Source organism: Capra hircus, chromosome 7, assembly GCF_001704415.2.
Source record: "Capra hircus breed San Clemente chromosome 7, ASM170441v1, whole genome shotgun sequence".
Classification (NCBI taxonomy): domain Eukaryota; kingdom Metazoa; phylum Chordata; class Mammalia; order Artiodactyla; family Bovidae; genus Capra; species Capra hircus.
This window is the reverse complement of record NC_030814.1, coordinates 101248548-101299599: the sequence shown is the minus strand read 5'-3', so window position 1 is coordinate 101299599 and position 51052 is coordinate 101248548. Positions and strand designations below refer to the sequence as shown.

At 44.1% G+C, this 51052-nt stretch overlaps 1 protein-coding gene across 2 annotated transcripts; it reads right to left on the bottom strand.

Annotated features, from left to right (window-relative positions):
* LOC102182119 (phylloquinone omega-hydroxylase CYP4F2-like) lies at positions 20832-47232 on the bottom strand. 2 transcript variants are annotated; one of them, XM_018051326.1, is made up of 13 exons: positions 46570-46991; positions 44528-44672; positions 41461-41514; positions 41240-41367; positions 39521-39642; positions 28495-28765; positions 27334-27400; positions 27033-27162; positions 24353-24486; positions 24193-24257; positions 23928-24010; positions 23433-23515; positions 20832-20894 (listed from the first exon to the last, which is right to left on the bottom strand). In XM_018051326.1, exons 1-13 carry the CDS (start codon positions 46765-46767, stop codon positions 20872-20874), a joined length of 1503 nt encoding a protein of 500 aa, XP_017906815.1. In that variant the 5' UTR covers positions 46768-46991; the 3' UTR covers positions 20832-20871. The 2 variants fall into 2 exon arrangements, with proteins under 2 accessions (XP_017906815.1, XP_005682210.2); XM_005682153.3 differs by lacking the exon at positions 20832-20894 and adding an exon at positions 47187-47232 and having other exon boundaries at positions 22937-23515; positions 46570-46797.

Sequence of the window (51052 nt, the reverse complement as noted above, 5' to 3'; positions counted from 1 at the left end):
TTGATACCATGTGATTGACCTTTGGCATCTCGTCCCATTACTTCATGGCAAATAGATGGGGAAAAGGTAGAAGCAATGGCAGATTTTATTTTCTTGGCCTCCAAAATCACTGTGGACAGTGACTACAGCCGTGAAATTAAATTTTAAATTATCTCCAAACCTAGATTGCATATTAAAAAGTAGAAATACCACTTTACTGACAAAGGTTTGTATAGTCAAAGCTATGGTTTTTCCAGCAGCCATTTACGGATGTAAGCGTTGGACCATAAAGAAGGCTGAGCACTGAAAAACTGATGCTTTTGAACTATGGTGCTGGATAAGACTCTTGAGATTCCATTGGACAGCTAGGAGATCAAAGCAGTCAATCCTAAAGGATATCAATCCTAAATAGTCATTGGAAGAATTGTTGCTGAAGCTCCAATACTTTGGCCACCTGATGGAATAAGCCAACTTGTTGGAAAAGACCCTGATGCTGGGAAAGATTGAAGGCAAAAGGAGAAGGGGGCTGCACAGGATGAGATGGTTAGATAGCATTACTGACTCAATGGACATGAATTTGAGCAAACTCTGGGAGATAGTGAAGGACAGAGGGGCCTGAAATGCTGCAATCCATGGGGCTGCAAGGAGTCAGACAGGATTTAGCTACAGAACAACAATAAATTGATCCTTATGAAGGGCAACATGCAGAGCAAATTCTAGCCCCATATTGAAGCTCTAAGCAGGTATCTAATTTTCTGTAGCCAGGACCAAATACTTAAGCCACAGCAGGTCTCTGCAGCCGTCACAAGGACAGGGTCTAGTGAACTGGCTCCCCTGACTCTTGGATCAGGTGGTAGAAGGGAAAGGGGAGGCAGCACAGGAGGCAAGCAGACTCAGGAGAAGAAATTCTGTGCAGAACTTGAGGAGGCTGTAGCATCCCCAGTGGATTTTCATCAAACACAAAACATCTCAGCTGCCAAATCACAGAAGCCTGGCTTATGAAATGTTCCCCGGCCTGTGTTGAAAACACTTCACCCACTGTGCCTTCTCCAGGGGTTCTTCCGCCCTCATCCAGAACCGTTCAGTGGGCAAGTCTGTATCAGATCAGCTATTCTGGTCACTTGATGTCACCCCTCTGAACCACTTTCTTCATATGTGTTAAATAGGCTGATAGAATGTCACAGAGAGTCGCAAACATTGTATTAAACATAGACACAGTAGGGGAAAGTATGTTTCAAAAATGGTATGTGAGTGAAGGTTCCATTCATAAATAAAACAGGAATGTGTGTGTATGTGTGCACACTTTGTGCACGCATTGGGAAAAAACCAGAGGAATCCAGAGGAATTGGAGGAAGTAGAATTGTAGTCTCAGTTCCCCGGCCATGAACAAGTACTGGTCCCTGGCCTGTCAGGAACTGGGCCACACAGCAAGATGTGAGTGGTAGGAGAGCAAGCCAGCGATGTTTCGTCTTTACTTAGTCACTCCTCGTGGCATTCCCAGGCTTCCCTGGTGGCTCAGCTGGTGAAGAACCTGCCTGCAATGCCGGAGACCTGGGTTCAGCCCCTGGGTTGGGAAGATCCCCTGGAGAAGGAAAAGGCTACCCACTCCAGTTTTCTGGCCTGGAGAATTCCATGGACCATATAGTCCATGGGGTCACAAAGAGTCGGACACAACTGAGCGACTTTTACGTTCACTTTCATGGTTATCCCATCACCCCTAGATGGTACCATCTACTTTCAGGAAAACAACCTCAGAGCTCTCACTGAATCTGTATTACGGTAAGTTGTGTAATTATTTCATTATATTTCACAATGTAATAATAATAGACATATAAAGTGTACAAAAAATATCATGCTAATGGATCATACTGAAACCATCCCTTGTACCACCCCATCAGTGGAAATTTGCCTTTTATAAAACTGGTCCCTGGTACCAAAAGGGTTGGGGACCCCTGCTCTAATGCATTGATCACCCACACTGAACTGCTATAATTTCTATAACTAAGACACAATTTTTATTTTTTTTTAATTTATTTATTTTAATTGGAGGCTGATTACTTTACAATATTGTAGTGGTTTGCCATACATTGACATGAATCAGCCATGGGTGTACATGTGTTCCCCATCCTGAACCCCCATCCCACCTCCCTCCCCATCCCATACTTCTGGGTCATCCCAGTTCACCAGCCCTGAGCATCCTGTATCATGCATCAAACCTGGACTGGCGATCTATTTCACATACGATAATATATATGTTTCAATGCTATTCTCTCAAATCATCCCACCCTCGCCTTTTCCCACAGAGTCCAAAAGACTGTTCTATACATCTGTGTAGCTTTTGCTCTTTCGCATGTAAGGTCATCGTTAACTGTCTTCCTAAATTCCACATGCGTTAGTATACTGTACTGATGTTTTTCTTTCTGACTTACTTCACTCTGTATAATAGGCTCCAGTTTCGTCCACCTCATTAGAACTGATTGAAGTGTATTCTTTTTAATGGCTGAGTAATATTCCATTGTGTATATATACCACAGCTTTCTTATTCATTCGTCTGCTGATGAATATCTAGATTGCTTCCATGTCCTGGCTATTGTAAACAGTGCTAAGATGAACATTGGGGTACATGTGTCTCTTTCAATTCTGGTTTCCTAGGTGTGTATGCCAGCAGAGGGATTGCTGGGTCATATAGCAGTTCTATTTCCAGTTTTTTAAGGAAACTCCACAATGTTCTCCATAGTAGCTATACTAGTTTGCATTCCCACCAACAGTAAGACACAATTTTTAAAAGAAATAGGAATTTGGAACAGTGAGGAGCACATTGTTGTTGTCCAGTCATTAAGTTATGTCCAACTTTTGGGGACCCTATGGACTGAAGCCTACCAGGGTCCTCTGTCCATGGGATTTTTCCAGGCAAGAGCACTGCAGTGGGGTGACATTTCCTTCTCCAGGGGATCTTCCCAAGCCAGTGATCAAACTCACATCCCCTGCATCGGCAGGCAGGTTCTTTACCACCAAGCCACCTGAGAAGACACAGCTGGCACATAAAATGGATGAGCGGTTCTTATTTCATCTTGCCATGAAGACACATCTCCCAGGAATAGGCCTGACATCTCTCTAGAGCTGAGGCAGGAGATATATGGGCCCTGGGCAAAGCAGCTGGACTTTGTTAAGCAGAGTAAATTGCAACACTGTTTTCCCTAACACTCCAAGGACAAAGTTAATGGCAGGAACTAGCTCTGCTAGAACAAAGAGATAAGATGAGCACATTTATTGCTCCTGAGGTCAAGGAAGTCTCCCCCACTGCACATGCACAGAGTCAATAAGGGAGGGGTTGCCACCCCATAATAGGTATTGTTGAACCTCCCCCAGGCCTCTGCACTGGTATCCATTTGGGCAAAAAGATGTGCACGTGTATAGAGAAGGGTCCTAGGAAAGGTCTTCCCTGTAGGAAGGACTTCCCTGTAGCTCAAATGGTAAAGAATCTGCCTACAATGCAGGAGACCAGGGTTCAATCCCTAGGTCGGGAAGATCCTCTGGAGAAAGGAATGGCAATCCACTACTGGAGAATCCCATGGACAGAGAAGCCTTGTGGGCTACACCCCATGTGGTTGCAAAGAGTCTGACACCGAGTGACAAAACCACAGGGAAGGTCAGGTGTAAACAAAGAAATGAGATAAAAGACCAAAGGTAAATAAAGACCTGGAAGAACTGCCCTACTGGCGTGGGAAGCCATTCCCTCCTCCAGGGGATCTTCCTGACTCAGGGAGCAAACCCAGGTCTCCTGCATTACAGGCAGATTCTTTACCATCTGAGCCACGAGGGAAGCTCATATAAATGATTTAACTGCCTCTTTTCCATGCTCCTCCTCCTTAGGGGAGGCACCCGCACTGTTTCTCTCTGTGTCTGTGCTTCTGCCTTGCTTCTGTTCTAAATAAACAACCTTTCTCTGTGTGGTTTTCCACATGTTATTCTGTGTCTCTGATAATAAACTTTGTACCTGTGTTTTACAGGCTTGCCTTAGAGAAATTCATTTTTCAAATGGGGCAAGAGACAATAGGGCACCTTACTTCTTCATCTTTAAGCCTTGATGGTATAGAAGCTAGAATTCCCCAGAGTTTTCCCCCACACCCAGGCTGCATGCGTGTTAGTTGCTCAGTTGTGTTCAACTGTTTGCGACCCTATGGACTGTAGCCTGCCAGACTCCTCTGTCCATGGGATTCTCCAGGCAAGAATACTGGAGTGGGCTGTCATGCCCCCCTCCAGGGGATCTTCTCTACCCAGGGATTGAACCCAGGTCTCCTGCATTGGGGGCAGATTCTTTACCATCTGAGCCACCAGAGAAGTTGCCCAGGCTATCCAAGTTCGATTCCTGTGCAAGAAACTAAAACTCTGCTTCAGGACCATCAGCTGCCATCTATCCAGGATCAGAACAAGCATGCAGGCTGCCTGCTGCCTGAAATTTCACCATTCCTCATGTTGTTGCTGTTCAGTCACTCACTGTGTCTGACTCTTTGTGACCCCATGGACTGCGACACGCCAGGTTTCCCTGTCCTTCACTATCTCCCAGAGTTTATTCAAATTCAAGCCCATTGAGTCGGTGACACCATCTAACTCTCTCATTCTCTGTTGCCCCCTTCTCCTCCGGCCAGCAGCTTTTCATTTTCTTGTGTCAAAGCCAAACGGGCTTGCCAAGGGCAAATGTGCTGCCTCTGTGGAGATTGAACCCTGCGCTGCCGCAGCTGCTGACCTTCAACACGCCCTGAAGGGAGTTCAGGGTGGAGAATGAAGCACTTTGTGCTCCAGGAAAACTGATGGAACAAGTCTTTAGATAACTAGATATTTTCAGGAACTGACTTCATAATCTCAATCCCTGTATCTCTTCATATCTAGAAAAGCACTAAACCCTCCATGGTGACATCAGCTCCTTGTGACTAGCAGAAAACCTTTCGTAAGATAAGCGCTTTATTGCATGAACTCCCCCTTCACCAAAATCAGGTATATTCTCGTTCCCCACTACCTCTTTGGAGAAATTCCTCAGACCTATCTGAGATACTCTATCCCTGGCTGCAGTTCTCATTTTGCCCCCTCCCCCCCAAAAAACTAACACACAACTCTCACACTGTGCATCTTTATTTTTGTATTTTTTTTAAGTCAACACTCATCTCTTGGGAAAGTACAAGTTCTGCCTTCAACAGAACTCACTGAGTTCAAAGTCTCAGCTCTGCCTCATTGACCGTGTGGCCTTGGGCAGTTTAGTTGCCTTCTCTGAGTCTCATATCCTCCTCTGCAAATCAAAAAGTAGATTTATTTTCCCAGGTAGTTGATTGTTCAACAACAACAACAAAACTGTGCTTGACCACCTATTGTGTACTACACACTCTGCTAGACCTCAGGATATGGAATAAACAAGATAGACAAGGTCTCCGGATTATGGCACTCTTGTCTGATGGAGGAGGCCAACAGGAAATAAGAACAAGTCAGATGGTGGCAATAATGAGTGAAATCAACAGCTTGAGATATGCTAGAAAGTGACCAAGGGGGCTGCTCTAGACTGGACAATCAGGGAAGTCCTCCATGAGCACATAGCCTTTGAAGACATGGAGGAGTGGGCCTTGAATAAAGATCACCACCCATGCCCCCTAAAGCCTTGCTAGGACTGTAAAGACCCAGCACAAGTTGGGGTAATCAAGTAGACTTTTTAAAAAGGTGTCATTATTGCTTACTTCCTCAAACACACTGAAATACACAGAGAAAGGGAGGCAGTTTCACCTCCATATCATTATGTGGGAAAAGCAGGTATTAGCCTTCCCTGGTGGTTCAGATGGTAAGAAATCTGCCTGCAATGCAGGAGACCCGGGTTCAATTCATGGGTCAGGAAGATCCCCTGGAGAAGGGAATGGCTACACTCCAGAACACTTGCCTGGAGAATTCCATGGACAGAAGAGCCTGAAAGGCTACACAGAAAATGGGATCACAAAGATTCAGACATGACTGAACAACTAATACATGCACACAGCTGTACTGGACCCCCACATTGATGATGAAATCTAGCCAGACACTCAAGCAGGAAGCAACTGTTGCATCTCACTTACCAGAATAAAGGTCAGGAAACCTAACCAGCCCCTGAAGGCACACAGAGCCTGAGCTGACCAAATCTGTAAACTGGGGCTGCCAACTTCTTGGCATACATATCAGGAGAACAAATGAGCTGGTTTTGGAAAAGGTAAGGCTCAAGGAAAACTTCAGGAAGGTCCAAAAGACCCATTGTAAATTGCATTCACTTCCCTTCCTTGGTTAGGATTTATTGGGTGATGCTAGTTCTGACCACTCCAACCATTTAGAAGTGGGGGCACTCAGTGGGGGTAGGGAGCAATAGAGAACACCTCTGTGGAGGGGGAAAGAGGGGTTTCTCACCGAAAAACCAATGGAGAGAGCCCCCAAGAACATCACTTAAAAGGAGAGGAAAATGCCTATAGGGAGAGAGGTGTCTGCTTAGTCAGGGGGCAGAGGTACTGGCCAGGTACACAGGAGGTGAGTGAACCCCAGTCTGTAGCAACATGTGGAGTTGAAACTGACCCAGGTTGAGAAAATGGACTACAGTAGCATTACTGAGGAGAAGGCAATGGCACCCCACTCCAGTGCTCTTGCCTGGAAAATCCCATGGACAGAGGAGCCTGGTAGGCTGCAGTCCATGGGGTCGCTAAGAGTCGGACACGACTGAGCAACTTCACTTTCACTTTTCACTTTCATGCATTGGAGAAGGAAATGGCAACCCACTTCAGTGTTCTTGCCTGGAGAATCCCAGGGACGGTGGAGCCTCATGGGCTGCCATCTATGGGGTCGCACAGAGTCGGACACTCCTGAAGTGACTTAGCAGCAGCAGCAGCGTTACTGAGTACAGATTTCTACTGCTCACCACAAGACAGACAAAGAACAAGGTGCTGGGGCACAGAAGAGTAACTTTATCTGGAAAGCTAGCAGACTGGGAAGATGGCCAACTGACCCAAAGAAGCATCGTACTGGAGTTAGAAGTCAGGCTTCTTTTACACTAGAAAGGGAGGTGATGTGGTTGGTTGTTGTAGACTTCTTGGGTCCAACCAGACACTGAGATAATCCCTTGTTCTTGAAGCCTTCCATGCAGCTGTTGTCAAGATATTTATGTAAACCTGCAAGAAGACAAGCATTTTCTGTTTTGCAGCATTTTATCTGTGTATGAATGAAAAGGGTAAAAGAGAAGAGTGAAAAGGCTGCCTTAAAACACAACATTTAAAAGAAAAATGAGATCATGGCATCCAGTCCCACCACTTCACGGCAAATAGAAGAGAGAAAAGTGGAATCAGTGACATATTTTCTTTTCTTAGGTTCTGAAATCACTGCGAAGGATGCTTGTAGCTATGAAAGTAAAAGATACTTGCTCCTTGGAAGGAAATCTATGACAAATGTAGACAGTGTATTAAAAAGCAGAGACACCACTTTGCCAGCAAAGGTCCACATAGTCAAAGCTATGGTTTTCCCAATAGTCATGTGTAGATGTGAGAGATGGACCTTAAAGAAGGCTGAGCTCCAAGGAATTGATGCTTTTGAATTGTGGTGCTGGAGAAGACTCTTGAGAGTCCCTTGGGATGCAAAGAGTTAATCCTAAAAGAAATCAGTTAAAGATTCAACGCTAAATATTCATTGGAAGGACTGTTGCTGAAGCTGAAGCTCCAATACTTTGGCCACCGATGCAAAGAACCCACTCACTGAAAAAGACCCTGATGCTGGGAAAGACTGAAGGCGAAAAAAGAAGGGAGAGGCAGAGGGTGAGATGGTTAAATAGCATCGCCAACTCAATGGACCTGAATTTAAGCAAACTCTGGGAGATAGTGGAGGACAGAGGAGCCTGGTGTGCTGCAGTCCATGGGGTTGCAAAGAGTTGGAAGTGACTTAGGGATTGAACAACAACAACAGTGAATGAAAAGTGTTATGGCTGTAAAGGTCAATCCTGGGAGGCAAAGTCTTGAGAAAGGGCTATCATGTATATTTCAGGCTATAGGCAATGTTCTTTCACAAAGGTGCAGCGTCAGCATGCCTAAGCACTGGCAACACAGCACAAAGGTTAGAGATAAAGGAATAGATCTGATGTAAAGTCACATTGGTTCTTCCCTGTTACAACAGGAGTTTTTAGCCATCTACCTACAGCCTCTCTGGGTAGAGAAAGGAGATGACATTTGGTCAGTGGGAGGCATCTTCAGGCAATCAGATGGGGTTAGAGGATTGACATATATCCTTTCCAATGGCCACCTGCTTGCAGTTTCAGCTCATCTCTCTGTGTTCCAGGACCAGCTACTCCCTGTCCTGGGGGTGGTGTCAGCTCTCAACTGATGCTAGCTCCCAGAGTGCTACACTTGATGGTTCCCCTTGGTCCTGTTGTCAGCTGAAATGAAAAACACACAGTGTAAAAGCAGTGAGTTTCAGTTTAATTCAGAGACCCTACTGAGGACGATAGCCCAGGATACAGCCTCTCACATAGCTCTGAGAAACTACTCCAAAGAGGTAAGAGGGGAGGTCAGTATACATGTGATTTTGGCTAAGGGATACAGACAATCCCATATACACCTTACAGGGAACAGATTTCTCAGTTAATCATTGAAGTACTTTTCTAAGTATGGCAAGATGCAAAATTAAGGCTCATAAAAATTTTTTCCTGATATATATATATGTATAAATATCTAAAGGCATTTTTTGCCTCTTTTCCCAGTGTACAGAGTACCCCATCCTGTCCTCTGAGCTGAATAGTGACTTCAGTGGCTAATGATTTGATCCTTATAGAGCCAGATAGAGAGAAGTATTTCTTGCTTACACAGCTCATATTTTGTAAACGGTCCGTACCTAAACCCAACAAAGTAGCCCACCTGAGGTCCCCGTCAGAACCCAGCTATTACATTCCCCAAAGAGATGGGACACCTCAGCAATCCAGTCATGACTGTGTCCTTGATTGTGTAGGCACAGAAAAATTGAAATATTACACCGAACACCTGGAGTGGGAGAGCAAAGTAGAAGGAACAATGGTTCTGTTAAGTGTCTCAGTTCAGTTCAGTTCAGTTCAGTCGTGTCCAAATGTTTGAGACTCCATGGACTGCAGCATGCCAGGCTTCCCTGTCCATGACCAACTCCCAGAGCCTACACAAATTCATGTCCATTGCATTGGTGATACCATCCAACCATCTGTCATCCCCTTCTCCTCCCACCTTCAATCTTTCCCAGCATCAGGGTCTTTTCAAATGAGTCAGTTCTTTGCATCAGGTGGCCAAAATATTGGAGTTTCAGTTTCAGCATCAGTCCTTCCAATGAATATTCAGGACTGATTTCCTTTAGGATGGACTGGTTTGATCTCCTTGCTGTCCAAGGGACTCTCAAGAGTCCAAAGAGTACAAAAGCATCAATTCTTCAGTGCTCAGCTTTCTTTATAGTCAAACTCTCACACCCATACATGACTACTGGAAAAACTGTAGCTTTGTTTAGATGGACCTTTTTTGGCAAAGTAATGTCTCTGCTTTTTAATATGCTGTCTAGGTTGGTCATAACTTTTCTTCCAAGGAGCAAGCATCTTTTAATTTCATGGCTGCAGTCACCATCTGCCGTGGTTTTGGAGCCCCCCAAAATAAAGTCTCTCACTGTTTCCATTGCTTCCCCATCTATTTGTCATGAAGTGATGGGACCTGATTCCATGATCTTAGTTTTCTGAATGTTGGGTTTTAAGCCAACTTTTTCACTCTCCTCTTTCACTTTCATCAAGAGGCTCTTTAGTTCTTCGCTTTCTGCCATAAGGGTGTTGTTATCTGCATATCTGAGGTTATTGATATTTCTCCTGGCAATCTTTATTCTAGCCTGTGGTTCATCCAGCCCAGTGTTTCTCATGATGTACTCTGCATATAAGCTAAATAAGCAGGGTGACAATATACAGCCTTGACATACTCCTTTCCTGATTCGGAGCCAGTCTGTTGTTTCATGTCCAGTTCTAACTGTTGCTTTCGGACCTGCATACACAGATTTCTCAGGAGGCAGGTAAGGTGGTCTGATATTCCCATCTCTTTAAGAATTTTCCACAGTTTGTTGTAATCCACACAGCCAAACGCTTTGGCCTTTGACTACAAGTAGTCTACATGTAACCAATTGTTTCCTTTCCTTAGATGAATCTTGCAAAATGTTTTCATTGTAATTGCTAATCTATGTGATTACAAATTATAAAATATAATTTGAAAGTTATAAAGTTTTTAATTTTCAAAATTTTAAAAATTTAAAAGAAAAATGCTTAGTTTTATGGTAGTAATATGCTTATCGCATGCTTAGTGCCCTGCCTGCCACGCAGCAAAATACAACATATACAAACTATGAAAAGCCAGATGCATCCTGGTTTAAAAAAAAAAAAAAGGACTTCAGGTTCCAGGATTCAAATCAGGACCAGCAGACTAAATTTGGGCATGCTCTTCTCAAATGAATTTAAATAAGTTAAGTGGTTATAACAACACTCCCAGGCTCAGAGTCAGCACCAAGCATGAATAACTGCCATTGTTTCCTGATTTCATAACAGAATGAGGACTGGGCTTGGGTCAGAAGGCTCATGGTCAAAGCTGATCTTTGCCATTCTCCAGCTGATGTGCCCTCTCTGAACTTCACATTCCTTCTCAGTAAAATAGGTAATAAACACAGGCCCTTGGGGACTGGAGGAGTGAACCTACATGAGTCTTAGTTACCTCTGTTACTAGGACCAAGTGAACAGTGTCTGGAGTCACCAGGTATTACATGCTGTATGAAAAGTGTTTCATGTACGTGCATCTATTACATATAAATGAAATTTCTACACCAAAGGTATGTGATTAAGAGTAACTCAATTTGTAACTTATGATATATCAAGCCATCAAAGTGCCTAAAGAGAATCCCTTACATAGTGAGACTGAAGGACCTTAGCTACTCCATTTTGTTAACAGAAAAACTCCATTTTGTAAGGTTCCAGGAAAAGAGCCTTTGAAAATCCAAGAGCCTTTGGAAATCCCCTGACCTAACCCCACCATCCTCGAGCCAATCGGACCCCAGACCAAAATCTCCTGACTTAATGTTCAGGAACTCGTGGTCTACCTAGGTAATGGGAACCAATCAGAACCCGTGGCCAGCCCAAGAAATGGGAACCAATCAGAACCCATGGCCAGCCGGGGAAAATAAAAACCAATCAGAAACCAACACCTAACCCTTCCACAGAAGGTAACCAATTAGACATCTCCCAACCCAGAAACTCCGGTTTTTCAACTTTCTCATGCGAGAATACCCTATATAAGCAATGTAACCCAGAACTCGGGGTTCCTCCCTATAGCCGCTGCGTCGGTATCTGTGGGAGCCCCAGCTCAAGCTTGGTAACAAAAACTCTCTTGCTTTTGCATTGGACATTGCGGGGGACTGCCCGTGAAGGGTTAAGTCTTGGGAGCTGCTCGGCGTTATGCAGAGACTTAGGCACGTCCCTAAGCTCCCTGTCCCGCCCCCCTGAAGAATTTACTACCCTTAAGGCTCCGGGACGTCTCGGTCTTGCAACATTTCATAGAAGATAGATTAGCTTATTGATAGAAGATAGATTATCTATTTGTGATCTGCACACAATGGTAAGGGTCTTGTGATTGTATCTGGAGATTAATATACAATCTTGTGAATGTCAGAAGTCACGTACTTTATCCTATATATACTGCAGCACAATAAAGGAAGGCATCAGCCATTTTGGTCTGATCCTCTCAACCCCATCCTTTGTCTCTCTCTTATTTTTCTTAGCGGGGACGCTCCGTTCTCTCCCTGTGCAGGTGCGACTCCTCGCTTGTGCTGGCCGCGGCAGGTGGCTCCCAACGTGGGGCTCGATTTCGACAGTTTTCCTCGCCACTACTCTTATTAGCTAAAAAGAGTGAGTATACGTATACAAGTAAATTTAAATTGAGGAGGAGTAGTGAGGTATATAGTTGAGAGTATAAATATGGGACAGACGCATAGTCGTCAATTGTTTGTACATATGTTATCTGTAATGTTGAAACATCGGGGAATTACTGTTTCCAAACCTAAATTAATCAATTTTCTTTCATTTATTGAGGAAGTTTGCCCTTGGTTCCGCAGAGAAGGTACAGTAAATTTAGAAACATGGAAAAAGGTAGGGAAACAAATTCGGGCTCATTATACTCTACATGGCCCTGAAAAGGTGCCTGTTGAAACTTTATCCTTTTGGACACTAATTCGTGATTGTCTGGACTTTGATAACGATTAATTAAAACGTTTAGAAAATTTACTGAAACAGGAAAAAAATCCTCTACATGTTCCTGATCCGGAACCCAGGTATGCTGTTCCCAAGGGAGTTGAAGGCGACCCTCTGTTTTCTAAATTATCGCGTCCTTCAGATAATGATGATTCACTTTCATCCACAGATGAGGCGGAATTAGACAAAAAAGCTGCTAAATACCATCAAGAAGATTGGGGTTTTTTAGCACAAGAAAAGGGGGCATCAACATCTAAAGATGATTTGATTAAATGTTTAAAAAACCTCACTGTTGCTTTACAGAGTTCAGGAATTAAGCTTCCCATTAGCAACTCTAAATCTCCTTCTGCTCCGCCTCTGCCCCCTGCCTATGCTCCTTCCATTATAGCAGGTCTCGATCCCCCTCCGGGGCCTCCTCCTCCTCCTCCTCCTCCATCTGAGATTGTGTCTCCGCTGCAAAAGGCATTGAAACAAGCACAACGACTTGGTGAGGTCGTCTCCGACTTTTCTTTTGCTTTTCCTGTCTTTGAAAATAACAACCAGTGTTTTTATGAAGCGCTGCCTTTTAAACAATTAAAAGAGTTAAAGATTGCTTGCTCACAATACGGTCCTACCGCTCCATTCACTATTGCTATGATAGAAAGTTTGGGTACTCAAAATCTACCCCCAAATGATTGGAAACAAATAGCTAGGGCCTGTCTTTCGGGGGGAGATTATTTACTATAAAAATCTAAATATGCTGAACAGTGTGCTCGTATAGCCGATGTCAATCAGCAACAAGGTATACAAACTTCCTACGAAATGTTGGCTGGTGAAGGTGCTTTCCAGGCTACTAATACTCAACTTAACTTTTTACCTGGTGCATATCCACAAATATCAAATGCGGCTCGACAGGCATGGAAAAAACTTCCTAACTCTAGTATTAAGACAAAAGATCTCTCAAAAGTCCGACAGGGACCTGATGAGCCTTATCAGGACTTCGTGGCACGGCTCTTAGACGCTATAGGTAAGATACTGTCAGATGAAAAGGCTGGGATGGTATTTGCAAAACAATTGGCTTTTGAAAATGCTAATTCTGCCTGTCAAGCTGCTTTACGACCTTATAGAAAAAAGGGAGATCTGTCTGATTTTATTCGCATTTGTGCTGATATTAGACCCTCCTACATGCAAGGTATTGCCATGGCAACGGCATTACAAGGAAAAAGCATTAAAGAGGTACTTTTTCAGCAACAAGCCAAGAACAAGAAAAGATATCAAAAGTCAGGTAATTCGGGTTGCTTTGTTTGTGGTCAGCCTGGCCATCGGGCTGCAGTATGCCCTCAAAAACGACAAATCCCTGCTAATACTCCTAATTTATGCCCACGATGTAAAAAGGGGAAGCATTGGGCCCGGGATTGTCGTTCCAAAACGGATGTTCAAGGTAATCCTTTACCCCCGGTTTCGGGAAACTGGGTGAGGGGCCAGCCCCTGGCCCCAAAACAATGTTATGGGGCAACACTGCAGGTTCCAAAAGAACCATTGCAGACCTCTGTCGAGCCACAAGAGACAGCGCAGGATTGGACCTCTGTGCCACCTCCTACACAGTATTAACACCCGAGATGGGGGTTCAAACCCTTGCCACAGGAGTGTTTGGGCCTTTACCTCCAGGAACTGCTGGACTGCTTTTAGGGTGCAGCAGTGCGTCTTTAAAAGGAATACTTATTCATCCTGGTGTGATTGACTCTGATTATACAGGAGAGATAAAAATATTAGCCTCCGCTCCTAACAAAATTATTGTGATTAATGCAAGACAACGTATAGCTCAACTTCTTTTAGTTCCATTAGTTATACAAGGAAAAACAATTAACCGAGATCGTCAAAAAAGAGGCTTCGGGTCCTCTGACGCCTATTGGGTGCAAAATGTTACCGAGGCACGACCAGAACTTGAGCTACGCATTGATGGTAAGCTTTTCCGCGGAGTGCTTGATACAGGGGCCGATATTAACGTTATTTCTGAAAAATACTGGCCTACTACATGGCCTAAACAAATAGCTATTTCCACTCTTCAGGGTATTGGCCAAACTACCAATCCAGAACAAAGTTCGTCCCTTCTTACTTGGAGGGATAAAGATGGCCATACAGGCCAATTTAAGCCTTATATTCTGCCCCATCTTCCAGTTAATCTATGGGGGCATGATATATTAAGCAAAATGGGTGTTTATTTATATAGTCCTTCACCCACCGTAACAAAATTAATGTTGGATCAGGGCTTACTCCCAAACCAAGGTTTGGGTAAACAACATCAAGGCATCATTTTACCCCTTGATTTAAAATCTAATCAAAGTCGAAAGGGCTTGGGGTGTTTTCCCTAGGGACCTCTGATTCTCCTGTGACACATGCCTATCCTATTGATTGGAAATCTGAGAAACCGGTATGGGTCGATCAGTGGCCCCTAACACAAGAAAAACTTTCTGCCGCACAACAGCTGGTGCAGAAACAGCTGAGACTTGGGCATATTGAACCCTCTACCTCTGCGTGGAATTCCCCAATTTTTGTTATTAAAAAAAAGTCGAGAAAATGGAGATTGCTACAAGACCTTCGTAAGGTAAATGAAACAATGATGCATATGAGAGCCCTACAACCTGGGTTGCCCACTCCTTCCGCTATACCGGACAAATCCTATATCATTATTATAGATTTAAAAGATTGTTTTTACACTATTCCTCTTGCACCTCAAGATTGTAAAAGATTTGCCTTTAGTTTGCCCTCTGTTAATTTTAAAGAACCTATGCAACGCTATCAATGGAGAGTCCTCCCACAAGAAATGACTAATAGCCCTACGTTATGTCAAAAATTTGTTGCTACAGCATTAGCTCCCGTTCGTCAACGTTTTCCTCAGTTATATTTAGTTCATTATATGGATGATATATTACTAGCTCATGCTGACGAACATCTATTATATCAAGCTTTTTCTATTCTAAAGAAACACTTGAGTCTTAATGGTCTTGTCATAGCTGATGAAAAAATTCAAACTCATTTTCCCTATAATTATTTGGGTTTCTCCTTATATCCTCACGTTTATAATACCCAATTAGTAAAATTACAGACTGACCATTTAAAAACTCTAAATGATTTTCAAAAACTTCTAGGAGACATTAATTGGATACGCCCTTATTTAAAACTACCCACTTATACCTTGCAGCCTTTATTTGATATCCTTAAAGGTGACTCTGACCCTGCGTCACCCCAAACACTTTCTTCAAAAGGACGATCAGCCTTACAATCAATAGAAAAAGCTATTAAACAACAACAGATTACTTATTGTGATTACCAACGGCCATGGGGTTTGTATATACTTCCTACCCCTCGAGCACCCACAGGGGTTCTTTATCAAGATAAACCTTTGCGATGGATATATCTATCTGCTACTCCAACTAAACATCTGCTCCCTTACTATGAGCTTGTTGCAAAAATTGTAGCAAAAAGACGTCATGAGGCCATCCAATATTTTGGTATAAAACCCCCTTTCATTTGTATTCCTTATGCTTTAGAACAACAAGATTGGCTTTTTCAATTTTCAGATAATTGGTCTATAGCTTTTGCAAACTATCCAGGACAGATTACTCATCATTATCCTTCTGATAAATTGTTACAATTTGCTAGCTTTCATGCCTTTATTTTTCCAAAAATAGTTCGCTGACAACCCATTCCTGAAGCGACACTTATATTTACAGATGGATCTTCTAATGGTACTGCAGCTTTAATTATTAACCATCAAACTTATTATGCACATACTAGTTTCTCTTCTGCCCAGGTTGTAAAATTATTTGCAGTCCATCAAGCATTGCTAACTGTATCCACTTCCTTCAATTTATTTACAGACAGCTCCTATGTGGTCGGTGCCCTACAGATGATTGAAACTGTTCCAATTATCGGCACAACCTCTCCTGAAGTTCTTAACTTATTTAAATTAATTCAACAGGCCCTCCACCGTCGTCAATACCCATGTTTCTTTGGGCATATTTGTACGCATTCCACCCTTCCTGGTGCCTTAGTACAAGGCAATCACACTGCGGACGTTCTTACTAAACAAGTGTTTTTTCAATCGGCTATCCATGCAGCCCAAAAATCTCATACTTACATCATCAAAATAGTCATTCTTTACGGTTACAATGTAAGATTTCCCGTGAAGCTGCACGACAAATCGTAAAATCTTGCTCTACCTGTCCTCAATTCTTTGTTCTCCCTCAATATGGTATTAACCCTCGAGGTTTATGCCCTAATCATCTCTGGCAAACAGATGTCACTCACATTCCTCAATTTGGATGTCTTAAATATGTTCATGTCTCCATCGACACCTTTTCTCATTTTCTCATGGCCTCCCTTCATACTGGAGAATCAACTCGTCATTGTATTCAACATTTGCTCTTTTGCTTCTCTATTTCAGGAATTCCACACACCCTTAAAACAGATAATGGACCCGGTTATACTAGCCGCTCTTTTCAACGTTTTTGTCTTTCCTTCCAAATCCATCATAAAACAGGAATTCCCTATAACCCACAGGGACAAGGTATTGTGGAACGAGCCCATCAGCGTCTCAAACATCAACTATTAAAACAAAAAAAGGAAAATGACTTGTATAGCCCCTCACCACATAATGCCTTAAATCATGCTCTTTATGTTCTAAATTTTTTAACTCTAGACGCAAAAGACAATTCAGCAGCCCAACGTTTTTGGGGAGAACAGTCCTCATGCAAAAAACCACTCATACGATGGAAAGATCCACTTACCAATCTGTGGTATGGGCCAGACCCTGTATTAATATGGGGACGCGGACATGTTTGTGTTTTTCCACAGGATGCCAAAGCGCCGCGCTAGATCCCAGAGAGGCTGGTACGCACGGCGGAGATACTCCCTGACACATCAAATGCACCACATGACACTGAGCGAGCCCACGAGTGAGCTGCCTACCCAAAGGCAGATTGAGGCGTTGATGCGATATGCTCAAAATGAGGCTCATGTACAACCTCCGGTGACGCCTACCAATATACTGATTATGTTATTATTATTGTTACAGCGGATACAAAACGGGGCGGCTGCGGCTTTTTGGGCATACATTCCCGATCCACCTACGATTCAATCATTAAGATGGGATAAAAAAGTAGTACCTGTCTATGTCAATGATACAAGTCTTTTGAGAGAAAAATCAGATATTCATATTTCTCCCCAGCAAGCTAATATCTCTTTTTATGGTCTTACTACACAATATCCTATGTGCTTTTCTTATCAATCACAACATCCCCACTGTATACAGGTGTCAGCTGATATATCTTATCCTCGAGTGACTATTTCTGGCATTGATAAAAAAAACGAAAAAAGATCGTACCGTGACGGAACCGGACCTCTCGACATTCCGTTTTGCGACAAACATCTAAGCATCGGCATAGGAATAGACACTCCTTGGACTTTATGTCGAGCCCGGGTTGCGTCAATGTACAACATCAACAACGCCGATGCCACCCTTTTATGGGATTGGGCACCTGGGGGAACACCCGATTTCCCTAAAAATCGAGGACAGCATCCACCCATTTTCTCTGTAAACACTGCTCAAGTATATCAAACAGAACTGTGAAAACTTTTGGCTGCTTTTGGTCATGGCAATAGTCTATATTTACAACCCAATATTAGTGGGAGTAAATATGGTAATGTAGGAGTTACAGGGTTTTTATATCCCAGAGCTTGTGTCCCTTATCCATTCATGCTGATACAAGGCCATGTGGAAATAACACTGTCATTAAATATTTATCATTTAAATTGTTCTAATTGCATACTTACCAATTGCATAAGAGGTGTTGCTAAAGGAAAACAAGTTATAATAGTAAAACAACATGCTTTTGTAATGTTACCTGTTAAAATAACTGAAGCTTGGTATGACGAGACTGCTTTAAAATTGCTACAACGCATTAACACGGCTCTTAGCCGCACTAAAAAAAGTGTGAGCCTGATTGTTCTGGGTATAGTATCTTTAATCACCCTTATAGCAAATGCTGTCACCGCTTCTGTATCTTTAGCACAATCCATTCAAGCTGCTCATACTGTAGATTCCTTGTCATATAATGTTACTAAAGTAATGGGAACACAAGAAGATATAGATAAAAAAATAGAAGATAGACTATCAGCTTTATATGATGTGGTTAAAATTCTAGGAAAACAAGTTCAGAGCATTAGTTTCCGCATGAAAATCCAATGTCATGCTAATTATAAGTGGATTTGTGTTACAAAAAAGGCTTATAATGCATCTGATTTTCCGTGGGATAAGGTAAAAAAACATCTACAAGAAATATGGTTTAATACTAATGTGTCTCTAGATCTATTGCAGTTACATAATAAAATTCTTAATATTAAAAATTCTCCAAAAGCTACTTTGAACATAGCTAATACTGTTGATAATTTTTTACAAAATTTATTTTCTAACTTCCCTAGCCTTCATTCACTGTGGCGTAGCATAATTGCTGAGGGCGCAGTTCTGATTGTTGTGCTTATATTGATTTGTTTAGCTCCTTGCCTTATTCATAGCATTGTTAAAGAATTTTTACATATGAGAGTTCTGATACATAAAAACATGTTGCAACACCGACATCTTATGGAGCTTTTAAAAAAATAAAGAGAGGGGAGCTGCGGGGGACTGCCCGTGAAGGGTTAAGTCTTGGGAGCTGCTCGGCGTTATGCAGAGCCTTAGGCACGTCCCTAAGCTCCCTGTCCCGCCCCCCTGAAGAATTTACTACCCTTAAGGCTCCGGGACGTCTCGGTCTTGCAACATTTCATAGAAGATAGATTAGCTTATTGATAGAAGATAGATTATCTATTTGTGATCTGCACACAATGGTAAGGGTCTTGTGATTGTATCTGGAGATTAATATACAATCTTGTGAATGTCAGAAGTCACGTACTTTATCCTATATATACTGCAGCACAATAAAAGAAGGCATCAGCCATTTTGGTCTGATCCTCTCAACCCCATCCTTTGTCTCTCTCTTATTTTTCTTAGCGGGGACGCTCCGTTCTCTCCCTGTGCAGGTGCGACTCCTCGCTTGTGCTGGCCGTGGCAGGACATCGGCTCCCTGGTGGTCATTGGGAGATTTCTCGACTTGGGCACAACATGACAAAGCTTTTTCCTAACATAATGCCATTTACAAAAATAAAGAGTGACTTGAATACTTAACACTTAAAGATTTTTAAAGACCACCAGATGATGATTGTATGCTGTGGGAGGATGTTCACAATATATTGTTATATGAAAACCCAGATTAGCAAGAAAAAAATTAGGATAAAATAGCATTTTTTTCTTGATGCAAAATTCACATAAGATAAAATTCACTATTTTGACCATTATAAAAGGTTCAATTCCATGCATCTAGTACATTCACAATACTGTACAGTCACCACATCTCCTCTGTCTGGTTTCAAGATATTTTCATCATCTGAAAGGAGTAAAGTACCCAATAGCAGTCACTCTCTATTTCCCACTCCACCCTCCATCTCATGAATCTCTCTCTATGGATTTACCTATTCTGCACATTTCATATGAATGGAAATATATAATACGGATGTTTTGTGTCCGGCTCCCTTCATTTAGCATGTTTTCAAAGTTCGTTCATGTTGGAGTATATATCAGTGCTTCATTCGTTTTTATGACCCAATAATATTCCTTATTATGATACCTCATTTTATTTACCCATTCATCTGTTAATAGACATTTGGATTGTTTCCCAAATAGTCAACTTCTGGCAATTATGGACAGTGTCACTACAAAGAATCATGTACAAGTATCTGTTTTCAATTCTTTTGGGTACATATCTAAGCATGAGATGGCTGGATCATATAATAATTCGAGATTTAATTTATTGACTATTTTCCACAGTGGCTGCACCATTTTACATTTCCAACACAGTGCATAAGGATTTCAATTATCTCACATCTTCACCAAAACTTTTTATTTTCCATTGTTTCATAATCTTGTGATCCTAGTGGGTGTGAAGTGGTATTGAAAGGTTGTTGGTGAACGAAAAGATGCCAGGATTCTTGGCATCCGGAAGAGAAGAATTCAATCTGGGGCCAGAAATCAGGCTTGATCACTCAGAGGTTGTGTGTGACAAAGTTTTATTAAAGTATAAAGGAGATAGAGAAATTTTCTGACATAGGTATCAGAATGGGGCAGAAAGAGTACCCCCTGCTAGTCTTCAGCTGGATGTTACATAGTCACTGGCAGTCTGTTAATGAAAGAAAGGAATGTCTTAAAACTCAGAATGGCACCAAGCCCCTCACCCATAAGATTTATTTTGGGATAATCTTGGCACCAGATGGGCCATAAAATGATTGACTTGAATCTTGTAGAAAGGCAGATTACCATACAAATAGTTTCATTTACATAAATTAGGGGAACAATATCTGAGTATAACATACTGGTTTGTCAAGTAGGTTCTGAGCCATTAGGTGGAACTGACTTGAAGACAGAGTTTGGGGTAAATGCATAGTACATTAGCATAGCTTAAGACAACATTTCCATAAGAAAAATGCATTGGTTAACTCAAGGTTTGAGAATAGTTACCTTCAGGTGAAACCAGGTGTCATTACGGCAACACGGTATTTTAGAAGAAACCTCCTTTTAAATCTGTATAGAGAAGAAAAAAATATCTCTAGTTTGTTTCCTCCTGCCGCTTAAGAGAGATAAAAATGTCTGACACTTGCACCCTATTTCCTCCGTTTGGAGACCCCTGGCCTTCCTGCCTGTTACCCTCTCAGTATCACATTCAGAAATTGATTTGCATTTCAATAACCTCTACGTCAAGGCTGTATATTGTCATCCTGCTTATTTAACTTCTATGCAGAGTACATCATGAGAAACGCTGGAATGGAAGAAACACAAGCTGGAATCAAGATTGCCAGGAGAAATATCAATAACCTCAGATATGCAGATGACACCACCCTTATGGCGGAAAGTGAAGAGGAACTAAAAAGCCTCCTGATGAAAGTGAAAGAGGAGAGTGAAAAAGGTGGCTTAAAGCTCAACATTCAGAAAACGAAGATCATGGCATCTGGTCCCATCACTTCATGGGAAATAGATGGGGAAACAGTGGAAACAGTGTCAGACTTTATTTTGGGGGGCTCCAAAATCACTGCAGATGGTGACTACAGCCATGAAATTAAAAGACATTTACTCCTTGGAAGAAAAGTTATGATCAACCTAGATAGCATATTGAAAAGCAGAGACATTACTTTGCCGACGAAGGTCCATCTAGTCAAGGCTATGGTTTTTCCTGTGGTCATGTATGGATGTGAGCATTGGACTGTGAAGAAGGCTGAGCACCGAAGAATTGATGCTTTTCAACTGTGGTGTTGAGAAGACTCTTGAGAGTCCCTTGGACTGCAAGGAGATCCAACCAGTCCATTCTGAAGATCAACCCTGGGATTTCTTTGGAAGGACTGATGCTAAAGCTGAAACTCCAGTATTTTGGCCACCTCATGCGAAGAGTTGACTCACTGGAAAAGACTTTGATGCTGGCAGGGATTGGGGGCAGGAGGAGAAGGGAACGACAGAAGATGAGATGGCTGGATGGCATCATTGACTCAATGGACGTGAATCTGAGTGAACTCCAGGAGTTGGTGATGGACAGGGAGGCCTGGTGTGCTGCGATTCATAGGGTGGCAAAGAGTCAGACACGATTTAGCAACTGAACTGAGCTGAACTGAACTGAACCTCTAATGATGTTGAACATCCTTGCATGTGCTTGGTAGTCAGTAAAACAGCATTTTTAAAGGGGATTACATGATGTAATTGTAATACATTCAGATGTAAAGCCAAATTTTTACTGGTATAAGGATTACATATACATTTAAAATGTGGCAATATGTGTGAGAGGATATGAACAGTGATTACTTTGATATGCTTGGGCTATGGACATGATTTTTACTTCTTATTTTTTTTATTCACATTTTCTTCTATGATAAGGTATCATTTAGGGTACAAGGTAAACATTTTAAATAAGATCTCTTATTTAAAAGAAAAACAAATGTGATTTTCAGCTCAGAATATATTAAATACTTGCTCTTTTTATGTTACAGGGTTTCTTTCTTATTAGTTAGCCATTAAGTCTTCTGTCCCCAACTTGTAGACTCCTGAAAGGGTCTGAGACTAGGACTCTGCCCCAGGATCCCCTGCAGCCTGAGTCGTGGGGCAGGGGGTGCCTAGTCCTGGGACAGCTACTGTCCCAGGTGCTGAAGGAAGTGGTCCCACTCCTGCCACATCCAGCTTCTCTGACTAATGTGAACCTGCTTGGTCTCCACGTACTAGAACAGCAAGACAAAAATGAAATCCTGCGTCATGTCTCTGTGAAGGAAAAAAGTTGTTTTTTCAGTATCTAACTTCACGTCAGCTTCACATTAAAGCCCCTGGCAACTGTGTAATAGATGTAACTATGGGGATTTTTTTTTTTACTTTCTGACTCTTCTACTGATAGTTTTCTTCAACAGCAGGTTTCCACCTGTCTCAAAACTTAAATATGACTTGTATGACTTTGAAACATTTTGAGAAACTGATGCATAAACAAAGGAGGAAATGAGCTTTTATTGAGTACTGATGCTCACAAGATATTGAGTCAGTCACTTTGCACATGCTTGTTTATTCAGTGTCCACAGCAGCAATGACGTGGCTTCTATTATGTACTATAAAATGAGGCTTGGAGAGAGAAACGATTTCCCTCAAACAAAACAGCTAGTAAATGGCAGACTGGGATGGTGACCTTGGTAGTACAATAGCAGGGAGTGAATCTGACCCTGGCTGCATCAAGCTCTGTGGTCAACCTTCCCTAACGAGTAGTCTTACCCTCATGACTCAGGCTGGAGCTCCAGCTACCACATCAGTGTTCCCTCCCACACACATTCCTCCTGTCTCCCAAGTTCACAGCCACGCCGGTCCTGTTGAACCTAGAAAGTACCAAGCGCCCCTGCTGGCTCTTGATGAGACTAGCGCAGAAGTGACCACATAATTTTTATTCCTGGGAATTTTCAGGGAGGTGGCTAGACCCGGGGAGGATTCCAGGAGAGAAGGGGCTGCTGTGTCATTGCTGGCCTGCGCTCAGAGGCTCCACCCGCAGCCAAAGTCCGCCCTCCGCACGCAGGATCAGCTCTGGCTTCCGGCGAGGCTCCTCACCCGGCAGGACGCGGAAGCGCAGTAGCGTGAGCGCCAGGATCACCTTCATCTCCGTCATGGCAAACGTCTGCCCGATGCAGTTCCTGTGGGCCGGAGTGAGGTCTCTGACTGTGCTGGGAACCTTTATCCAGGCCCCATCGCTCCTAGAATCTAGCTCACAACTCCCACCCCCACCCACAGTGATAGAGAATACGAACCTTGCCTGAGACCCCTACATAGGCTTGACTGTCTGAGCCTGACTGAAAACCCAGTCAGGGACACAGACCAGCAGGCAGGGAAACAGGACTCCCAGCACAATGTAGACCCCCTCCTTGGACCCACTATCATTCCCCAAACACTTTCCTATAACTTCCAGGGGAGGGGAGGGAAGGAGAGCCAAAACTCTGACCATCGTCATTTTTCCCACTCCCCTGCCAGAGAGTCATGTCTGGAATCTCAGTCCCAGAACCCCCAACACACCACCCCATCTCTACCTCAGATGCCCACTACCCTCACCTGGGTCCCACTGAGAAGGGAATAAAAGCCAGAGGTGACCTCCCCTTGATGTTTTCTGGCTCGAAGCGGAAGGGGTCATAGACCTGGGGGCAAGACAAGACAAGGCTATTGGATTTCCCAGGACATCCATCCTTAGAGAAGCAGATGTGTGTATAATGGGAGGGAGGTGATGTCTGATTTGCCAATCAGAATTCTGTAGTCTCCCCCGGGCCTCTCAATGGGAATGGACAGGGATGATGGAGGTATGGCATGAGGGAGGCATCACCTCAGGGTCTGGCCACACAGATGGGTTGTGGTGGGTCCCAACGATATTGATGAGGCAGATAACACCTGTGGAACAAGAGAGGGCAGCAGAACTAGGTCCTCACTGCCTCATTTACCCCTCTTTCTCACCAGGAAGCTCCTCCCCTAGTCATTGTGAGTACCTTTGGGGATGACCCGGCCATCTGGAAGCAAAGTGTCCTGGGTATAGCGGCGGGAGATGACTGTGACTGGGGGATGCAATCGCAAACTCTCCTTGATGCACATGGTCAGGAAGGGCAACTGGGCCAGGTCGTCCCTAAGGAACCCCCACAACAATTATCCAGGGAGCAAAAAGAGACACACCACCAGCCCTCCTCGTGCCCCATAAGATCCTCTCTGCCCAGAACAAAATCACAGATGGATCCAATATCTCCAAACTCATTAAGTCATATACATAAATGATACAACTTTTTCTTTGTCCCTTGTCCCTCAATTAAATGTTTTTTTAAAGATAGAAAGAAAAGCAGTATCACAGAAGAACCAGACAAAATTGAGTCTGATGTTTTCAGAATCTTTTCTGAGCAACATACCCAAAATCCAGCCATAAAAATATTCAAAAACTTGTATAAAAATATATTATTCTTTACATCAAGAACAAAATCAAAAGGTAGATAAGTAAGAAGCAAAAGAAACAGATTCAATTTTTACTCTTATTTATTACTGCACTACAGACATTAGTTAATGCAACTAGATGGGGACAGGGAGGAGAGAAATATCACTTGAATGTGGGGGTAAATGTGTCATTTTTGGTAGATAGCGATTTTATATTTAGAAAATAAGAGAATTCACTAGAAAACTTCTATACACTTTGAAGATAAGATCCAGCAAGGGGGACTGAGTTTTTACCCTAATCCTCTTCATTTTGTGTGGTGATTTAAATTCTTAATAAATGGTACAGTTAACTAGTTCAAAATTAGAAAACTACATGCTCTTATGGCCCAACACTCATGTCCCCTCCTCACTGTTTCCCTAAGTAACTTTGTTTTATGTATCCTTCCAGGGAGAGTGTATTGCATTTTAAAAGTTATATAGTGTTCATAGCATGCTGTATAATGTACACCCTGGTCTGTATCTTTCTCATGCAACGGTATATCAGTGTCTTCTTGTACAGCTCCTGGACTTGCATCAAGAATAGGGCCTTCTCTTCTGCAGAACTACAAATAATTTCCCATGGCCTCCTCTAGAGCCTTTGTGCCTGTGCATGCTCAGTCACTCAGTCGTGTCCTACTCTTTGCAACCTCATGGACTGTAGCCAGCCAGGTTCCTCTGTCCATGGGATTCTCCAGGCAGGAATACTAGAGTGGGTCACCATTTTCTGCTCCAGGGGATCTTCCCCACCCAGAGACAGAACCCATGTCTCCTGCATCTCTTGCATTGGCAGGTGGATTCTTCACCACTGTGCCACCTGGGAAGCCCTCTGGAGCCTTTAAGATTCATTTATTTTATATTTTATGTCTTTGATTCATGTCGATGTTACGTTCATATAAGACTTGAGAAAGAGGTTGGATTCATTTTTTCCATCTAGCGCTCCAGTTGTTATAAGAGCTTTTATGAAACAGGCTTAATTTTTCCTATTGATATGACACTCTATATGTAGTGTTACCATGCTCACTGGGCAAGAAATTTATATCCATACATTATTAACTTTCCTATGAGAAATAATAGAAAAGATGGTAATGATATCAACTACCTGGTTTAAATGTAGCAAGAAATGGTAGTGTCTGTATGCCACGTTAACATATAGATGTTTCTCCATCCAGGTAGGATATATGACTCACCATAGCAACGAGAGTATTCAAAGGTTAATTTAACAAAATGTGCATATGGTCTCCATACTAAAATCTCAGACTATAGTTAAACTATATTATTTTAATATCCAAAACTGGTTATCCACTCCACACTCTGGAGTAGTGTGTGTTGATATTATTAATTAATCTACCTTACACAGTCAGTCACATGTACAAATCAAACCCCTCCCTCCCTCCTGCCTCTCACTTCCCTTCTCCCCTACACCCTGTTACTCTCCATCTCTTCATTTTGGCCCGGCTATTTCTTGACCATAGAGCACCCCAAATGCACCTCAAAATATCTACTGCTCATCTTGGAAGATCTAAGTTAAGGACATTTTTTCCAACTTTGATTTTCCTCTCTAAATCGAAACCCCTCCCTGGCCATCTACACTGGGAGTGTTCTGACCTGGGACTATTCTTCACCAGGCTGAGAGGTCCTGGAAGGCAAGACTGGGTCTGGTCCTTCCTGAGTCTCCAAGACACAGAATGGGACTTAGAAGAATTGGAGATATCATAGAACTGAGAAGAGGGAGGCAGTGTACCAGTGTTTGTTGAATGGGGACTGGATGGAGGAAGATGCGGGTATCCCTGGACAAGTGGTGAATGACTTTAGTCCCTAAGGGTTCCATGTGAATCCTGGACTAAATAATATGAGGATAAAGGGGGCAGGAGATCAGCAAACACTCATGGAGTGAAGATGTGTGAAAACATGTGATTTTTAGAGAGAAAGGTAACAGAGTGGAGGGGAAGTTCACATACTGAATATGTGCTAAGTAGCAACATCTGCCCTCCCACATTGTCACCAGTTATCTCAGAAATCCAAGTTTCTGTCCCCAAAGCCAGAAAACTTTGCCCTGCTATCCATGCTGAGTAACAGATCCAGCTTCTGAGCTTTGCTACTATTCCCACTAAGTAACAACGACAAAATGAACACAAAATTTCCCTTATCCCCAGCCAGGAAACAGAGTCAATGCGAGGGGTTCAGGAGCGCACCATGAGGACTTGCACTCACCACTCAATCTCTTTAGACTCACGGTCCCTCAGAATGTCTTGCACTTCTTGCCGGCAGCGCTCCTGGTATTCTGGGTGCTTTGCAAGGTTGTACAGGACCCAGGAGAGACCACTAGCTGTGGTGTCATGGCCTGAGGAATATCCAGAAAGGTTTGGATCTCTGGGCTACTTCAGCACCAGAGAGTGGACAATACCCTCCCATAGGGAGGATGGGGAGGGGTTGAGTGGTCCAAGGTCCCCTTGGCCACATCCTGGAGTAGAGAGACCCAGCCTTCTAAGTAGTCCCACACTGGGACTCTCACCCTCAAACATGAAGGTGTCAGCTTCAGCCCGGATATCTTCATCTGATAATCCCTTCCCATCTTCATCCTGAAGAGAAAGCAAAATCCCCAGAATCACACTAGCTCATAGTCCCTGAGCCTAAACTGCAACAACCTCTGAATTTCCATCATCCATCCAGAAACCCAAGCCCACCCTGAACTCCTAGACCTCTTATGCCCACTCCAGATGTCTCTATTTCTTTGCCTCCTATGTTGTGCCTGGTGATAGGAATCAATGATCCATTAGTATTTTTATGTTTTGACATGATGAGGGATTTTGGAGAAAAAAAGTTAATGTCCACCTGGCTTGCAGGATCATCAACTAGCAACTTGTTTTGTAAGCTAGAGATTGAGCATTGTCCCCAAAGACATCTGCTCACAGGCTTGGTGATTAAACCCAAAGATCTTTTTATCCTAGAGATAGGGAATGGGTATTAAACCTATAAAATCATAGACTGCTTTCTCACCAAAGATGATTTATTTAAGCTCCAAACAATCTCTCTTTTCTTCTCTCCTCTCTCCCTCTCTTTCTCCGTCTTCTTATGCCTATCCATATACCTTTCCCTACCCACTATAGGGAAGAAGGGGCAGAAGTATTAGCTGTCCTGTATGGGTTCCAAATTTCAAAATCTGGAGGTAATTCTGCTGTGATGCCAGCATGGCTGCACGTACAGATAAAAGCATCATGGTGCCCTCAAAGGAATTTGCAAATGGAGAACCAGAGCTACTCTGACTACTGAAATTAATGCTCTGCTCTGATCCAAGGTTCTGCATACATACAATCCACAGAGAGAGATTAACTTATCAACTTTGAAATAGACTAAAATCTCAGGCCCTTGACAGTTTTAGCAGTCCCTGCAGACAGTATTCCACACAATCATCTATAAAACTTTTCTGCTGGTTCCACTTTGCCACAAGTGCACTGAGCTCCAAGATGGTGGCAATATATTCACTGGGCTTCCTGAAGGATGAGAGCATGAAGGGAAGCCACCACTTAAAATACGGGAAGCCCAGAAGCTGCGGGCTACCTCCCTTCCGGAAGCACCTTCTATGACTCCCCAGTACCCTCTGTATCTTATTTAGGTTCTCTGATCAGATCAAAGTCCATTTTACTTCCTAAACTCAGATCCCAGAGGAACCCACCTTGGTCAACAGAAGCACATCGATGAAGTCCAAAGTCTTGGTCTTCACCTTGGCCTTGAGGAAATCATCAGTACCCTCACTGGGAAGGGTGTGGCGCCGCTCCTGAATGACTGCATCTGTGAAGTCGTGCACCAGGCGGCAGGCCCTGCGGAAGCGCCACCAGTCTGGGGTGAGGAAGTACAGAGAGTCCATGTGCAGGAAGATCTGCTGGTTCCGCTTTGCCACAAGCGCACTGAGCTCCAAGATGGTGGCAATATATTCACTGGGCTTCCTGAAGGATGAGAGCATGAAGGGAAGCCACCACTTAAAATACAGGAAGCCCAGAAGCTGCGGGCTACCTCCCTTCAGGAAGCTGAGGCTCCAGAAACAGATGGTTCACAGATACAGTGTAGGGATGAGCCAGGAGATGTGACTCTTCAAACTCCTCTCAACCCACATCCCATCTCCGTGAGCTGCCTCCATGTCCCAGGCACCTAGAGCACAGCTTAGACATCAGGCTTCTCTCCTTTCTCACCCTGTTTCTGTTCCCCTCTCCTTCCCCACACTGTCCACTCAGTTCAGACCCTTAACCTCGCCCAGCTGATCAATGGGGATAACAGCTTCCCTACGCTCCTTACTTCCACTGTCAACACAGTTGAATGATGTTGTGCCTATCACAGTTGGCCTTGAGTCATCTGACAAATGATCTCTTGGACATCTTCCAAGCTCAACTTTGACCGTGACCTTCGTGTGCTCAAATATCTTCCTTGGCTCTCTGAAAACCTCAGGATAAAGTTCCTATCCTTTTTGTCTGGTTTCAGAAGGTTTTAAGATATAACCCAGCCCACTCCTCCAAACTTATTTCCAAGGTGTCTCCTCACTATTGCACACACTTTGCTCATTTTAGCCTGCTAGTTTTTATCAAGGGCTTCCCTGGTGGCTCAGAGGTTAAAGCGTTTGCCTGCAATGCAGGAGACCTAGGTTCGATCCCTGGGTCGGGAAGATCCCCTGGAGAAGGAAATGGCAACCCACTCCAGTATTCTTGCCTGGAGAATCCCATGGACAGAAGAGCCTGGTGGGCTACAGTCCATGGAGTTGCAAAGAGTCAGAGACGGCTGAGCAACCTCACTTTCCAAGCAATTCTACCTACCTAAAAGGATATCTCCGGAAGTGGGAGGAGGATCCTAAGATGGCGGAGGAATAGGATGGGGAGACCACTTTCTTCCCCACAAATTCATCAAAAGAACATTTGAATGCTGAGTAAATTCCACAAAACAACTTCTGAATGCTGGCAGAGGACATCAGGCACCCGGAAAAGCAGCCCATTGTCTTCGAAAGGAGGCAGGAAAAAGTATATAAAAGATAAAAAGAGAGACAAAAGAGGTAGGGACAGAGGAGATCCATCCCGGGAAAGGAATCTTTAAAAAGAGAGAAGTTTCCAAACACCAGAAAACGCTCTCACTGGCAAGTCTGTGGTGAGCCTTGGAACCTAAGAGGGCAACATAACTGGGGGGAAAAATAAATAAATAATCAAAACCCACAGATTACATGCCCAATGGTAACTCCCAGCAAAGAAGCAGCACAGACACCCGCATCCACCTCTAGCAAGCAGGGGCTGAGCAGGGAGGCACGGGCTGCATTGCTTAGGGTAAAGACTGGGCCTGAATGCCCCAAGGGCAATCTGAGGGAACTAACTTGAGATAGCAAACGAGACTGTGGGATAGCTATCTCCTGAAAAGCCCTAACCTAAGACACCGCCAGGCCCTCTCACAGAACAAAGGACTGAGCAGAGCTAGCTGGCTGCAGACTGGGCCATCCCCCACTGGAGACAGGCAGGCAAGGGCAGCCGGAGCCAGAAGGGGGCAATTGTGGCCCCAGAGAGGCATCATCTACCCAACTGCAAGCAGGCTTCATTGATAACCAAGACTTCTTGGGATTCTGGATGGTTGACATCTGCTGGGAGGGTCACAGCCAGAGATCAGCTCCCCAGAAGAGACACACAGCACACCTGAGAAGGTGTGCCCATTGTACACCAAGAAAACTGAGCAGCAAGGATGGGGGAGGCGATAAGTCACAGCAACCATGCTTGCCAAGCACCTGGTCACCTGAGCTGCTCGGACCTGGGAAGGACACAAAACACAGGCCCAAATAAGTCTGTGCCTTTGTGGAGCACCTGAGTACCTGAACCTGAGCAGCTTAGACCGGGGAAGTGCATACAACCCAGGGCCAGCCTCAGACAGTTCCTGGCAGAGCAACCTAGAGCCTCAGCAGTGTAGACAGGGAAAGCACACACGATGTGAGCGAGGGCAAACCTAGTGTGGCCAAGACACTGCGAGCACACGCCAGTGTTATTTGTTTGCAGTGTTCCTCCCTCCCCACAGCACGACTGAACAAGTGAGCCTTAAAAAGTGTCCACCACCGCCCCCTTGTGTCAGAGTGGAAATTAGGCACTGACGAGACCAGCAAACAGAAGAAGCTAAATCAAACAGAGGGAACTGCCTTGGAAGTGACAGGTGCAGTAGATTAAAACCCTGTAGTTAGCACCAACTACATAGGAAGGGGCCTATAGATCTTGAGAAGTATAAGCTGGATCAAGGAACTATCTGAAAATGAACTGACCCCACACTGTCCACAACAACACCAGAGAAAGTCCTAGATATATCTTTACTATTATCATTCTTAAGTTAAATTTTTTATTTTTAAGTCCTCTATTACTCTTTTAATTTTCATTTTTATAACCTACTGTTACTTTGCACAAAAAAACTCTATTTTTTAAAGCAAACTTCATACATTTATATTTTTTATGGCTTTGTTTTTTTCTTTAATATTGTATATTTGAGAATACAACCTCTACTCTAGATTTTTAATCTTTGCTTTTTGGTATTTCTAATCAATTTTGTACCTTTAAGAACCCAATCTTCAGTACCCATTTTGACTTGGGAGCGAGATTACTGGCTTGACTGCTCTCTCCCCCTTTTGACTCTCCTTTTTCTCCACCAGGTTGCCTCTATCTCCTCCCTCCCTCTTCTCTTCTCTACTCAACTTTGAATCTCTTTGTGTGTTCTGGGATGTGGAGAACACTTAGGGAACTGATTACTGGCTGGATCTATCTCTCACCTTTTGATTCCCCCTTTTATCTCCTGGCCACCTCTGTCTCCTTCCTCCCTCTTCTCTTCTCTGTGTAACTCCGTGAACATCTCTGAAGGATCCACACTGTGGAGAGCACATAGGGAACTGGCTAGCTTACTGATTACTGGCTAGCTCACTCTCGTCCTATTTGATTCCCCCTCTTCTCCTCCTGGTCACCTCTATCTCTCTCCTCCCTCTTCTCTTCCTCATGTAACTCTGTGAACCTCTCTGGGTGTCCCTCACTGTGGAGAAACTTTTCATCTTTAACTTAGATATTTGATCATTGGTGCTGTATAGATGGAGAAGTCTTGAGGCTACTGTAAGAATAAGACTGAAAACCAGAGGCAGGAGGCTTAAGTCTGAATCCTGAAAACACCAGAGAACTCCTGACTCCAGGGAACATTACTCAATAGGAGCTCACCATACACCTCCATACCAACACTGAAACCAAGCACCACCCAAGGGCCAACAAGTTCCAGAGCAAGACATACAACGCAAATTCTCCAGCAACACAGGAACATAGCCCTGAGCCTCAATATACAGGCTGCCCAAAGTCACACCAAACCCATTGACATCTCATAACTCATTACTATTCACTTCATTGCACTCCAGAGAGAAGAAATCCAGCTCCACCCACCAGAACACCGACACAAGCTTCCCTAACCAGGAAACCATGACAAGCCACCGGTCCAACCCCACCCACAGTAAGGAAACTCTACAGTGAAGAGAACTCCAGAAACTGCCAGAATATGGAAAGGCCACCCTAAAAACAGAAATATAAACAAGATGAAAATGCAGAGAAATACCAGCTGGTAAATGAACAGTATAAATGCCCACCAAAACAAACAAAGGAGAAAGAGATAGGGAATCTACCTGATAAAGAATTAAGAATAATGATAGTGAAAATGATGCAATATATTGAAAACAAAATGGAGTTACAGATAAATAGAGCAGAGGCAAGGATTGAAAAGATGCAAGAAAGGTTTAACAAGGACATAGAAGAAATAAAAAAGAGTCAATATATAATGAATAATGAAATAAATGAGATCAAAAACAATCTGGAGGGAACCAACAGTAGAATAGTGGAAGCAGAAGATAGGATAAGTGAGGTAGATGATAGAATGGTGGAAATAAATGAAGCAGAGAGGAAAAAAGAAAAATGAATTAAAAGAAATGAGGACAATCTCAGAGACCTCTAGGACGATGTTAAATGCCCAAACATCCAAATCATAGGAGTCCCAGAGGAAGAGGACAAAAAGAAAGACCATGAGAAAATACTTGAGGAGATAATAGTTAAAAACTTCCCTAAAATGGGGAAGGAAATAATCACCCAAGCCCAAGAAACCCAGAGAGTCCCAAACAGGATAAACCCAAGGTAAAACACCCCAGGGCACATATTAATCAAATTAACAAAGATCTAACACAAAGAACAAATATTAAAAGCAGCAGGGGAAAAACAACAAATAACACACAAGGGGATTCCCATAAGGATAACAGCTGATCTTTCAATAGAAATGCTTCAGGCCGGGAGGGAATGGCAGGACACACTTAAAGTGATGAAAGAAAATAACCTACAGCCCAGATTACTGTACCCAGCAAGCATCTCATTCAAATATGAAGGAGAAATCAAAAGCTTTACAGACAAGCAAAAACTGAGGGAATTCAGCACCACCAAACCAGATCTCCAACAAATGCTAAAGGATCTTCTCTAGACAGGAAATACAGAAAGGGTTTATATACTCGAACCCAAAACAATAAAGTAAATGGTAACGGGATCATACTTATCAATAATTACCTTAAATGTAAATGGGTTGAATGCCCCAACCAAGAGACAAAGACTGGCTGAATGGATACAAAAACAAGACCCCTATATATGTTGTCTACAAGAGACCCACCTCAAAACAAGGGACACATACAGACTGAAAGGGAAGGGCTGGAAAAAGATATCCCATGCAAATAGAGATCAAAAGAAAGCAGGAGTAGCAATACTCTTATCAGATAACATAGACTTTAAAACAAAAGCTGTGAAAAGACAAAGGACACTACCTAATGATCAAAGGATCAATCCAAGAAGTGATATAATTATAAATATATGTGCACCCAACATAGGAGCACCGCAATATGTAAGACAAATGCTCACAAGTATGAAAGGGGAAATTAACAATAACACAATAATAGTGGGAGACTTTAATACCCCACCCACACCCATGGATAGATCAACTAAACAGAAAATTAACAAGGAAACACAAACTTTAAATGATACAACAGACCAGTTAGACCTAATTGATATCTATAGGACATTTCACCCCCAAACAATGAATTTCATCTTTTTCTCAAGTTCACACGGAACCTCCTCCAGGATAGATCACATCCTGGGCCATAAATCTAGCCTTGGTAAATTCAAACAATTGGAAATCATTCCAAGCTCCTTTTCTGACCACAATGCAGTAGGATTACATCTCAGTTACAGGAGAAAAACTATTAAAAATTCCAACATATGGAAGCTGAACAACACCCTGCTAAATAACCAACAAATAACAGAAGAAATCAAAAAAGAAATCAAAATATGCATAGAAATGAAAACCTGTGGGACACTGTAAAAGCAGTGCTAAGGGGAAGGTTTATAGCAACACAGGCATACCTCAAGAAACAAGAAAAACGTCAAATAAATAACCTAACTCTACACCTAAAGCAACTACAAAAAGAAGAAATGAAGAACCCCAGGATTAGAGGGAGGGGGGTTCAGGATGGGGAACACGTGTATACCTGTGGCTGATTCATGTTGATGTATGGCAAAACCAATAGAATATTGTAATTAACCTCCAAATAAAATAAATAAATTTATATTTTTAAAAATTAGGACAGAAATAAATGCAAAAGAAACAAAAGAGACCATAGCCAAAATCAACAAAGCCAAAAGCTGGTTCTTTGAGAAGATAAATAAAACTGACAAACCATTAGCCAGACTCATCAAGACACAAAGGGAGAAAAATAAAATCTCTAAAATTAGAAATGAAAATGGAGAGATCACAACAGACAACACAGAAATACAAAGGATCATAAGAGACTACTATCAGCAACCAGATGCCAATAAAATGGACAACTTGGAAGAAATGGAAAAAATCTTAGAAAAGTACAACTTTCCAAAACTGAACCAGGAAGAAATAGAAAATTTTAACAGACCCATCACAAGCACAGAAATTGAAACTGTAATCAGAAATCTTCCAGGAAACAAAAGCCCAGGACCAGATGGCTTCACAGCTGAATTCTACCAAAAATTAAGGAAGAGCTAACACCTATCCTACTCAAACTCCTCCAGAAAATTGCAGAGGAATGTAAACTTCCAAACTCATTCTATGAGGCCACAATCACCCTAATACCAAAATCAGACAAAGATGTCACAATAAAAGAAAACTACAGGCCAATATCACTGATGAACATAGATGCAAAAATCCTTAACAAAATTCTAGCAAAAAGAATCCAATAACACATTAAAAAGATCTCCATATTCATTTATTATCAAATATGTAGTTTGTGGGATTGGCTGGAGCAAAATACTATAAATAAACAGAGAACCACTAGCAAAAAAAAAAAATCATATTCATCATGACCAAGTGGGCTTTATCCCAGGGATGCAAGGATTCTTCAATATCCGCAAATTAATCAATGTAATACACCAGATTAACAAATTGAAAGATGAAAACCATAAGATTATCGTAATAGATGCAGAGAAAACCTTTTCAAAATTCAGCATCCATTTATGATAAAAACCCTCCAGAAAGTAGGAATAGAAGGAACACACCTCAACATAATAGAAGCTATATATGACAAACACTCAGCAAACATTATCCTCAATGGTGAAAAATTGAAAGCATGTCCCCTAAAGTCAGGAACAAGACAAGGGTGCCCACTCTCACCACTACTATTCAACATAGTTTTGGAAGTTTTGGCCACAGCAATCAGAGTAGAAAAGGGAATAAAAGGAATCCATATTGGAAAAGAAGTAAAACTCTCACTGTTTGAAGATGACATGATTCTCTACAGGGAAAACCCAAAAGACTCTGCCAGAAAATTACTAGAGCTAATCAATGAATATAGTAAAGTTGCAGGATATAAAATCAACACACAGAAATCCCTTGCATTCCGATACACTAATAATGAGAAAAAAGAAAGAGAAATTAAGGAAACAATTCCATTCACCATTGCAATGAAAAGAATAAAATACTTAGGTGTGTATCTACCTAAAGAAACAAAAGATCTATATATAGAAAACTATAATACACTGATGAAAGGAATCAAAAAGCACATAAATAGATGGGAAAATATACCGTGTTCATGGATTGGAAGAATCAATATAGTGAAAGTGAGTATACTACCCAAAGCAATCTATAGATTCAATTCAATCCCTATCAAGCTACCAACGGTATTTTTCACAGAACTAGAACAAATAATTTCACCATTTGTATGGAAATACAAAAACACTTCGAATAGCCAAAGCGATCTTGAGAAAGAAGAATGGAACTGGAGGAATCAACCTGCCTGACTTCAGGCTCTACTACAAAGCCACAGTCATCAAGACAGTATGGTGCTGGCACTTAGACAGAAATATAGATCATTGGAACAAAACAGAAAGCCCAGAGGTAAATCAACACACCTATGGACAACTTATCTTTGACAATGGAGGCAAGACTATACAATGGAGAAAAGACAATCTCTTTAACAAGTGGTGCTGGGAAAACTGGTCAACCCCTTGTAAAAGAATGAAACTAGAACACTTTCTAACACCATATACAAAAATAAACTCAAAATGGATTAAAGATCTAAACATAAGACCAGAAACTATAAAACTCCTAGAGGAGAAAGTAGGCAAAACACTCTCTGACATAAATCACAGCAGGATCCTCTATGACCCACCTCCCAGAATATTGGAGATAAAAGCAAAAATAAACAAATGGGACCTCATTAAAGTTAAAACCTTCTGCACAACAAAGGAAACTATAAGCAAGATGAAAATACAGACTTCAGAATGGGAGAAAATAATAGCAAATGAAGCAACTGACAAAGAATTAATCTCAAAAATATACAAGCAACTCCTACAGCTCAATTCCAGAAAAATAAACGACCCAATCAAAAAATGGGTCAAAGAACTAAACAGACATTTCTCCAAAGAAGACATACAGATGGGTAACAAACACATGAAAAGACGCTCAACATCACTCATTATCAGAGAAATGCAAATCAAAACCCCAATGAGGTACCATTTCATGCCAGTCAGAATGGCTGCAATCCAAAAGTCTACAAGCAATAAATGCTGGAGAGGGTGTGGAGAAAAGGAAACCCTCTTACTCTGTTGGTGAGAATGCAAACTGTTGGGAGCCAGCGTGAGGAACTCCGCCCATGGCAAAGGCCATGAGGAAGGAAGCTTGGCATACGCAAAGGCGTGATCAAGCCTCAGGAAACCCCCTGTTCCCGAGCATCTACCCCCAAAACCAGAGTACTTTACGGGGAGCTCTCCCCCATAACCATTTCTCTCAGAGAAGGAGTTAATTTGCAGCTCCAGTTAATAAAAATTCCTGGGCGTGACAAAAGTGTTTCAACTTACTAACTCTGAAGGTTCTCTGGCTTGCCTGATCAGGCTTGTCCGGCTGCATGTGATTGTTTACAGCCTCCCAACTGTGAGAGGCATGGGATGTTTTAAAACTTTCTAAATACAGACTCTTTTGAGAAGTTAGATCATTAGTATAGTATTAGTAGGTTGATTAGGAATTATATTGGTGAAGGGTTTTTTTCATTTGTCCTGCCAATAATTACTGCTAATTCCCTGCCCTGGGTGTGACAAGGATGTCTCAGGTCAAACCTCTCTGCTGACAGACTAGCTTGTGTGACAGCCTCTCAGCCATAAACAGCACAGAGAGTTTGGAGTATTAGCATAGGGCTTTTTTCATTGATGAGTCAATGATTGCCATCAGACCTCCATATCCTTAGGCACCTGGGAATATATTAATCAATGTATTTGGAATATAGAAAAGGAAATATAGCAGTTTTTGATGTTAGCAATACTAGACTTTTGAGTTAATGAATCTTCTCTTTTGTTATAGATCACTGTACTTTGTTATAAATCACTATAAATCACTATGCTATGTAACTTTATCACTATCTTAAGACAAAATAGATCTTAAGAGGAACATTGGTGAAGGGTTTACATTTGTAAAGCCAATACTTGCTGCTAAATCTCCATATTCCTGTCCTTATAATGAATATAACTAGCATATAGGAGAAATAAGTATTAAGCTTTAAGATTAATCATGTTAAACCTTAGGTTAAGTAAATTCCTTTCTTGATTGTAACTCACCCTATAGGAATGCAACTTTATTTGGAAGGTGGCACCTGATTTAAGAAAAAATCACCCCTGGAAAAATAAGTTTTCTGGTTAACTGACCAGTATCAGGAAGGGCCGTAAAATGTCAGCAGACCTCATGGCTAAAAGATGATGAAACTCATAAGACCTTTGTATAATTTTATATGAAGCACCTGATTGTGACAAGGGTCAGGTCTGCTGACCCCCATGTGACTCTGTATTCATCCCTATGTATAACAAAAAGGCATAAACAAACCTGAAAAATAAAGAAATCGGATCAGTTTCTGGAAAGACTGATTCCCCCGTGTCGTTTCTTTCTTGCTCTCCGCTTTCCTGGCTGAATTCCCATCTGAAATGTGGGTACTCACCAAGCCTGCTAATTCTGCCTGTGTTTTTGAGATCGGACCGGGGAGGCCTCAGTGCCTCCTCTCCTTTGGGAGAAAGAAAAGACGCCTGTGGCCTACGTAGATGGTGATTGGGATTTCATGTAAACCAGCTATTCAGCCTCTTTTCTCCACTAATTCTCCTACTACACTATCTGTTTCTAATCTCCCTCTATATCTATAATTAAATAAGTTTTTTCCAGGACGCCGACTCCGTCCCCACTTTTGAATCACCCTGGATCCACCGGGGCTGGACCCCGGCAGCAAACTAGTACAGCCACTATGGAGAACAGTGTGGAAATTCCTTAAAAACCTGGAAATAGAACTGGTATACGACCCAGCAATCCCACTGCTGGGCATACACACTGAGGAAACCGGAATTGAAAGAGACACGTGTACCCCAATGTTCATCACAGCACTGTGTATAATAGCCAGGACATTGAAGCAACCTAGAATGTCCATCAGCAGACGAATGGATAAGAAAGCTGTGGTACATATACACAATGGAATATTGCTCAGACATTAAAAAGAATGCATTTGAATCAGTTCTAATGAGGTGGATGAAACTGGAGCCTATTGTACAGAGTGAAGTAAGCCAGAAAGAGAAACACCAATACAGTACAATAACACATATACGTGGAATTTAGAAAGATGGTAACAATAACCCTGTATGTGAGACAGCAAAAGAGACAAAGATGTATAGAACAGTCTTTTGGACTCTGTGGGAGAGGGCGAGAGTGGGATGAAATGGGAGAATGGCATTGAAACATGTATATTATCATATGTGAAACGAATCACTAGTCCAGGTTTGATGCATGATACAGGATGCTCGGGCCTGGTACACTATGATGACCCAGAGGGATGGGATGGGCGGGGGGGAGGTGGGAGGGTGTTCAGAATAGGGAACATATGTACACCCATGGTGGATTCATGCCAATGTATTGCAAAACCAATACAATATTGTAAAGTAATTAGCCTCCAATTAAAATAAATAAATTTATGTTTTAAAAAAGAGGTAAAACAGGATGTCTCCTCCTTTCCCTTACTGTTGTTCAACTTCCAGATCTGACCCACCTCCTCCAGGAAGTCCATTCTGATTGTCCTAGCCAGTCTCCCCTCCCTCATCTATTCCTTTGGGTCTATGTCTCATGTTCCCAGGCCCTTGGCCAAGACTCACTCTTGGCAATTGCTATCATAACTGAAGACGCATTTCTGCAAACTGTCCAGGGTCATGAGGCTGATGTGTTCAAACATGTCCAGATGGGTGTGGCCTTCTGTGATCAGACGCTGCCACTTGGCCTGGACAGAGAAGGGAACAGTGTTAGGGCTGAAAGCTGGTTTCTCTGAGCCTCTCCTCAGTCAGAACCACTTGGATGGACTCCCCCAGATCCTGCATCCTGGGCCTGGACTCCCCTTTCCAGGAAGAACCAGGCTTGGGTGGGAGTGAAAGTTGTTACTGTTAGGACATTAAGTCTCCATGGCTAGGAGTCAGGAGATCTGGGTTTTTTAAATCCTGGCTCTGCTTCCAACATCTTTGTATCCTGTGGTAACATTAATGCATAAAGTGGGTACAGAGCAAATGTTAACTTTCTTCCTGCTTATTTTGATAAACTGATTAAGAAAATGTCCCCTATGTTGAAAGAAGTAGTCTTACATGAACCCTGAGTAACCCTGCCCTTTAATGTTAGGTATGCAAAAAAAAAAAAATTGCAAGGCCTCTACATTCTTTACCTTAACAATTTTGCAGAGGTATATTTATAGGCAACAACCTTAAGGGGTGAGGTTATGTCTCCCCCTGGACAAATATCAAGCTTGCTTCTAATTCTATAAAATTCATAGAGTCCCTAAACCTATACTCCTACCCCCAGTAATATAACATGCTACATGAACAGGCAGCAATCAAAGTCCACTTGTGGCATCTGCATGGGGTTTGGTGACATGGAGGAAGAATGCCACCAACTAGAAGCACATGCTGTTTGCTGTGCCAAAAGTAAGAAACTGTCCTTTGTCTCTGACCCAGGATCTCATGTATTCTGGCAGAATCCATGAAACAGTGGCAAGCTCACTTGAAGCTTGTATGTAGGAAAAAATCCCAAGCGCTTCACAGAAACCTGCCTTCTAGTCCTTCATTTCCCTATGTATATATCCCAAGCCTTTTCAATGTAATTTTTCAGAAGCTTCTATTATGAGATGGAGCCTATTTCACCATCTTTCATTTATGACCTGCTTCTGGACTTGTTTTGGCCAATAGACCATGCTGAAAATGATGAGATACTCATCCCAAACCTAGATCCCAAGGGACATTGCAGTTCCTCTCAATCTGATGGAACCCTGCTCCTGTGATGTGAACAAGCCTCAGATACCTTCTAAAGGAAGACAGTCGTGAAAGGAAGTCCATTTGCCCCAGGGGAGGTCGTCCTAGATCAAATTGCAGTCAGCCAAGCTCTTAATGTGACAGAGCACAGAACTTCAGCTCAGCAAAGCTTCCTAACTGACCCACAGCTGATCACAGATACATGGGCGGCCCCATCCACCTCCACAAGGACCGGCCAACTGACTCACAGTCCTGTTGTCAATACTAAACTCTTATTGTTTCAAAGCTGTTACTCAGGAATAACCACTACACAGTGTGCATCATTATCACCAAATGTGTTCACAGATTTCAAGGCTTCCCTAATGGAAATAGAGAAACTAAAACCTACTGTGTGCCAGAGACATGGCTTCATATGTCTTGACCCCCTGCAAAGCAGGGATCACAGTGTACAGCTGAAGAAACTGAGGCTCAGAAAGAACAATGAACTCAAGCTTCCCAGAAGAGGCAGAATTCCAAAACAATATCTCTGAGTCCCCATTGTCCCCAAGACTCCAGCTGGGACCCTGGGTTCAAGAGACTCACATGCATGATGTCTGCGCTCTTGGTGAAAATCTTCATATAGGGCTTCAGGATGTTGAAGTGGAAGGCAGGTGTCAGCATGCGACGGTGCCTGCTCCACTTGTCACCAGCACTCAGCAGGAGCCCATCCCCTAGCAGACATAGGCACGGGGAGTGGGCAAAGGAAGACCTTCTCCTGGGTCCCCAGGGTCATCCCCAACCCCCCTTTACAAACAGTTACTCACCCAGCCAGGGCTTCAGAAAGTCATAGAAGATCACATCCTTGGGTGCAGCAGCAGCTGACATGAAAGAGGACCATCAGGGGCCAGGGAGAGGGGGAGGGGAGGATTTTTGTGTGGAATAGAGGATCCCAGCCAGGAATCTGCCCTTTCTGAGCCCTCCATAGCAGGAATGGGATCAAGAGCATAGGAAGCCAGAAGCCAGGTGGAGAGATGACAGAAGGCAGGGACCAGACCAGGCTGAAAACCAGAAAAGAGCAAAGCAGAGTCCATAGACACAACTCTGTGTGCTTAGACACACCCCAATATGACACAACATGCCCCAACATTCCCTGACATGGCTCCTACATGGTCCAACAGGTTATGAAGACACAGGCATAACCCAGCACTCTACAAAACATCATTATGGGGACCAAGGATACCTCATCTGCCCCAGTACTGACCTCTCCTGAGACATCTGACATGGCCATATGTGTTAACATGTCCTGACATGGCCCCAACATGAATGACACAACCTGATATGACCCAACAACTCTGCCATGGACCTGAAGACCATCTGACCTGACCTCAGTGTGCCCCAGGCAGGCTCCAGACAGGACTTGAATATACTGATGACCTGAACCATACCTGAACCAGGTGCCCCAAGCATACCCTAAAACCTGCATCAGATGAGACTCACATAAGGTCTCAGGCATTTCTCAGAGTGACCCTGAGTCCCAGACCTCAGACAGACCCCAAATGTGGCCCAAACATGACCAGCAGGAGAATCAGACAATCTCAGAGAAGAACCAGTCAGGCCCTAACATGCTTCAGATATCTTTGGCCACAGCTGAGCCTCAGATATGAATCTCTGAGCTCAGGTGTGAACGTATATCAGGTGTCACAGCTGTAACCAGAGTTCAGGGAGAAACATAAACCTGACCAGACATGGCCATGCATCCCACATCACACAGACATGCCCTAGGCATGAGTGGATATGTCTGTGGGTCAGGCAGAAGAGGGGTCCAGGTGAGAGAGACACATTGGTATCTCTACCGCTCCCCCCTCTGCTTGCATCCTGGTCACTCACACACCTGAAGTAACACTTTGTCCATGGCAACAAGCAAGCTGTGGCCAGGGAGGCATCTACCTGGAGCAAAGAGCACAGGCTTGATGCAGGTGGCGTGGAAGATGCGGATGATCACATTCCAGGAGCCGACCTACTAGCAGGACACATCCCCATAGGTGCTGGTCAGGCCCTGTGTGTACAGGAGACCTTCCTCTTAGCTCCAAATCTGGAGAGGAACAAAAAGGACCCAATTCACAATCTTCTAGGCTGCCAGAGGCAAGGACTGGCAAGGCAGTGATTGACACCTGCACCCATGGATCATCTCTAGCAGCTGCTCCTCTGTTCTCAGTCTCTTCCCAGGGTCCCTCCCGCACTTTGTGTGAACTGGGATCTGTTGGGTACAGAATGGGCTTCCAGGTGGTGCTAGTGGTAAAGAACCCACCTGTTAATGCAGGAGATATAAGAGTTAGGGTTCAATCCCTGGGTCAGGAAGATCCCCTGGAGGAGGGCATGGCACCCCCACACCAGTAGTCTTGCCTGGAGAATCCCACAAGCAGAGAAGCCTGGTGGGCTACAGTCCATGGGGTCACACAGAGTTGGGCATGACTGAAGCGACTCAGCATGCATGCAAGGATACATGATAGAAAGGGGACTTCCCTGTTTGGACCCCAAACACCATTTTCATGCAACTTCTCTTCCGTCCCCATATTCCAGGTGGAGAAACTCTGGCTCTACATAATAAAGTAATTTGCCGACGTTCTCATAGACAGTAACCCTGAGGTGGAAGTCCAAGTCTGTCCAAACACAGAGCTTGAGTTCTTAGCCATTAAACTGATCTGAACCCCAAAACAATAGCTCAGAGGACCCTGTGCCTCCAAGACCAGGCACTCAGAGGCTTGAGGATACAGGAACTGGTCCTATGAATCTGGCAAGGGAAATTAAAGGAAATCTTATCATTTTCCTAGAAATGTTGTGAATGAGCTGACTTTTCTGTGGGGATTGAGCTTCTGGGCTTCATCTTAACCAGGATGAGAAGGAAGCCATCACAGATGAACTCGGGACTAAATGATGAAGACAGGTGTCTGACGACATTATTTAGTATCTGGAGCCCAGCTAGGCCTGAATATACCCTCAAGGAGAGTGACTTCAAAGTCAATTGATTTTGTGGCAAAGTTCATAGTAGGGTGGTTTTTTTCCCCACTACTAACAATGAAAGATAACTTCAGCAGCCAGAGGCAGCCAGGGTGCTTCCAAGGCTCACCCAGCATTCTGGTGTCAGAGCCAAGGTTTCTGCAGCATGTTGCCTGTCCCGCTTGCTTGCTTGGACTGTCGAAGGGTGGGAGGGGCAGAGGACAAAGGAAGGGAGCCAGGGTGTGGTAGAGTCTCCTCAGGAAGATTCCTGGGGACTGGAGAAGGAGGGCACTAAACTGGAAGTGGTCAAGCCCCAGGATTGGGTCAAAGAAACTGACCCTTCAGAGAGGTAGATGTCATAGAAATAGCAACCCAGATTCTGCACGAGCTAGAAGCGTTTGTTGCTCTCGGACAGGGGATGGGTGGGATGAGGACAGACCTGGAAAGGGGTCTGGGAGGCCATGGTTGCAATTGACATCCCTCTACTCTCTGCTTGAAAAAATTTCTGCTCATCACTCCAGACCCAGTTCCAGAAACTCCACCTCCAGGAAGCCTTCCAGCATGCCCCAGCAGAGAGCCTTGCTTCTTCTCTACATTGTCACAGACCAACATCTTCCTCTGGCCAGGTCCTGACCTACCACACCAGATATGTGACCTCAAGACTAAGGGTGTCCTTCATCCAGAACACCAGGGTAGGGTAGAGACAGCTTTGGAAGGAGGGAAGAGGCAGCGAGAACGGTATTGGTGAATATTTGAAGGAAAGAGAAAGATGGCTGAGAGATACAAGGGGAAGTGGAGTGGGGTTGGTAGGGGCCCCATAGAAGCTTGGCAGGAAGAAGCTGGAAGCCCAGAGGTGTGTCATGACACCCACCATCACAAGCTCTGCATGGGTACCTGAGGCGTTGGCGACAGTCCGGATCATGTCAGGGTGGCAGAAAATGATGATGGGAATGGCAGGGCCAAGGCAGATCCTAAATCCCTGGGGGTACTTGGCTACAAGCTGGGTGAAGTCCCGCATGCCCTTCTCCGTGGATGGGTACTGCAAGCAAGGTAACAGCCATCACTCTTTTAAAGAAGCCACTGCAGCGGACAGTGTGTGGGATTCTGCACAGATGGAGGGAACTTCTGCTTCCTCCTTCCCTCTGGGAGAGAGAGGGTCCTGGAGCATTTCCAAGTCCCAAGGATATACCCCAGAGCACAGGAAAAGACAGGCTCTCTGCCCACAGGGAGGCTGACCTTGGCTTGAGAAGGCAAGTTTTTCTTGACCTGGGAGTGATTTCCGCCCCAAGGGGTGGCCATAGAAGGAGATGCTCACTGGGGAGAAGGGATGCCCACTGGGGAGGTTTGTGGATAGCAGGGTGGCCTCAGGACTCCTCCCTGGGTTTGTTCTCACTTTATTTCATATTCTGTTCCATCTACATAGCCTCCAGTTCCTGGCATGCTGAAGGGTCTGCAGCTCTAGGACCTTCCAGTCCTGATCTACTGCAAGGGACAGATGTGAACTCTGTTTATCCATCAGGAGAGCACCTCTAATCTCTGCTGGCTGGGCTCTGCATCCTGTCTAACTTATGGGCATACCATTTACACAGAAGAAACAGAGGCCATGTTCCCCAAAGGGGGTAGAAGAGAGGGTTGTCTTCTGGTGAAACCCTCAGAATCCTCCCCATCTGGATGCCCCATTCAAGTCTGACAAACACCCCCAGATGCTCTTGGCAAGTGAACATAAGTCACTTTCACCTCTGTGACTTGCTTTCCTCTGACCAAAGGCCAGCTGAGCACTCAAAGCACTTGAGATTGGTCTAGAGAGGAAGAGTCACTTATCTGAGGTCACACAGAAAGAGAGGCTAGAGAAAGGAAGACTGACCAAGACCAGACCCCACTGCCAAGCTGTTAGTGGGGACAGCAGAACTGCAGTGACTTTGTAACATTCCTACTTCCCCCAGACTTGGCCGAGACCATTTCAAGACCCAGAATCTCAGGAAATCTTCCCTGCAGGCTTTAGAATCTATGTCCCTTCTCAATGTTGCTATAATAAACAGTAAATTTGCAGTAAGTCCTCCCCCAAATTGTAGTTCTCATCCCAGAAAGGAAAGAAAAATTGCATTCATCTCTTAGCTGGGTTGCTAGGCAGAAGGTGCTGGATACCCATTCATTTGACTTTGACCGAGCGAGGTGATGTAAAGTTCATTACCTAGGTCCTCAAGCATTTATTTCGCATGCCAGCCCTGCACTTGGCAATGTAGTGTCTGCTCACCAGAACTATCATCAAATTGGGAGGTGGTTAATAAGTAACTGGACAATTCACTGTTCAATTATCATGAGAAAGGCCAATGAAAGTTCAAGGTCTGGGGTACAAGTGGGAGAGGAGAGGAAGGTCTAAAAAGGCTTCTGAAAGAGGAAATGGTTGATCAACTTTATCCAGATGGGGCAAGGAGACCAGTGGGACCTCTTAGTTGGGGGGGAGTAAGAGAAGAGGGAGAAATCCCTGAAAGGGGAGGGGGTGAGTAGCTCTACGCCATAGGTGGGGATGGGGAGGTGATAGCTGTTTCCTGGAAGGAAGCTGTAACTCAGAATGAAAAGACACAGGAAAGTGGCCACATGCAGAGCAGACCCTGGACAACACCCTTGAGGAGGTCTCAAGCCCACCATGCAGACTGGAGAGGCCAAGGGACCAGGTTCTATGCAGCCTGGACTCAGAGGTGCACTAATGTGTGCAAGGCAGGTAGGAAATGGACCCCAAAGCAGGCTAGGGCTGGAAAGACAGGATGTGGGGAAGGTCTCAAAGGCAGAGCAGAGGAATGAGGGAGGGAGGGAAGAGGGGGCTCCCTGGCCTCCCTGGCTTCTCTGATGTCCTAGACCCCAGCCCAAACCCTGAGGCCTATTCATGAAGTCCATCCAACCCGATCCCCTGGATCTGTCCTGCTGCTCACACTCACCTGGCCCATGTGACCCAAGAACCAGTTACGTTTTGGGGGCTGTGGGAAACATCGGAGGTGGCGAAAGTTGTTGTAGGAGGTGTAGGTCCAGGCCAGGATGCGGGCCAGGATCCAGGAGGCACCAACCAGCAGCAGCAGCAGCCACGGGGAGGCTGCCACCGGCCTGAGCCCCAGCCAGGACAGGCTCAGCTCCAGCATCCTGCGGTCAGATGGGGTGGAGGGTGAGTCCTGAGGATTAAGGAAGAGACAGTGATGGTGAGCTGTGAGGCAGAGATGGAAAGAGGGAGAGGAGCAAGGGAGTGAGGGGCAGGGATGGAGAGTGATGGGAACGGGCAAGAAGGGGTCAGAGACAGGCAGATGGGCTGGGAGAGGGGAGGGAGAAACAGAAATTCAGAGGAAGAGGGAGAGAGAGAGACTGAGGCTGGGAGAGGAAAGGGAGAACCAGAGAAATTCAGAGGAAAGACAGAGAGGCAAAGAGAGAGAGACAGAAAGACATGCACACAGACTGTGTGTATTCACTTCCCAGGCCAGTTTATTGCCTGGAGCCACTGCCTAGGGCAGTCTTCCCCATCCCTGGCTATGGCATCCCCCCCCCCCCGCCCCCGCCGCCTCCTCACCACCTGCCTCTTGTCTCCCAACCTAGCACTTTGTGTCAGGAGTGGCTTGCTGCCACACGGATTCCTGTCCCCCCCCCCACCCCCGCCCCAGAAGGCCTCTCTCCCTGGCTTGACCTCTGATCTAGGGGAGGCTGGGCTTGGTGGCCCAGTCAGCCAATCCCCACAGCCTCTTTACTACCCCCACCCCACTCCTGGCAGCTGCCCAGATAGACTTTGGAGGAAGAGGGACTATACTGAGAGAGGTCTGCAAATCAGCTCAGAGTACCATAGTGTGAAAATTGGATCTGCAGGACTCAGTACCTCCCATGATAACGAGTTGGGGGGCGGGAAAGGGTGACTCTGAATCTCAAGTTTACAGCCGCCCCTGCCCTTCCAAGCTCAGGGTGAAGCAGGCAAAAGCATAAAGGTTCAGGTGCCAGGTGAGCAGGGGAAACATCTCCTGGACTCTTTGTGGGCCAGAAGGACATGATGCACAGATGGGCTTCCCTGGTGGCTAAGATGGTAAAGAATCTGCCCATAATGAGGGAGACCTGGGTTCAATGCCTGGGTCGGGACAATCTCCTGGAAAAGGGAATGGCAACGCACTCCAGTATTCTTGCTTGGAGAATTCCATGGACAGAAGAGCCTGGTGGGCTACAGTTCACAGGGTCACAAAGAGTCAGACATGACTGAGCAACTGACGCACTAGGCACAAAATCAGGAAGCTCAGAACTATGAAGCCTCTGGTCTCCAGGGCACACAGCCTGGCAGGAGTTCAAGTCCTATTTCCAAGCAACCCAGGGCCTGGGGTGAGACATGACTTTTGGGAACAGAATAGAATCCAGCCTGACTGTGGATTACCTACATCAGATTCAGAGGGTAAAGGGCCCAGTTGGAAGAGGACATCTAGAGGCATGAGGGTAAGGCTGCATGGGGCTCATAGGGAATAGGGTCCGCACAGGGGAGGGAAGAGCTGGAATATCCTGAGTAGGCAGCCTCACTGTGACTATGGGCTGTGCCGACCTTCCCTGGGCTCAATCTTCCCATCTGGCAAATGGGATTGTTGGATGAGTGCCTTGAGAGTGGCACCAAAGAGGATTTCATGGAAAAACGGGAAGGATCAGGAGCCCCAAACCTCATTCCCCCAACCCTGGTGAGGGGATTCAAGAGCAGGATCCTAAAACTCTCAGTGGTGTGGTGTGCACCCGCCCCCCCCCCACCCCACCCCAAGCCCTGCATAATCTCCTTCCCCTCTGCAGGAGATTTCACCACCTGACAGTCCATTCACACCAGGGCCAGGCAGGCAAAGCCAGAATATGATAAACCACGCAGAGTCCTGGGACACACAAGAGACACACAAGAGACCAGTGCCCAGAGAGGCTCAGCTCACCGCAGACCTACTGTGTGCCGGGAATAGGCAGGCATCCTACAGCAGGACCACAGCCATCACACCAGCATTTTTCCACATAAGCCACGGAAGCTGTTTTAAGTTCTCTAAGTATATTAACCTTTTTTTTTTTTCATTTTATAGATGAGGAAACTGAGACAAAAACTATGTGAGTGGCTTGCCCAAAGCCACACAGCTGTCAGACCAGGCTGTGCCCAGGCTTCACCCTGGGTACCCTGAACCACTAAGCTCTGCTCCTTCCATATCTATAAATTGACATTTCATTAGCACCACCTCCACAGATGGTGGAAATCATCAAGGGAGACCATGAGTGCAAAACACAAAAAACAGAGGAAGGGCCCAATGAATGCAAGTCATTGTTTTGCTGTTGTTGTCATTGTGGTTGTTCTTCATGCAATCATCCAATCGACCTGCAAGATAAAATCCATGAGCCTGTTTTTACAGAAGAGGGGATCCAAACAGGTGAAACAACTTTCTCCAGCCTCCCAGAAAATTAGGTAAATACGACATTACAAATGACTGAAAAGCCTGGCATGCAGTACATGTTCATTAAATATCTGGGGAAAATAGAAAAGTTTCAAAGAGTGAATTCTAAAGTTCAGCTGCTGAAACTCTGACCCTTGAACCACCCCCCTCCTATCATCAATATCACCTGAGAGTTTGCAGTAAATGCAGAATCTCACACCCCCACGTGGAAACACAGACTCAGAACTGCATCTAACTAGATCTGCTGGGGAACTGTGTACACTTCTTCAAGTATTAGAAAGTGTTGCTTTAAGACTCCCTGGAGTCTGGATTCTGCAAGGGATGCAGGAAGCCAATATCTCCACCCTTCTGGTTCTCAGAGTTGTTTTCAGTTATAAAATAAAGAGAAAAATCTATATCTCCTGGGGCTATAACCATATGATTATGCACCATGTATTATGAGCTGGGCTTCCCCAGTGGCTCAGAGATAAAGAGTCCGCCTGCAATGCAGGAGACACAGGTTCAATCCATGAGTCAGGAAGATTCCCTGGAGGAGGAAATGGCTACCCACTCCTGCCGGGGTCCAGCCCCAGTGGATCCAGGGTAATTCAAAGGGGAAACAGAATCAGCGTCCTAGGAAAAAACTTATTTAATTACAGATATAAAGACAAATTAGAAAAGAATAGTGTAGTAAGAAATATTAGTGGAGAAAAAGAGGCTGAATAACTTGGTTTACGTGGAATACCAATAAAGCTTCGAAACAAGAAGCTTGCACCACCTACATAGGCCACAGGCATCTTTCCGTTCTCCCGAAGGAGAGGAGGCACTGAGGCCTTCCCAGTCTGATCTTAGAAGCCCAGGCAAAATTAGCAGACTTGGTGAGTACCCACACTCCAGATGGGAATTCAGCCAGAAAAACGGAGAACAAGAAAGAAGCGACACGGGGGAATCAGTCTTTTCATAAACTGATCCGTTTTCTTTATTTTCAGGTTTGCTTATATAGTTTTTGTTATACATAGGGATGAATACAGAATCACGCAGGGTCAGCAGACCTGACCCTTGTCAAAATCAGGTGCTTCATATAAAATTATACAGAGGTCTTAGGGGTTTTACATCATCTTCTGGCCATGAGGCCTGCAGATATTTTATGGCTGTTTCTGATAACGGTCGGTCAACCAGAAAACTTATTTTTTCCAGGGGTGATTTTTTTCTTAAACCAGGCCCCACCCTCCAAATAACGTTGCATTCCTATAGGGTGAGGGTGTAGCGGGTTACAATCAAGAAAAGGAATTTACTTAGCCTAAGGTTTAACATGATTAATCTTAAAGGTTAGTACTTATTTCTCCTATATGCTAGTTATATTCATTATAAGGGCAGGGAATGTGGAGATTTAGCAGCAAATATTGGCTCAACAAATGAAAAACCCTTCACCAATATAATTTCTAATCAACCCACTAATACTATACTAATAATTTTGTAACTTCTCAAAAGAATCTGTATATAGAAAGTTTAAAGCATCTCGTGCCTCTCACGGTTGGGAGGCTGTAAACAATCACATGTGGCTTGACAAACCTGCTCAGGCAGGCTAGAGAACCTTCAGAGGAGTTTGTAAGTTGAAACACTCTTGTCATGCCCAGGAATTTTTATTAACTGGAGCTGCAGGTTAACTCCTTTTCCAAGATAGGTGGTGTAAAGTCAGAGGTATAGGTGAAGGCATAAAACAGTAAAGTAGGCACTCTGGTTTGGGGGGTAGATGCTCTGGAACAGGAGGTCTCCTGAGGCTCGATCCCACCTTTGCGTATCCCGAAGCCTCCTTCCTCATGACCTTTGCCATGCGCGGAGTTCCTCACGCTGGCTCCCGGCACACTCCAATATTCTTGCCCGGGAAATCCCATGGACAGAGGAGCCTGGTGGGGCTACAGTCCATGGGATCACAAAAGAGTCGGTCATTACTGAGTGACTAAGCAACAACGTTATGAGCTAGACGCTATTTTGGTCACTTGAAGCCATGAGC

Excerpts from the sequence above, each read along its gene's own strand:
- LOC102182119 (XM_005682153.3), bottom strand. The coding sequence starts at position 46,767 with ATGCTGGAGCTGAGCCTGTCCTGGCTGGGGCTCAGGCCGGTGGCAGCC. Across the intron at positions 41,515-44,527 it reads GACTGTCGCCAACGCCTCAG|CTGCTGCTGCACCCAAGGAT; the intron begins GTACCCATGCAG and ends CTTTCATGTCAG. Across the intron at positions 39,643-41,239 it reads AGAGCGCAGACATCATGCAT|GCCAAGTGGCAGCGTCTGAT; the intron begins GTGAGTCTCTTG and ends TTCTCTGTCCAG.